The 70822-nt window shown below is 45.7% G+C and overlaps 2 protein-coding genes across 5 annotated transcripts in view; both read left to right on the forward strand.

The window, feature by feature from the left end:
* The first annotated feature begins 4322 nt into the window (after nucleotides 1-4322).
* Nucleotides 4323-57605, forward strand: MAPRE3 (microtubule associated protein RP/EB family member 3). 2 transcript variants are annotated; one of them, XM_063078317.1, is made up of 7 exons: nucleotides 4323-4465; nucleotides 52918-53045; nucleotides 53709-53854; nucleotides 54474-54675; nucleotides 55973-56127; nucleotides 56267-56419; nucleotides 56685-57605. In XM_063078317.1, exons 2-7 carry the CDS (start codon nucleotides 52925-52927, stop codon nucleotides 56751-56753), a joined length of 846 nt encoding a protein of 281 aa, XP_062934387.1. In that variant the 5' UTR covers nucleotides 4323-4465; nucleotides 52918-52924; the 3' UTR covers nucleotides 56754-57605. The 2 variants fall into 2 exon arrangements, with proteins under 2 accessions (XP_062934387.1, XP_062934386.1); XM_063078316.1 differs by having other exon boundaries at nucleotides 4381-4465; nucleotides 54474-54630.
* Nucleotides 57606-62508: 4903 nt separating this feature from the next.
* Nucleotides 62509-70822, forward strand: part of TMEM214 (transmembrane protein 214) — an 8597-nt gene continuing 283 nt past the window's right edge. Inside the window, exons 1-18 of one of the 3 annotated variants that reach the window (XM_063078312.1) lie at nucleotides 62509-62653; nucleotides 63549-63751; nucleotides 64516-64666; nucleotides 64953-65087; nucleotides 65331-65413; nucleotides 65850-65955; nucleotides 66066-66147; nucleotides 66436-66537; nucleotides 66624-66662; nucleotides 66927-67068; nucleotides 67494-67585; nucleotides 67890-67938; nucleotides 68127-68240; nucleotides 68476-68593; nucleotides 69201-69297; nucleotides 69505-69673; nucleotides 69817-69968; nucleotides 70175-70822. The exon at nucleotides 70175-70822 is cut by the window's right edge and continues 283 nt beyond it. In XM_063078312.1, the coding sequence (XP_062934382.1) occupies nucleotides 62509-62653; nucleotides 63549-63751; nucleotides 64516-64666; nucleotides 64953-65087; nucleotides 65331-65413; nucleotides 65850-65955; nucleotides 66066-66147; nucleotides 66436-66537; nucleotides 66624-66662; nucleotides 66927-67068; nucleotides 67494-67585; nucleotides 67890-67938; nucleotides 68127-68240; nucleotides 68476-68593; nucleotides 69201-69297; nucleotides 69505-69673; nucleotides 69817-69968; nucleotides 70175-70301 (2106 nt within the window). In that variant the 3' untranslated portion in view covers nucleotides 70302-70822. The other 2 variants (XM_063078313.1, XM_063078314.1) reach the window with 2 other exon arrangements.

A 70822-nucleotide genomic window follows, 5' to 3' on the forward strand; every position in this document is an offset into this window, starting at 1 on the left:
AAACTCAAGAGCAACAACAACAAAATAAACCACCCGATTCTAAAATGGGCAAAGGACTTGAACAGACATTTCTCCAAAAAAGATACACAAATGGACGGTGAACGTATGGAGAGATGCTCAGCACTACTGATCATTAGGGAAATACAAATCAAAGCTACAACGAGGTACCATCTCACACCCATTAGGATGTCTGCTACAAAATTAATCAAAAAACAGAAAACAACAAATGTTGGTGAGGATGTGGAGAAATTGAAACCCTTATACACTGTTGGCGGGTATGTAAAATGGTACAAATACCGTGGAAAACAGTATAGCAGTTCCTCAAAAAATTAGAAATAGAATTACCATATGATCCAGCAATTTTGCTTCTGGGTATATACTCCAAAGATTTTAAAACAGGGTATCAAAGAGATGCTTATAAACCCACATTCATAGCAGCATTATACATAGTAGCTAAAACGTGGAAGCAACCGAAATGTCATAGACAGAAGAATGGATAAGCAGAATGTGGTGTAAAGATACAAACGGAATATTATTCAGATTTAAAAAGGAAGTAAATTCTGATATATGCTACAATATGGATGACCTTTGAGGAAACTATGTTAAGTGAAATAAGCCAGTCACAAAAGGACAAATACTGCATGATTCCATGTATATGAGGTACGTAGAGTAGGCAACATCATAGAGTGGGATTTAATATAGACAAATTCATAGACAGAGACCGTAGAATCGTGGTTGCCAAGGTCTGGGGAAGGATGAAATAGGGAATTATTGTTTAATAGGTACAGAAAGTTTCAGTTTTACAGAATGGATGATGGTGATGGTTGTGCAACATTATGAACGTATTTAATACCACTGAACTGTACGCTTAAAAATGGTTAAGATGGTAGATTTTATGTTATGTGTATTTTATCACAATAAAAAAAATTTTTTTTGGAAAAACTAAAGTCAGAGAGATCTATGGCTCCTTGGAGAAAGCTCATTCCAGAGCTGGGGCAGAGAAATTATGGTATAAGCCTGGAACATCTCGTGCCAGAAAGCAGGGAAGTGCTCAAAGAACGATGGGGACAAGTCCAAAGGACACAGGGAACAGCTTAAAGTTTCTTCCACTGGCCAGATATGTGACAAATTGAGCATCAAAACAAATAATCATGGAAAAGAATTATAATCCATTGGGAAAAAAATCCATGTTCATTGATAGAAATAAATGGGGTAGGACTGAAACCTAATCAAGGAACTGGCAACCTGTGTCCAGCTGGATTTCAGTCACTGTGAACTAGTAACTGCTGAGTGAACCTTCTTTTTTCCTCCTTTTTGAAATGGGAATGTCGGTAACGATTATCCTATGCCTGCCACTATTGTGTCTTGTAAGAGGCAGATGATGTGTCTCTGTACATCACAGGTCTCCAGATCGAGACGACTGGTACTCAGGAGTTGTACCCGAGCAGCTGGACCTGAGGAGCCATATCCACACCAGGACCTGACTTAGGTGATGAAATCCTGTTTTTAAGCTGACGCTGTCATGGAAGGAGACTTAAGGATCTTGGGAGAGGGGATGAGTGTATTGTGCATTGAGTGGGATGTGAATTGGAATCAGAGGGCAGGGTGTGGCAGATTGTATTTCCCAAAGATGGCTTCAACAAGATTTTCCATTCATATACTCTTATTATGTGACTTTGACATTCTTCCATTGAGAGGTAGGGTCTTTGTTCCCTCCTCTTGACATTGGGTAGGCTTTTGTGATTTTTTTTTCAACCAATAGGACATGGCAAAAGTGATGTCTGAAGCCAGGTTATAAAAAGGGATGCAGCTTTTCTATTGTTCACTGTAATACTCATCCTTCGACATTCAACTACCCTGTAAGCAGTCCAGCTGCCCTGAGCCACCACATAGTGAGGAAGCCCAGACCAGCTGCGAGGCAACAGAGAGAGAGAGAGATGTCCAGCCAGCCCCTGCTGTTTAAGTTCCAGCCACCATCTGACCACAATCACACCCTGAGCCAGACCATCCAACTGAGCTCTTCCTGAATTCCCATCCCACAGAAATGGAGATGATAAGATGGTAGTTGTTTTAAACCACTAAATTGGAGTGATTAGTTTTGTAGCAATAGATAGCTGGCACATGGTAAAATGTTGATATGTGGAGAATCTGGTTGGAGTATACAGAAACTCTTGGTAGAACGGCCCTCTACTTTGTGTGTGGCAAAGGAGTCGGGATACTAGGATCATAGTTGCTTCTCAGGATTACTCAGGGAAATCTACACCACCCAGGTCTACATCTGCAATCATGAAGCTGAGCTGGAACTTCAGAATGGAGAAGCAAGATAATCTGAGTCTGAGATTTCCCTCTTGTCTTTGTACTGCCCAGATACCCTGTAGATGCAGTTAGGGACAGCTTTAGTTTTCCAACTCTGTGGCTAGGAAAAAATGTAGCTTGTATTTTTACTCTCTTAACCTCTTGATTTGTCTTGGGAATTATTGTCTACAAGGAACCCTTTCCTTTCTGAGAATTACTTTTGATGGGAGAAGGTGTTGACTCAGTATGTGCTGTATCCTACTCTTTTGTTACTCTATTTGTAATGTGCTTCCTTCTCCTTTTCCCCTGAGAAAATGGACTCAGTCGAGGTGCTTTCACACCAAACAGTCCTGAGGTGGAATCTGTGGGAGCTAGACAGGGAGATGTGGAGGAGAATGCTAGGCTGTGAATTCTTACCTTTGAGTCACTCAAAGAGAATGCAGCATCTCTGGTACGTCAACAAGCCCTGCAGAATCCAGTGATGTTCCCCAAGAGGGCTTGATCAGAGCTGCATTAGGGGATGACAGGAATAGTAAGGTGTCATGAGCTTACACTAATTGTATAGGGTGACAAGAATCACGGAGGAGCTTGGTACCCAGTGAGGAAACTTACCTTAGTGGGAACATTCGGGATAGTGTAGATGGGAGAAGAGCTAGAGGTGAGGATTCAGGAAATAGAGAACGCCAGAGTCTCAATTAGTAGGTGACTAGAGTTTTGACATTAAGATGGAGAGCTAAGGTGGTGGGAAAGTTATAATAGTGCACGGCACATGAAAACAAAATAAGTGTGTAGACAGTAAGTCAAATGTGGACTGAGATTCTGAGGCAGTTAGGCCAGAGTAAGTGAGAAAAAAAGAAAAATCTTTGATTTTTCACTTGATTCAATTATATAAACATTTATTGGAACTTTGCTATGTATCACATTCTATGCTAGATACTGAAGGGACTGATGAATAAGACAGAATTCCTGCCCACCAGGGGCACATAGTCTGACTGGGGAGACAGACACGTATACAAAGGACAATACTGTAAGATGTGTGTAATAAAGAATGTATGTACAAGGTGGGTACAGAGGCGACCTCGAGACGTCCATGAGAGCTGAGGGAGGGAGAGCCAGAAGCCATCTGCCCAAAGAGAACAAAGACAATGAAATCACAATGAGGGTGAGCACAGTGGAGCCCTGGGGAGGCCAGTGGAGGACGAGGACAGCAGGTATGGAGAGGAATAGGAGGGATCTAGAAGAACTGAGGAGATCCACAAAAGCAGACTTGGGATAGGGAATTTGGAAACATGAATGGACATGTCAAAGAGGGAGCTAGTCATGAGGAGATAGAATCTAAACCAGACAGTGGGCAGGATGAAGAAACCAGAGTTGTTTACAAATGCATTGGGAGAGAGACAGTAAGATTGATAAAACTCAAGTTATATGTATAGACGATTTAGGGGTAAAGGTGTAGACTTGAAGGTGGGAGATGAAAGGAAATGTTTAACACAGGTAGAGAAAATTGAATTGTGGGATTAGAGTAACAGGCTGTGATTGGAAGCCATGCACGGAGAGAGGAGATAAAGCCCAGCCTTAGCTCTCCCATGTGGCCGAAAGAAGAAAGTCTCCACTTCTCCCTTTGCAGTAGCCATAGGAGAGAGAAGAATCCGTCATCCGGCTACTGTGGAATCAGATGTAAACGGCTGTTCCTTCTGAGATTAGACAGGGCGGAGGAATTGTTACCCTGTTGCTAAGGAAAAGGGAAGGGGCTGTTCCCAGTTGCCATGGTGACAAGGTAAGAGCGTTCCCTCGGCACCGCCGCACATTTATGAGACCGTCTCTTTCCCTCGTTGCTATGGCAATCTAGAGGGATTGTTCTCGTCTCCCCCACCTCCCGCCGCAGTTGCTAAGACAAGGTGGAGGTAGGAACTGTCGTCCCCTCGCCGCCCGGTTGCCTTGGAGACGGCGGGGGCCCTGGCCCCGCCCGGCCCGGACTGACAGCGGTAGCCGCATCGCGCCTGCGCAGTGCTCTCTTACGCAGTCTCTGTGCGTTGAAGCCGGAGACCGCGGCGGCCTCTGCTAGGACTCTCCGCCCCGGAGCCGCCGGCCGGAGCCGCAGCCTCAGCCGCAGCGCCCCCGCCGTCTGTCCCCCTCCCCCGCCGCCTCCGCCGGAGCCGCCTCGTGCACTGTGAGTTCGGGCCGAGGCGATGGTCGCCGTGGGGCTGAGTCAGCGGGAGGCCCGGGCCCGGGCTGGGGGAGGGGAGCTGGGATCCCCCCCACCGCCGCCCCCACCGCGCCCCCGCCCCTCCGGCCGCGTCTCCCCCAGCCGGCTTAGCCCCTCTTCATCCCTCTCTCGGGGCGCCCTCCGGCCTGGGCGGCCTGGCCTCCCCGAGCCACTCCCCCTGCCCTTCCTTCCCTCGCTCCCTCCCTCCCTTTCGACCCATCTGGGGGTCCTTCCCCACTAGAGGGGGCGCTACCGCACCTCTGCCCTGGGCTGATTTTTTCCCCAAAAACTACCTTCCGTTCGCCCTTGTCCCTTGTCCCTCCTCCTTGCTGCTCCCGGGCCTGACATCTCCCGGCCTCTCTGGTTTTCCCCAGTGATATGCCAGAAAAAGAGTGACAAGGGAGAGAGCGAGGGGAGACTTTGGGGATGAGGAGACATTCTGCCCGTCCAAACCCTGGGGCCTCAGGTTCCTGACCCACACGCTCCTGCCCTGGCTGGTGTGGGGAAGCAGGTCTGGACAGTTCTGACTGGCTGCTGAGAGCTTCTGGGGCTTTCAGAATAGATTTTGCTGAGAAGGGCTCAGCCCCGTCATGATCAGCTACTGTTTAATGAACACCCTGGTAGTGCATGGTGGCCTTCTGGGTGGCCTGAGCTACTGCACTGGCCGGTGCTGTGGAGGGAGTAGATAAGGTAATGGAGGGAGGGGAGGAAAGGTTGTGTTTGGGAGCTCAAGTTCTTGCGCGTCCAGTGTGTTGCTGTGAATAAGCATCTTGCAGTATTTTTTAAAATGCATTTTTTAAAAGTTGCAGCACCACCCTAGTAATATGAAGTTTGGAAACAGGCCTGATATCCATAGGAGAGCCTACTATTTGTATATTGAGGGGTTGTGGCAGGACTTGATCTCAGATTCCTGTAAATTCCATGAAGTAACCAACTGGGTAATAGTAAGTTTTAACATCAGGTGTGCAGAGTGGAGAGGAAGAAGAATTGAGGTTTCTGCATGGTGTAGGACTGAGGCCTGTACCCCTGCTTCCTGTAGCTGTGTGTCTTGGTGGGGGCTGTCACCTGATAGGGGTTCTAGCATGTTTGGACCATTCCTTGTGTTATGTTTGCTAGCCATCCATCTGCCCATCTTGCACACTCTGATCTTGGAATAGAGAGAGTCCCAGACAGTTGTCTTTTTCTAGCAGAAACTAAACCGAAGTCAGAGTTGGTGCCCACAGCCAGAAGCTCTTAATAAACATGCCTCAACTCGAGGGCTCCTAACTACTGTATGTACCTTGTTGTCAACTTCCTTTGATTTTTTTTTTTTTTTGGCTTCCAGATTTCAGTGTACTTTTAGAAAATATGTGTAAATATGAGCCAGTTCTACTGTACAAGAGCCTGTAGGTTACTAACACCAGGCTGCAAAAGGAGTGGATGGTCCACTTCTAAAAACCATGGTGAAGGTGCCATTCATTTGGAGTTTCTGGGGTTGCAAACAGTGAGAATAACGATTTTGCTCCTTGACTTTGCTCAGTCATGGCCTATTGGCAACCTCTTCAGAGCCACTCCCTGCCCCCATACCCATCAGATTAGTTTACAGTAGCAAAGACGGCTGTTGCCCTAGTTTTAAACATAGAGATGAAGTTCAAGAAAACTACAGCCCCCATGCAGCAGTGCAGTTTCTTCTGTTTCAAATGCCAGTCTGGGGTTTGGCGGGATGCACCTGCCTGTGGCGCAATGGGAACCGTGGGGCCTGAGAGTTACATTCCTTCTGTGTGGTCCTCTCTGTGTCACATAGCTCACGGAAATACCCGAGCAGGGCAGGAGCAGACAGCTGTGCTGGAGAGCTTCTCCTCCTGGGCTGAGTGTATTTTGGGAATCAGCGATATTACTAGGGTGGAGGGTTGTGAATTAAGAAGCAAGAAAATGTGTCAAGGCTAGATAGATCAGGAGAGTGTGAGTAAAATGTTCCCTTTCCAGACTGCTGTGGGATAGTACATTTTCAGAGCATCAGAGTGGTTTTTATATGAGTTAATTTGCCTTTGAAATCCACACCAGTGTTTTATGAGATAATGATGGAATGCCTTTTAAACTGCTCCTACTAGGAAACAGGACTAATACCTGTCTTATACATTGCCTATCCAGCTATTACTGAATGTGATTGTTCAGATCAGGGAGAAGGACATGATTTGAACCAAGTTAGACCTAAATCTATGTAATAGATGTTGTGGTTTTGTAGGACTGTATTTCCTTGATTCTAAGACACACCAGCAATTTACCAACAGCTTTTGGTAAAATAATTTAACACTATGAGATCAAATTATATACAATGATACTTCAAAAAGTTCAGAGAAAAATTCAAATTATCTTTCAATTCTATTTTCCTGTGAACTTTTTGAAGTACCAGCATACGTCGATTCCAAGGTGCATCCTAATTTCAGAAACGTGAAAACAGGAAAGACTTGAAGGAGGGATTTTTGTGTCTTAGAATTGAGAAAGGATTGTATTTATAATGTTCCTGTATGATGATACTATTACTGACCTACTGTCCTGAGAGTACATGCGATGTGAAGCTAGGTTTCTTCAAGTCCTTCCTCAAAGCCAGCACAATTTGTGGGTTGTGTTTGTAAGACAACTGGCTGGAGTTAGGCATAGTAGGTGGCTGTTGAACAGAGGAAAGTTCCCATTTGAGAATCCAACCCAAGGCCTTAATATGGTACTCTCAAGAAACTGAGTCAACTAGCTGGCAGCAAACATCTTATGAGCTATACCTGAATTTAGCCAAGTAACATTTTCCAGAAGCTGAACAGAAAGTATAATTTTTCTAAACAAAAATTCATCTGCCCTTGTTTACAGATATATTTGTAAAGATCCTAAAGTACATGTCTCCCCTCCCTTAGGATGTTAGAACTGCAGAGTGGTACATACTTTATAATGTCTCCATTTTCAGATTTTGACATGAGATACCAAGAGTTGTGACTTGCCCAGGGTCACCCAACTAATGTAGAATGTATGTAAAAACACTTTGTAAAGGTGTATATCATGCATATGAATGTTGGTGGTTATTAGTGGCTGAGTCAGGATTAGATTTCCAGATCTCCAGATGAGCTATTCTACAGCACCACATTGCTTCATCCCTCATGTTTAATATTCCAAAGGGTTTTAATAAAAATAATTTAGTAGTCTGTAATTAGCTCTGTAGACAAGGGCTTGTTTTGTCGTCTGAGATGTTGCAAAGCCAGGCAAAATTTAGTGTCGAACTAGCTAATTAAGTATTTATCTTTGCCACCTTAAAAATAATAATTTTTCCTCACACATCCTGACGTCAGAAAGATTTTTCTTTTTTTAATTTGCATCAACTAACAGAAAGCAAATGCGCAGTTCGGTATTTGAAGTTGTCTCAGCTTCTTACCTGTGAGGCTGCAGTGTTCCAGAAAGCACTGTGGAGAGGGCAGAAGGGTGCGAGAGGAGTAGCAAATATATGGGACACTGCTGGGTTCCCTTCCAGCTCTCAGAAGGGAAACTTTTAGTTCCTGAGAGCCACAGAGACTCTTAAGCCCTATCCTCAGGAAAGTGAGGCGGTCTGGCCTCTGGAAGCAGACAGACCTGAGTTCAAATCCCAGTCCTGCCACTTCCTGGCTATGTGGCCTTGGGCGAGTTATATTATCTCTGAGTGCCAATTCCTCATCTGTAAGCCTGGAATAATAACCATCTGTTTTACAGGATTGTTGTGAGGATTCAATGAAAGAAAGTACAGTAGCCCCCATTACCCATGGGTGATACATTCCAAAACCTCCATTGGTTGCCTGAAGCCATGGATAGTACTAAACCCTCTACATACTGTCTTTTTTCCTATACATACATACCTATGGTAAAGTTTAATTTATAAATTAGGCACAGTAAAAGATTAACAATAATAACAATAAAATAGAACGATCATAACAATATGCTGTAATAAAAGTTATGTGACTATGGTCTCTCTCAAAATATCTTATTGTACTGTACTCACCTATTTTCAGACCATACTAGACTGCTGGTAATCATGAACAGCAAAACCATGGGTAAGGAGGGACCACTGTATGTAGAGTACCTGCTTAATAAGAGATAGCAACCATTATTTTATATTTACTAACATATAACACAACAAATAATGCTTTCAAAATTTTATTGTGAATTAAGTCCACCTTGGACCCTCAATTCAGTAGGCCTTACCTCTCGGCAGCCCTCCTGGTATATTTGACATGCACAGAGAGATTTGTCCTGTGAAAACCTGGCACTTGCAGTATTATTTCAACTGCCAAAATAGGAGCATATGAAATACCCCTTTGTCTGCATGTATTCAGCTGACCTGGTTATCTGAAAGGCCAGCAGGACAGGAGCAGTTGACTCTAGGAAAGCACAGACTTGGTATATTTGGGTGTGTTGTGGGGGCGATTAGTCCTCTAGCTGGGGAAGCCAGTCTGCAGAGTGATCTTAATTTGAAATGGAAAAGCTGCTCAGCTCTTGCTTGTGAGTAAAGCTCACATCGCCTTCATTCACTTGCTCTACTGTTAGAGGTGTAGCTTTAATTGGTGACTCTATTCAGATCAGCTTCTGCACCCGTGAGATCCAGAGGGCAAGGGAAAGGAGCCATTCATCTTAGGAGGGAAACCTCCTCACTAGTGAGGGGAGGCAAAGGAAGGTCATTTTGGATGGGAACAATTACAGACAGGCTTAAGGCAGACACTACTGAGTAGTTAAACAGCCAGGGCAAGCCGTTCAGGTGGGAGAGCACAGAGGAATTTAAGTTTCTAGATAAATTTCATTAGGAAAGAAAATACTCATGTATAGGCATCTAAAAATTGAAAAGATAAATGCAATAGTGTTTACCTCGGTAAGTGGGATTTGGGACTGGGGGAGGGAAAAGGAGACTCAAAGGAGAATTTTACTTTATATGCTTCGATGTTTGGCTTATAAGAAGCATGTATGCTGCTGTAATTTAATGAAGACCAAATATGGTTGGTAGTGGTTTAGTTCAGTAAATACATTTTGGTACAAAAGAAGCAATTGCCTTCACTTGGGGCCTTCAATGCATGGGGAAGATAGTTAGACTTCCTCCTTAGGGCAGGCCAAGGCAGTCTGCACCACACCAGGCTCTTAAGTGAGGGTAGGACCCTCCACGGTGGCTGCTTCCCTGGCAGCCCAGGATACTTAATTAACCACCCACCTCACCACCTCTTTCTAGTCTTTTCATTCCCTTCTTGAGAATAGTCCCCTCTTTCTCTTGACCAGCTGAAGCAATCATTACTATTCTAATAAGCTAATTTAATTTTCAACCATTGATAAAAATGGCATCTGACCATACCACCTTTATGAAAAATCCATGCCCCTTAACACCTGAGAGGGCTTGAAGTCGAAAGGGACCACAACTGAAATGCTTGCTAAGTCTGCATTCTAGATCAGACCTGGCTGAAACAGCACACTATCCACATAGTGATTTATTAACTGCTTCTGTTAGGAATTACTGATAAGCTATGATAAAATCATTAAGTATTGTTGAACTTTTAATTTTGTCATAAGTTGGCCAGTTGTATTTTCTAGTCAAATATCCTGTTTATTATAGAAAAATGACACACCTATCATTTGGACATGTGCTTTGGGTTGCTTACCCAGGAGTTAAGATGGGTTATGCCGAGAAATTCACATTCCATCACCCAATGTTCCCTTTGGCCAGAAGTGCAAATGTGTGAGAGTTGGCCATAGCTGATGAGACATCCATCCTGTGGCCAAGGATGGTTTGTCCATGAATGACTGGCCAATACTAGCCTAAACCCTAGATCTCGTTTTCACTAGCACCATGCCTACCAACTTTGCTAAACTGACCAGATATTGTTACCCAGCTTTTTAGCATAACATCAATGTTTTGAGCTCTGGATGATTCATTTCCCTCAAATAAATAAGGATTTGGCCTATCTAAAATGTTTAAACTCCATGCAAAATGATTTTTTTTCCCTAAAACTATTTCCTATATATAAGAGATACATATGACTTTTGTGATATGTTTAAAATAATTGAGATAGAAGCCATGGCTTCAAACCTGCCCAGTAGTTTTGACTATTTATATCAAATGCTTTAAAAGGACACATATTCTTAGGCCAGAAATTGCCATCCTAGGAATATTTAGAAAATCAGAAGTGTTTATAAGAATACTTGTACAAAAATTTTATTAGTGCAACATCATTAATAATATCAAACTTTTAAAATAACCAAAAGGGTTAACAACTGAGGGTTGATTGAGTTCACCTAGCTAAAATATTACATAGGTGTTAAAAACATTTGTAGAAGAATATTTATTGATATTATAACTTGTTATAAAATCAATGAAAAAAGTAGGATGCAAAATAGTATGCCAATCATGTTACCATTTTTATAATGAAAAGTATGAAAAAATACTAGAAGAGCATATGCCAAATCATAAGTGATTATCTTTGAGTAATGGGATTATAAATGAATGGCTTTTTTTTTTTTTTTAGTGCTTTTCACTGTTTTCTAAGCTTTTCTGCGTTAGCCACTATAACTTTCCTACAACAGTTTTAAACAAGTGACTTATAAATTCCATGTAGTAGAGCAATCTCGAAGAGAATCACAAGATATTTAATTTTTTAATGATTATTTCATTTCCCTATTGTCATGATTAATGATAAACACTTCTCAAAGGTGTTTTAGATAGCTACTTCATTTCTTCTTTGAGAAAGAGCATGCCTGAAGTATTATTGTGTAGATGTGTGACTTAAAAACATAGCGTAGAAACTCCAAAGTCTACCCATTCAAATGAAGTAATCTCTCTTGATTCAAATAAAATGTAAAAAAAATATGAAACGAAGGTGTGTCTTAAGATAGTCTTCTTTGCCTCTTAACTTTTGCTGTTTCAATTTACTGGAAGATTAGTGTTGATAACACAACGGTTGAGGGTTTGGATCCCTGTACCAGCCAGTCACCTAAATAAATAAATAAATAAATTTATTGGGAGGTTTAAGTAAAATCTTGTATACCACAGGGCTCTGTTTTAGATGGCCTTTCTTTCCCCCTTGTCTTTTCAGATTCTCTGTATTCCCAGTTCTCCAGTATTCAAGGGACCTTATGTGAGGTTTATCTCATGTTTGGGTGGTTGTGTACCTACCTGAACTATCTGTTTTAAAACACTGTGCCCACGCCTGCTACAGCCTCTTTCCTCTCTTTGCCCTTTGTGACACTCAGTTCAGCCATCAGCTCAGAGGCTCCTTTTCTTCCAGGGATGGAGAAGGTTGGGTGCCTACCAGTGGCCACATGATGGGAGAAGGCGACTGCAGGAGCATGCTAGGCAGCTTCCTCTTTGCCACAGCGGGTCCCCAGAGCTGCTGACTGTGTCAGGAGGGGCTGGCCCAGCAGCTGTCCTCTCACTTCATCTTTCCTGTTCATGCAGCCTTTGTCCATCACCTCTATAGCCCAGACCACTGGACTGATACTTGCCTTCTGCCAGTGATGGACTCTGCCCAACTCTGAGCACTGGAGAAGTGGTGCTTCTGGCCTCCTCCTGGGGATCCAGGACTGAGAGTTGAGGGATATGGAGGACATATGGCCTGTCGCACAGCTCAGCCTGTGCTGCGATAAATGTTTGCTAAGCAGGGATCTGCCTCTTCTTCCAGATGGTTCTGACTGTCCAAACACTTGTCCCAGATGGGGTGGAGGCCTTCCTTACTGCCTGGAATTAGTAGAGAGCAAGTATTTGGGTATGGCTGGCTGGAGGAGTTCTGCCTCCTGGAGAGAATGATTGTTGGAAAAGCAGTCATTTTCTCTTGAGGGCTTTGTTGTCCTCCTGGTCGCCTTGTAATTTAAATGGTGTTTCCTGACTGGTGAGAAATGAAATCTTGGCTGCTTCTGAGTCAGCAAGATCACAGTTGGGACTAATGTGTGTTTTGTCATATGAAAAGGGCAGGTCTTGGTCCACTGGATGAAATCAAATATCTCTTTCCATATGAGGAGTGTTTTGCTGAAGGCTTATCTCCAGTGCTGCAATATGTACTGTGTAGCCAGACATTTCTGCAGCACCAGACTCTTGGCAGCCAGCCACTGCCCCCACCCTTTCCTTGTAGGTTATTGCCCCTTTTCAGACTCCGATTTGGTCTCTGATTTCTTCTGATTTTAGATGGGTAGAGTTCACAGTTGAAAGCTCCCCCTCTTGGCATCCTATTAACACTTTTAAGTGACAAGACCACTGCTAAGTACAGAGATGTGTTATGCTGGCCCCAAAATAGCAAGGTACAGTATTTTGAGACAACTTGATAAGACTCGTACTCCCCAGAAAGTATAGTTTCCAGGTTTATAGGTTATTCATATAAATTTGCATGTTGTCTTCATTAGGCCTTATTATAAGTATGCTCTCAAAAAGTATTTGCCAAGTCCTTTCTCTGTTTTATATTCTTAGTCACTAGGGAGTATAAAAGAAATAAGATTCAACTACTGTCCATGAGGAGACTGTAGTCTGGTATGGCAGATAAGATGGATATGTGGAATGATTAGTGTCTGTGACAATATTGGACATCAGTAACACATCTTTGGTGCTTTATTATATAAGACATAGTCTCTGCCCTTAAGGAGCTCAACTAACATTCTGGTGACAGAATTGGATCCAAATTTTATATCGCAACATGAGGGGATAGGAACTCTAGCAGTGATAGGAAAGAGTGCTTTGGTAACCCAGAAGGAAGACTGGCCCCTGAGCCTGTGAGAGCCGGGAAGGCTTCAGAGAGGGAGACACACGGAGGTGAGTGTGTGGGATGAGGCAGGAGCTCACCAGAGGACAGCTGAGTAAGGGAGTCAGGCAAGAGAACAGAACAGTGCATTGGGTGTTATTGGTACTATGGAGTTTGAATTCAAAAGGCATTCTGAGAGAAAAATAATCACTGTGAACTAGAGAAATCGGAAAAGACTTCATAAAGGAAGGAGACCTTGACCTTGTCCTGAACATGAGTAGGCTGAGTAGACAGAACAGCAGAGAGGGCTTTCCAAAAGATGAGACGCAGCATCACCAAAGGAACGGCGACGGCCATGGTGACGAGTGTGACGAGGACTGTAAGTGAGCTTTGGAGGTACAAGCTGGTTTTGAGTTTAGGAGGATATTGGCAGCATTCACCAGAAATTAGGAAGTTTGAAGAGACAGTTTGGAGATGAGTTTAGTTTTAGACATGAGAAATTAGAAACAATGTGACAGTGGGGACATCTAAGTGGAGTGGTCACATAGAACCAGCAGCTGAGGATGAGGTTGGGGATGGAGCTGCACACATGGGAGTCAACAACACCAAGGAGGATGGCTTCCCCGAAAGGGGGTCTCTCCAGAGGCCTTAAGTGCAGAGTGCAAATGCCAGAGTCCCAAGTAATAAGCTTTGAGAATTGTCCATAGTTAGGGAAAAGGTGATGAGATGTGGGGAAATTAGGGTGGCTCAGTACCAAGGGGAAAGAAAATGTCAAGAGAGCTTCAGTGCTCCTGACTGAACTAGACTTAGGGATTTACTAGAAGAAAGTCATAATGACTGCTTAGGGTGTCAGTTCAGCGAAACACTGGTGATGGGAGCCAGATTGCACAGGGTTAAGGGGGAATTAGCAGAGAGAAACAGAAGTGGTAGATGGTCACCAGAGACTGCAACAGGGAAGGGCAGAAACGTAGTAACCAGAAAAAGCAGTAGGATCAATTTTTTTTACTGTTATAAAATAATTCTATTCTTTATCAGCAAACATATATAAAATTGTAGTAAGTGTGGTTTTTAAAGTATATTTTGTATACTAAAATTTGCCTCATCTGCAGATCTCTCTTTATCAACATAATCCATATATTTGTTGCTGCAAATATCCCATTCCTCCTGTGGTATCCCATCATATTATTACCAAATATGCTGAACCATCAATCTGTTATTGGACAGTCAGGGTATTTTCAACGTTTTGCAAGTGTAAATATCTCTGTTCTGAACATCACTGTGCAAGTGACATCTTTTCTTTTCTGGGTTATGTCTTCAGGTATATTCCATAAAGTGGAATTACAGGGGCAAAGAGTAAAAACAGTGTTTATTTTTCTTTTTGAATTTAATGAGATCACATCCAAAAATTAGGTAGTCATTTTACATTTAAAGAATAAAAATATTTTTTTAAAAAAAAGAATAAAAGAATTTTAACCAAGTTTACACTTATTTTGCATAGTTTTTAACAATTTATCTCATCATATCTTGTGGCAGTGTGCAAAAACATTTGCAGCACCATTACAATCATGAAACTAAATTTAAGGAAGTACGCTGTGAATAGTGGTCCTCAGAAGAAACTGATTTACCTTCTATTAAAAACTCTATGGTATATAAGCATTAAATAATAATGCTACTTAACCACCTTTTCTCATAAGAATCATCACCAAAATTTTCTGGAAATATGTCCACATAGGAATTAAATATTTAAAAGGTAAAATGTTCCTTACTTTAACTTAAGCAAGATCTTTTCTTTTTCATTGTTAAGAAACATTTTAATAGTTTTAAAGCAAAAGTTATGAGAGTCTAAATGGCTAAAACTGTACTCCTCAGTTCAAGCTTACAGATTAGTCTTTTGTGAGTAGTTCTCAATAAAATATCCTCCCTCCCCATTATCATGCCCCAAATCTTGTATTGTTTCTTGCAAAACTTTGGTCAAGAGTAAAAATATATCCAGGTAGATGTATATACCATACAATTGTAAGAACAGTAAAGCCCAAATAATGACTGGGTTTTAAAAATAGAAGGCAATTAAAATGTTTCCAAAGTTACATTAAGAAAAGCTTTCCCTGGGTAATATTGAAACAGTCACAAAGGTTACACTGATATCCAAGTGGAAATGACTATAATATTAAAATAGACAAAAACTATTATACAAGAGCCTCTTTTAAAATTAAAAATAAAGAACACAACACCTGAGTCAGGATGATTTTCCTGTTCTACTCATGAATTTTCGTCTTTTATAAGGTTGGTTATATTGACAACTAGTAGAAATTCTTATGACATCTGCGAGGTTTCATTCCAACTTCATAGGACGGGTCTTTCCCAAGGAAAATTCCCATGGTATTGCATGCTGCCATGATGTTCTGGGACATGAAGACGTATCCAGTCCCTCAAATGGAAGGCACAGTGCCATCCCCACAATGGAAACCAGCATTGAATTGAACACAGTCCACTCCCAGGGTCCCAGTACATAGAGTGCCATGATGAGCAGATACTGGAAGTAAAACCAGGATATCTGTTTCCAGGCCCATGCCAGCACCATCCCTGCCATGTGCCATCCCTGCCATGCACCTCCTGTGACGTGACGCAGCTGCACGTCAGTCTCATTTTCAAACAAGTATACCTATTTACATACATTGTTCTCCATGGTGATCCAACCAACTTTCAATTAGAGTAAGTTTGGTATTGACTTAGAATGATTTTTTATAATGGGGAGGTCTGAGCATGTTTATGGCAGAAGGGAAAAGGAGTTATTTGAGGAAAAGAGTCCAGGTGCAAGAGAGAAAGGGAGCAAAAATGAATAATATTTAGGATACCAGGGAAGGATTAACTTTGAGGAGGAGAGGGTATGGCTCTTTCTACCCCTGACTTGTAGGGGTGAAGTCCAGGGAAGATGACTGGAGTTCCTGCTAAGAAACAACCTTCCTCTCCTCAGTAAAATAGAGCCAAGGCCACTTGCTGAGGTGGGGGTGGGGGGTGGCAGTGGGGGGTTGAGGTCTTGAAGATCTGAATTAACCAGAGTGAGAAGTGAGCCTGGGCATATGAGAGATGAATAAAAGTCTTGTTGTGCAGAGGTGAGGGCCAGGTTGGACCCATGAATTCATAATGGGCTAAGTCTTTAGAGTCCTCTGGCCTGGAGAAGCAGGGGCAGAAGGGGGAACTGGGATGGGTGGGGTGCTTGGCATGTTCAGGGCAAGGATTCTGAGTAGGCAGACTTTAAGACAGCAGTGATGCAGCTGGCCCTAGGGCCAGAGATGGCGGGAAGGCTGCAAATCTAACATGGGGCTGGTTGTCAGCCAGAATGAGGGGGCAGAGTAATAACAGCCTCCAAGCAAGAACAGAAAGCAGGTTTGGAATATGAGGGAAGAGCAGTAAGGAGGTTACTGACAGGAAGATTTTAATTTTAATTTTAAAATTTGGCAGAGGCTGCTTCTACTTTTAATTGTTTACCTTTGTGTACTGTTTCTATTTTTTTTTTTTTTTAACCTGGGTGTGTGTAACCAGTAACATTTTTTAAACTGATAATTCGCATCTCAGGAGTAGAGCTGTATCTTCAGGGTGTGGGTGGGTTGCTCTGAGATTGGTGAAGGAGAAGTGAAGATGGTGGAGGATCATGGAGTCTGGCTTAATACGGTGTTTGAACGGCAAGGAGCCTCCACTTGTCAGCCAAAAGCTCCTATGTATGATGCCAGCTTGTCACCAGAGTGGCACCCAACCACCAGCCCTAATCCACCTACATACACACCAGTAGTGTTTAAAACCTCAGGAGGCCAACCTCCCTCAGGCTTGCAATCATATCTTAGATATGCTGTTGTATGGGTCTAGCTGTTTCTAACTCTGACCAGATGCCCTCCTGAGCCATTCCCTGGCCTCTGTGAGTGAAGAAGTTTCTTCCTCCAGACAGGAACAGACCCTTGCTAGGAATGCAGTTTTGTGAGTGGAGTGTGGGTCCCAGCCCTCACTCATCCCCTCTGCTGGATGCTTTGTGCATTGTACAAACTATATAACTGCATATAGCAGCCCTGTTTCTGTCTTGCCTGTTTTGAAACTTGGCCTTAGGCCCTTGCCTCCTCTGACCCCTCTCCTTCTCATGTCCTCCTAGATCATCCACTTTGACCCTGACCCTTGTGTCTGACACCCTTGGTTGTGGCCTTTATTTCACCTGCTGGATTCACATTACCACATGCTGCACAACTGAAACCATTTACACAGCTAACCATGCAAAGCAGTCATAGGAGCTGACAGCAGGGAACTGAACAAGGGTAGAAACAGGTGGAAAGTCAGGTACAGGCATCAACATGGGGAAATGGAAAAGCTGGGGCTGCTCTCTTTCCAGGGCCTTAAACTGATCCTAAACCTTGCCTGGATAATTTGTAAATGCCATTTCATTTAAGTCAGGACCTAAGCAGAAGTATGGCTCCCCGCCAGTCCCTACCAGGAAGGAACAAACAGCTTGCAGTGCGGGCCTCAAGCCAGGTGGGGTAGAAACTAAGATGCATTGTTTTGCATGTAGAATTAAATGAGCTCTTTGTAAACAGAGCCTCCTGTCACTGTTCTTTTTTTTCTCCTAGTAAGTGTAGGTGAGAATAATTAGCCCTTGGTCCATAATTAGATAAAACGAAGAGGAAGACTACAGCTGATGGCTGCAGTGCAGTAAAGAATCTTTAACGTGAAGTGAGGAGCCCTGCACTTGGAGTTATGGGATCTTGAACAAATCACATCTCTTCCTCGATCCCAGTTTCCTTTCCTGAAAAATAAGGAGGTCTTTGCATATACTGTTCCCTCTGCCTAGAAGATTCTTTCTTGGCCTTTTTCCACAAACTCTCTGTATTAGTTCATTCCTGTAGATAATAACAAAATACCTAGAACTGGGTAATTTATAAGAAAATGAAATTTATCGCTTACAGTTTTGGAGGCTGGGAAGTCCACAGTGCAAGAAACACATCTGGTGAGGGTCTGGGTGGTGGCGACAATGATCCAGGGGTCTCACATGGCAGAAATGGCGGAGCAGAGAGAGATAGTTCCTCATGCACTTTCTTTTAAAGCCCTCAGTACCACTCCCCTGACCACCATTATTAATCCATTCACTACAGCATGGTCCTACAATCAGATCACCTCTTCAAGGACCTACCTTTCAGTTACTGTAATAGGATTTCCCCACCCTCAACAGTTACAGTGGGGATTTAAGCTTCAATGAGTTTGGAGGGGAGAGCATCCAATCTACAGCATTCTGCCTCTGACCCCCCCACAAACTCATGTCCTTTTCACATACAGATACATTCATTTTGTCCCCAAAGTCTTAACTTGTTTTAACTCAAAAGTTCGAAGTTCAAAGTCGCATCTATGAAATCAAAACAAGTTATCTACTTCCAAGATACAATGGTGGGACAAACATTACGGTACATATTCCCATTCAAAAAGAGAGAAATAGGCCAAAAGAAAGGTGTAACAGGTCCCAAACAAGTCCAAAACCCAGCAGGGAAGGCATTAAATCTCAAAGCTTGTGAATCAGGTACCTTGACTCCATGTTTGACATCCTCTGCATGCTGGTGTGGGGGTTGGTCCCCAAGTCCTCAGGCACCTCCACTCCTATGGCTCTACTGGTCTGAGGCCACACTTCAGCTCTTACAGGCTGGCATTGCAGGCTGGTAGCTCCACAATTCTCAGGTCTCTATGGTAGTCCCGCTCCCATGGCTCCACTTGGCCTAAATGTCACTCCCACAGGAAGGCATTCCATGACTTCCACCCCAACTCCACTCTAGGTTAGGGCCCCATGACAGAGTTTTTCAAATTGTGTATCACAACCATTCACTGGGGATCACAACCATTAAAGGGCTATGAGATCAATTTATTATGTTGAAACCAGCATTTTTTAAATGAATACACCAGAAAATATCAGAGTGCATTGCTCATAGTAAGGATAAGAATTATTTAACTAAACTTTTGTTTTATTATGTATGTCTGTATGTGTGTGTTTGTATATATATTGGGTATAATGTAAAAGGCATTTTTTACTAAAAGATTGAAAGTCACTGCTTTAGAAATACCCTATATTTTTCCTCTATAGCACTTAATGTGATATAGCAGCAACTTATAATTATGTAATTATTTGTATGATTATTTTATTACTGTTTATCCATTTCACTAGATAACAAGTTCCATGAGGCAGGAATCATGACTGACTACCCATATAAGACTTAGTCATCCATATAAGACCGGGCTCAACAAATAATTGCTGAATGAATGGATTTCTGAGGTGTATTTTGTTGCTGTCAGTCCCTAGCTCTATGAAATGGTTCCCAGGAATGAGTAGACGGTGACTGCAGTAATAAACTAAAACCCTCACATCTGTCCCTAATGGACAAGAGTACCAGAAAGAGCAATTCTGTGATTTCTCAATCTCCAGATTGGGAGTGGCACTGGAAACTGAGGAGGCCCAAACCAGCTCCTGTCCGAGAGCAATAGAAGATACCACTACCGCCATCCTATTTCATAAGGCCTCACTTGGGCAGAGTTCACTTTCCAGTAAGATAGGGACAGAGACAACCCATCACGTAATGTGTACTTACCTAAAGAAAAAGTCACCTTATTTAGTGTAGCCTCTCCCAAGGTTGATTTCCCACTCTCCTAGGTACGGCTGACCAGATCTTGACCTAGGAGCACATTGGGTTCCAAACACAGGCTCCAGAACCCCTTTTCTCCCCACAGCACATCCATCCTGCCCCCTAACTCTTCCCAAGAACTGATCTGCTTCCTGAGGCATGTCTCTGAACCCAGCCAGACTAACAACAGGTAGAATGAGCACCCTGGTCCTTCCCAAATGTAATGAGCCTCTGACTATGGCCCAGGGAACTTCTTGTTGCCTGGAAGGCTCAGTTTCCAAGACCCAGCCAGGCACTGCTCTGGCCCAGACCTGTCCCAGGTTGTTAGAAAGTCATAACTCAAGAGGACTCATGCCTCTAAAGCTCTCTTAAGAGGACATTGGGAACCCAGTGATAATGCAGGCCCTGTCAGGAGTATTTAAAAAGATCTGATTTGTATCTTTATCTTTTAAACTCATCATTTAAACTCAGATGGTTCTGCCAGCATCTGTTCTGTGGAAATTATGTTGCTTGTATCCCTGCACCAGTTAGCCTCCAAAAAAAAAAGAAAGAAAGAAATGATGTTGCTTGCTGCCTATAGCCGAAGACCTCTTTGGGAGAGACAAGGAATAAATAGTTGTTTTAGAGCTCCCAGAACTGTTAGCTGAAACATCTTATTTTATACATTGCTTTCAGATTGGTTTTCTCAAGTTGACAGCCCCTTCTAATTCCAAAGAGGTTACCTGTCAGCTTCCTTAAGAAGCTTTCCAAGATACCTAAGCCACACTTCGGTCATTGAAGGCAGGAGGCAAGCTAAGAAAAATAACTGAGAGGCTTTGACTCTAAGTTATCCCTGGACAGCAGCTGCCTTTCACCTCTGGGCCCTTCCCGTGTTGGTAATCTGTGGTTTGGAAAGGCATTCCTCAGATGGCTGCCAAGTCCACGGTTATTCCTCTGAAGAACATCCTTGAGAACTTTTGCATCATTTGTCTCACCCTCGTCCTCATAATTGCATCCATGCTTTAGCTTCTCCAGGATTAAAAAATATGTATTATTCTCAAAATTGCTATAACCTTGCCCATATTTTCAGAGCAACTTTTAAGAGCAATGTGTGTTTAACACATTGTGTGTAGTAGTCATCAAAAACCCCCTTTTTGGATAAAAAATATAATTCAAAATTGCCTTTAAAATTAAACATTTTAAAATTAAACATTGCAGAAATTCATAAAGCAGAAAGTAGATGTCCTCCATAACCATGTCCCCAAAAGAGAATCACTGCCACTGTTTTGTTGAATATACCAACTTTTTTCTATACACATACTCATACTAACATATTATTTATTTTTAAAAACATGGGATCTTACTATTTTTCATTTTTAGAAAAATTGGAAAAGATAGAGTAAATGAAAAACATTAAAACCACCTGTAAATCTACCACTCAGACAGTAGTGTCACCAAAAGGGTGGCTTAGGTGGACTTTAGCACTGCCTCCTCCCCAAAAGCTGCCCCTAATAAACATACAACCCACATACAAATGTGCGCTTGTTCTGCAAATGCAGCCTCAAGACCCTCTTCTATCCTGCTCTTCCCACTGGATTACCAACCCTAAGCCCCTCCATACAGACAACCTCTTGCCACCATTGCTGTTTACTACAGTGAACATATTACTGCATTTTCTTCCAGCCATAAATTGAATTAGAATTATATCCATTTACAGTTTTCCCAGTAGTCATGTTCAAGTTCCAGTGCAAGAGACTTGTGGGGCTGGCCAGTTAGCTCACTTGGTTAGAGCGTCGCATTATAACACCAAGGCCATGGGTTCAGATCCCCATACCAGCCCCCCACCAAAAAAAAAAAAAAAATTTCTTGTGGAAAGTACTTCCCATTGCCCTAGATAACGTTGGTTTTGGTTTTGTCCCCAGTAACACTATTTCCAAGACACTGAAATAACATGTCATGGAACTTTGTTTTTAACTCACCCCTGGGAGATACTTTCACTGTGCTAGTGGAGAAGATGAAACATGGGGCAATGACTTGTTTAAGATCAAAATAAAATTCTGCCTCAGCTGAACTTACCTACAGGGCATAGACTTACCTATGCCCAAGATCACTGGCTGAACTGCCGAAGTTTACTGAAACATTTGGAAAGGAATAAAAGGGACATTCCTAGGTTTCTTCCTGTTCCTTTAGCCTGGGTCTCAGTTGATTAGTACCATTTAGATAAATGTGCTTCAGCCTTGAGACAGGTTGTTAAGACATGCACTTTTGAAACTCTTTTCTTCCCTTTTGGGGAAGGATGTTGGCCCTTCCTCAGAGTCAGGCAGAATCACACTTGGGTCATCCTCCCAGCTCAAGAGATATTTCACAATATTCTTGTTCTGGATTCTCTTCTGTATATCCCATTTCTCCATGTGCAAACAGTTGGCCAGAGAGAGTTCTGACAGTGTAGATCTGAGTGGGTGAAGCTATTCCTATAGAAGAAGTATGGCAAAAATAGGCTCTGGAGATCCACTCCACCACCTCAGGGATGGCCCAGACCAGTACCACACCAGGTAGCCGTGGCCACTGGGCAACCACGATAACCCAGAGCAACCTCTACAGAGTGGGAGAAGAGAGAGGGACTCTTCAGCTTAGAGAGTCCAAATGAGAGGAGATATGATCAGTATGTGTATTTGTTTCCTATTGCTCCTGTAACAGATTACCATGAATGTAGTAGCTTAGAACAACAGATTTATTGTCTTACAGTTCTAGAAGTCAGAAGTTCAAAATCTATCTTAGTGGGTATAGTGGGCTGAATGGTGGCTCCCAGAAAGTCCTAATCCCTCGAACCTGTGAACATTGCCTTATATGACAAAAGAATGAACATTACCATGTACGGCAAAAGGTGTGACTAAATTAAAGATCTGGAGAGGAGGAGCTTATCCTGAATTATCTGGATGGACCATAAATGCAATCACATGCATCCCTATGAGAAGGAGGCAGTGGGAATTTTGAGAGAGAAGAGGAGACAGTGTGACTACAGAGGCAGAGATTGGAGTGGTGTGGCCATAAACCAGGGAATGCCTGAAATCACTAGAAGCTAGAAGATAGGCAAGGAGTGGATTCCCCCTAGAGCCTCCAGAGGGAGTGCAGCCCTGCCGACACTTGGGGTTTTTTTACTGCTGGCCTCCAGAACAGTGACAGAATAAATTTCTATTGTTTTAAGCCACCCAGTTTGTGGTAATTTGATACAGCAGCCACTGGAAACTGATACAGTGGGCTAAAATCAAGGTGTTGGCAAGGCTGTGTTCTTTCTGGAGGCTCTAGGAGAAAATTTGTTTCCTTGCCTCTTCCAGCTTCTGGAGGCTGCCCACATTCCTGGGTTCATAGCACTGCATCACTCTGCTTTCGTTATGCCGTTATCTCTGCTCGGATCCTCTTGTAAGACCCTTGTGATGACATTGGGCCCACCTGGATAATCCAGGATAATCTTCCCATCACAAAATTCTTAACCACATCTGCAAAGTCCCTTTTGCTATTTAAGGTAACGTATCCACAGGTCCCAGGGATTAGGACTTGGATATCTTTGGAGGCTTACCACAGTCTATACTCCTAAGGGATGTGGATAGGAATGCTAGATCTGTCTGCCACATCCTAGAGTGCTCAAATTTGATGCTACTCTCTGAAGCTTGAGAAAGGTGGTATCAAATGAAACACTTCTTTATGCAGAAGCAGCATACATGGACCACATGAGGGCCTAGGTCAGCAATAGGAAAAAATATGGGGGTATGAGTGTGAGCAAGGCAGGATGAAATTCTCCCTTTAAGCTTTTGAAGTGATGATGGGGGTGTTCTTCTCCAACACTCGCCTTTGGTGCTTATCAGGCAGACCAAGCTGAATGGGCCTTTGGTTTGGCCCATTAATAGCATTTCATGCAGCCATCAATCATAAATCCGGTGCCTTTGGAGACACAGGCTGCTGGAGATGATCCAAACGGTGAGTCACAAGAGCTGTATAGGGTGTGGGGATTAGAGGTCATGGTGCAACTTCATTTTAGTGGGAGAGTTATGGCGCATGTGGGAGATGTTATGGAAAGTGGAAGTAGTTCATGTGGGGTATTGGTCAGAAGGGACAGTGAGAAGCTGAAAAGCCACCATTTGAAACACTTTTCCATACTGAGGTAAGAACTCAGGAGGGAACAACCCAACCATAATTGCTCTTGAAGTCAGATGGAATTACCCGAGACAGTTTGAATCTACGTCAAGACCATCAGAAGCAGAGTTCTCATTCTGCTCCTGCCTGTCTCTCTAGCTCTGAAAAATAATGATTTCTTCCTCAGAAGTAAATAAAACTTTCTCCTAGGAGAAGATGAGAAAGCATTAATTATTAATGTTTATTTTCATATTTACAGATGAAAGGCATGCTGACTTCAAAGAGGTAGAGTTGGGACTGGGGAAGAGAATTAATTCTCAACATTAAAATTATCTACTAGAAAACATTCATGTCTGTTAATAAAAAGAACCTTATGGTTGAATATAAAATGGAGAATTTCAAAAAGAGATTTGACAACCAACAAAGGGATCAGAGAAGAGTCTATTAGTACAGAAACCTTTGTGTTCCTAACCACCACTTATTTCTAGGACAAGGCACTAGACAAAGTGTCAGCAAGCAGCCACCTCCCACATGCTTATGAAACACTAAGAGAAGTTATGGTTGTTATAACATCAAGGTCAAGGGTTCTGATCCCTGTACCAGCCAGCCACCAAAACAAAAAACAAAAAAAGAAGTTACGGTGAATGCCTTGGAATCTTGCCAAATAATTAGTGGCTTAATTCTGCCTCAGCTCCTCCTTTCATGACACAAAGGTCTGAGACTCCAGTTAATGAATTTCACTTTAAAAAGAAGCTTGTTAGAACTTGCTGTAGTTTAGAGCACACGTTTCAAGGTAAGAGACACAAAAAGAACCCATTCTTCTGGGGCCATCTCTCTATAGACAACATTGTCACCCCTTCCTAGGCAGGCAGGCCTGCTGGAGGCCAGGTTCTAACCACCAGGGCCATTGTTACATTGTGTCTCTTGGCCCTCTGGTCTGAGCAGCCACAGCAATGTGACACCAGTGTCTTTCATGGGACCAGCATTCTGAGACTTGGTGGAAGGGGAAGCTCCTCCTTGACAGTTTTTAAATACGAGGACATTCCAGCATCTCAGCATTCTATGATGGTGTGAGGTAACATCTGTCCCAGTCTCTACCTGTTTTTTAAATTTGCATTTGTGATCATCAAGAAAGAACATTGCATAGATTTAGCTTCTTTTTAAATGTTGGCGGAGGAAACCAATTAGCTAAGTGGTCATTAATAGCTATAACCCATCACTGGAATTTTTTCAACTTTCATATAAGGACTCAGCATATTTCTTTATACTTGTTCCCCAAATTGCTTTATCCCATCACAACATTCTGGAACCCAACCATAAAGAAGACTGAAGCTTCTGGAGACAAGGGAAAATTGCAATGTAAAAAAAACCATGCTTTGCCATGACTCAGCTCAATACTGGTCAGGCCACTGACCGATCAACAGGGGCAGGAGCAGTGCTGATAAGTGGGAAAATTCTGTAGTGTTCTCTAAAGCAGGGCTTCTCAAGTGTAGTCCTGCTACTGACTCACCAGGAAAGCCTGTGCAAAATGCAGCCTCCTGAGCCCCAGCCCATATCTGTCCCTCTCTGGGGATGGGCCCAGGAATCTGTGTTAGTAATAGGCAAGTCAGGTGCCTCAATTCTGAGAACCTCTGTCTTGGTGGGGGGTGGGGGGTGTTCCTTCTTGAGGTACATGGGATCAATCTTGGTTTGAAGGGCTTCACCCAAAGCTGAAGTGAGCCCTGTCACTCCTTAGCAGAAAAATTATACTGTACCTCTTTTTGTATACCCGTGGACCTAGGAGAGAGTTGTGTCCTAGTTCAGCACCACTATACGCAATGAAGTCCACATGTAGTTTATTATTTATTCTCACTGTCTGCCAGACAGACAGCATCACCACCTCAACTTTTTCATAAGTAGCCCTGTAATTCCAGTGCCCTTCTGTCCCGAATTGATACAGAAGCTAAGTCTCGAGATGCAACCATCATTGCCTCTTTCATTGTGTGGTGGTATTCAGATGTTTTTCTTGATACCCTGAGAAGAAAAGGCTGCATGGAATTTCTGATGGCTGTTTTGCAGAACATCAAGAAACATCCATTAAGCTCCAGAGTCCCAGCAGCCCCTGCTTGGTTGTGGTCAAGGAGAGAAATGACTTGTCTCTGCATGAGCTGGGCACTGTGCGGGATGCTTTCCATACACTGCCTCGACTGATGAGAAGAATGGCGGAGTTCGTGTAATTCAGGGGAAAGGACAATAACAGCATGAACGGAGTGAAAGGCAGGCTTGAATTCTCAGCTTCAGTGCTGACTCATCATGGAGGGAAAGTCAGCTCCCCGGTGCCTCCATTTATCCCTCTGTAAAATGAGGTTATTATTACATGTTCCCATTGCCCAATCATAAGGTCAGTGTTGGGAATACTTTGAACTTCTCAGATGAAAGGTGATATAAAACCACAAAGTGAAGAGTTGGTGTAGGAGAGGGTGCTAGAGGACTAAGAATGAGATGGCTAAGTGAGAGCAAAGTTTAAGGATGTCAGGGCGTTCTACTCTGTGGCCATGGGGAATCTCTGGACCTTCATTTTCCCGGCTTGTCTTATAAAGATTGATGTAAAGACCACTATCATATGAGAGACAGCCTAGTTTAGAGGTGGAGAGCAAAATTCTAGGGTCACCAACATACTGAATCAAAATCTTGAGGTAGGGGGCAGCTGCAGTTTTAAGAAATTCCCAAGGTGGGCTGGCTGGTTAGCTCAGCCGGTTAGGACATGGTGTTGGTAACACTAAGGTCAAGGGTTTGGATCCCCATACCCACCAGCTACCAAAAAGAAAAAAAAAGAAAGAAAAGAAAAAGAAATTCTCAAGGTGATTCTGACTCACATCAAAGTTTGAGGAGCAGCATGGCCTCACTGGACCACGAATGGTCCCTCAAGGTACTCTGTGTTTCCACATCTCTGCCGTGCTCATGCTGTCCCCACTCTCTGAACCCCTTCCCACTCAGTCCCTCCCATGCATGCACTGCAAGCATTGTCTCTGAGGTTTGCTTTCCATTCAGTGAACTCCAGCTCTTCCTTCTAGGCCGGACCACACATCACTTTTGCCCCAAACATACCCTAAACCTTTTCAAAGGAGTGAATTACTCCCAGATACAAAAGAATACCATGCAATCATCAAAGAGTATGAGGTGAATCTCTATACCCCACATGGAAAAGTAAGCATGAAATTTTTAGAGGAAGAAAAGGAGTCACAGAATATTTATATTTTGATTCTGTTTTTCTTTTAACAACTGTACAAATATTGTGTATATAGTTTGTATATTTATATTTAAAAGTCTGAAGAATTCAATTAACAAGACTTTAAGACCTGTTAACAAGAAACTTTACTCTTTTATTTTATACACATCTGTATTATTTGAATTTGCATACTACTTTTGTAATAACAAAGTAATTACCAAGAGAGTTACTGTTCAAATAATTACCAGGGATGAATCGATTGCTGTGATAGCCCTTGTATGTCATGTTTTCATGTGTGTGTCTCTCTCCACTATTCAGCTGTGAGCTCCTTAATGGCAAGGTCTCATGATGTTCATTGGCCCGTCCCTAGTGCCCAGCACTGTCCCTGACAGTGGGTTTACAGCACACTCTGAATTTAAGAAATCTAAAACAGATTCTGGAGAGGCCCAGTTGATCGGCCCCGAGGACAGTCAGGTCTGCCACTGAAGCACAGCCTATGGTCAGTTGGCATGTTTAGTCCTAGTAGGACAGTAGCAGGAAGGAGGTGATAGTGGTGGTTGAACAAATAATGCCTACACCTCCAGCACAAAAGAAAGAGTTTGACAGTGGTGGTAGGGAGAAGAGGACTTTGAAGGTGGCAGTGGCTACAAATGGTCTATGGGTCACTGCCACTCACTTTATTTTATGTTTGTTTGTTTTTGTTTGTTTGTCTTCATAAGATGACCAGTAAGGGGATCTTAACCCTTGACTTGGTGTTGTCGGCACCACGCTCTCCCAAGTGAGCAAACCGGCCATCCCTATACCGGGATCCGAACCTGGGGCCTTGGTGTTATCAGCACCACACTCTCCCAAGTGAGCCACAGGCTGGCCCCTCACTCACTTTATTAATAGTCACTACTACAATTTTATGACCCATGTCTGCCTGCTCCAGAGTAACCCCGACACTTTTTCAAAACAGAGTAAAACTCCCATACACTTTGTAGAGCTCCACATAAATAAAAGAAATGGGTTCATTTTCACAAAGTTTCCTTAATATCTCCTTTCTCTCTATCCCTTCAGAATCCTGCAATCATGGGGTTGCCTAAATGGTCTCTCTGGAATGCCTTGGCAACTTCTAGGCCGTCACTCCCAGTTTTACATTTGCAGATCAGACTCTCAAACTCTAAATTAGGCCAGATGCAAATAGGTAACAACTGTCTGTGCTCTCTCCATTCCATTAAAAGCATGGGGCATTCCTTCTCTCCTTCCCTTATTGAAATAACTTTCATAAATCATGCTGGACTTTGCTCTTGACCTCCTTAAGCCACTCATGTGAAAATTGATTTTCTGTCCTTCACTACCACCACTATCATCCCACACAAATCCTTTGTGCCAAATTCCTAGGAAAAATTGGATGTGTATAATTTTTTAATTCATGATTCTGGGAAATCAGAAACTCTATTACTCCCATAACTAAGGGATAAGAATAAATGAGATATATCTATACTTATATCTAAAAGCTATAGCAATACCTTTTGATAAAAATGTGATTTTAAAATCATATTTTAGGGGAAGCACAGCACTCATTCTCACTGAGCAATGTTATCAGGTAATTTTTTAAAAGTACTAGGAGTCAGGACGGGTGTTTGAGGAGAGGAGAAGACAGGTCACTAAGCAAACATTAAGCACCTACCAACTCTGATGTTTGTGGATTTAGGAAACAGGGCAGTTCTACCATGTTCTCCTGAGTAGAGGGTAGGCTTCTGCCATAAGACAGAGACTGATTGAGAACATTGACATTAAGGAATGTTTTCAGGATACCCCAGGATTTGGCTTGTGCCCTAATCTTTGTGGGGTGGGAGCTGTCCAACATTTCAGCATACTTTCACACCTGTCTACTTGGAAAGAAATGTAATGACCATCTGGCTGTCTTGACTTATTATGTGCCATGTTCTAAGGAAATTGACATAGTTCAGGATCTAGCCTCTCAGGTCTTTAGATCTGATAACTTAATGATCAGATCTTAAGGTCACTAAGCGCTGAGAAAACTGACTTAAATTTATTTGTACCGAAAGTCAATTTTATATAGCAAGGGATATACTTCTCTATATTATGGTGACTTGAAAATGAAAAACATAATCAGAGCTTGGTTGTGAGCATGAAATCAGAGCAAATAGAGTTGGGAGACATTGAAAAATAATGTGTCGTCTACACCATGGTCAAGCTTGATTAATTCTCCCCTCTCTACTAGAGGAGACACCAGAATACCAATTCCAGCTAAACAAGGCACTACTCCATTGGGCACTGTTAAAATTACACTAACATAGTTTTTCTTTCTATCCATCCTTTTTTCTAGATGTTTATAATTGTCATTACAACCAAATTCTACATCATGACATGTTACAGTTTTCCAAGTTTGTAGCTTATTTTACGCAGATAAATTTTAAATCAGTGCTGCCCTATGACATCTAGGAAGACATATTAGTCTTATTTACAATATCCCCAAATTGCGCTATTTCTCCTGATAGGTAATCCTGTCTATAACATGTAGATACTTGTTAGCAGGGATTAGCAGACATTTTCTGTAAGGACCAGATAGTAAATATTTTATGCTTTGCAGGCCATATGGTCTCAAGTTAAAACTACCCAACTCTGCTGTTGTAATATGAAAGCAGCTATAGAGAACATGTAAATGAATGGGTGAGGCTGTGTTCCAATAAAACTTGTCTTCTTTACCAAGAAAGGGGGGCTCTAGTTCATAATTTGCCAAACCCTGCTTATTAGTCATAATCACAGAGGGCGCTCTTTCTTGTCCTTTCCTGGCTTCGCTGCAATCTTCTTTTATCCTAAATATTAATATGATGCCAAAGTCTCCAAAAATTGTTTTCCCTCTCCTCCAAAAGGACAAGGAATCTTTAGAGAAATGCCTTGTTCCAAGACTGAGATAGGAAAACTACAAGTTGACCCTGAAATATCTATCACCGCAGAAAGTGAGGACCTTCTCAAAGAATCATGGGATGTGTCAAAAAGACACGGTAGCCAGCTGAAAGAGCTCCCCAGTGTCCAATACTGGGACAACTGGGACTCCAAATAAATGATAACAATGAATAAAATTTGAATAAAACCTTTGAATAAAATTCAAAGAAAAAAATTTTTTTAATTTGAAATTTTAAAAAATGCTCTTTGAATAAAGTAATAATCCACGAGTTTATACTGATCTACTAGATAATTGAAAAAATAAATGGAAGAGGATGAAGGAGAAGCTCTTCCTTAATTATGGGGTTCAGAGAAAAAAGCAGTTCTCAAACAGGTTGGAGGGCAAATCAGAATGGGAGCTTTTTCAAACACCTGCACCTCTTTCTGGAGAGAGGGTGTGTGTGAGGGGGGGGGAAGCCCCCCTAGAGACTTTAATGGGCCTTCTCTGTTTGAGGACCGCTGATATTTGGGCCACAGAAGACAATGGAAAGATAGCACAAGGAAGTGTTGTGTCTTAGGCCTGCTTGGCCCATTCATGCCTGCCCATCACCTGTATTCCTTCTGTTATCCTTACCAATATGTTTGGTCTTCCTGAAACCTGGTGAGTCCAAAAGGAGGAGCTCCTGCCTCTGGGGTCCTTGGGTAGCCATTAGAAACAGATGAGACATTAGAAGAAAGGAGTGTTCTTAACAGATACTACACCCTGCAGTGTTTCCTTTTTAAACTCTTCACCCTAGGAACAGAAAAATACCTGGAGGAAAAATATCTAGTTAAGAATTATTTCTCAATTTCCAGAGGATCTTCAAGAGAGAAAAGACAAGCCTATTAGCAAGTGAATTAAAGTCAGATCATGAAGTGAGCATTTAAAACATTTTTATTCTATTTTGAACTGAACAAGTGTAGATATATGGAGACCAAAGACATGTAATACATGATATGTGATCTCTGACTTCAAGGCACTTATCTATTTAGGAAGATGTTGGGGGGAAAAATGAAATGGCAAGATAAAGGATAGATTGGTAACTTAAATGCTGTGTGGCAGGATACATATATACTTAATCACCAAATGAATTATGTAAACTCACAAAATTCACTGAGTATAAAGGAATAAGGGATTGCTGAAAGCTAGGGAGAGGTCAGTGAACACATAATAATAGAATCATAGCATTCTTTGGAAGAGACCTTAAGAAGTCACCTAAAAATAAAATCTCATCTAGTCTTGCCTTTAGTCTGGTTTTTGACCCTGCTAGGACATCCTCACAGGATGTCATTAGCTTGAAAACTTACTGTGGTGGGACTTCATCCCTTCCTGCGGTAGCCATGCTGGCTTTAACCAGCTGTGCTGAAAAAGTTTTTCTTCAGTGAGTCACAGTTTTACCCCTTGTAGCCTTAGAAACTAAGTCTAATCCTTATTCTTCTCCCAGTAGCCCTTAAATAATTAAAGGCAGTTCTCATGTCACTCTAAGTTTTTCTTCTGTCCCTAAGCTAACCCCCCAGTTTCTCCAACAGCTCCTCACAGGACCTTGTTTAGAGTATATTCACTCTATTCACTGTCATGGTCACTTTCCTCTGAACACACTCCTGCTCATGAATGCTATTCTAAAAGTTTGCTGCCCAGAATGGAATTCAGTATTACAGGTGTGTTCTGATAAGCTCAGAGGGGAGCAATATTATCACCTTCCTCATTCTAGAAGAAGGACTTTATGATCAGATATCTGGTTTTAAACTAGTACTGTTCCTACTAGCTGTGTTATCTTGGGCAAGTTAGTTAAGCTCTGAGCCTCAGTTCAGTTCTAATATCTACCATGTACTGGGCACCATGCTAGACAATAGGGATGCAAAAACGGAATCCCAGCCCTCAAGAAGCTCCTAGTGAAGTGGAAGAAATAGATGTGCTATGTACCATCTGTGTTAGAAGTACACCCACACAGTATTACAGAAGCACTTGGAAGGCTAACCTAACCCAGCCCAGGGGACGGGGCTGGGAGTCAGGGAAGACTTTCCAGGGGCATTGACACTTGAAATGAATCTCGAAAATAGGTGAGCATTTTCCAGGTGAAGATCAGCAACAAGAAAGGGAAGGCATTTCAGACAGAAGAATAGTATGAACAAAAAGCTCTAAGGTGTCCAAGGGTTCAGATCCCTGTACCACCCAGCTGCCAAAAAAAAGAAAGAAAGAAAAAGCAAAAGCTCTGATGTGTGACTCAGCCTGGTGTGGCTTCTTGTAGCTGGAACATGGAGTGGGAGGGGGGAGTGGTGGTGGGAGGTGAAGCTGAAAAAGCAGGCAGGTGCCAGACGTGGGGAGAGTGCTGGAGAGCAAGGGGGACACGTGCAGTCAGGGCTTACTTCAATGGTAGTCTGCAAAGAAGTGGATATGAGGCTTGTAACATGGGGCTAATGATACCTTTATCACAGTTGTACCTCACAAAGGATGTAGAGGGGATCAGATGAAGTAGACAAAATGCACAGTAGGGTCATGCACGTGATAGGGCCTTTGTCAATGGTGGTCCTCTTCCCTGGCCTCTGAGAGTGTGGCCTTTTGCCAGTCCTATCACAATGGCAACTCACTTTCAGTTCCTATCAGTTTAAAATCCTTACGTATTTTGCACACGGTGTTGCAAATCTTTATGTCTTTTGCCAAATATCTTCCTTCCTTTTTTTTTTTTTTTTTTCCTTTGTCTGTGGGGGACATGGAACAGCTGGCTGGTACAGGGATGGAACACTGTACCTTGGTATTATCAGCACCATGCTCTAACCAAGTGGCTTAACCAGCCAGCCCACCATTTGTTTTTCAAGATCCAAATTCAGACCCTCATGTGTATTTCTTTTGAGTGATTTAGCCTCTTACCATAACTTGTCACAGCAATTCGGGGCCTTGATTCTGTCAGCCAGTGCTCATAGAAATGGTGGAACATGAGCTCAATCTTAAAAGAAGGAGAGCATTCTTGTACAAGTCAAGGTGGGGAGGTGTTTGATATTAGGAAGACTGGTAAAAGGGTGACTGAAGCTGAGGGTCTGAAGAATAGAGAAGTCAGAGAAAAGGCTGGGGGGAAAGGAAGTGAAATGAACTTAGGAACACAGTCCAAGAAGTTTGGTCTCCATCCTATAGAATCTATATAGATACAAAGGGCCACTGGAGGTTTGGGGGGTGGGGCAATTAAAACAGTGTTTGGAAAGTTTGTCTTGCAATGAGGGGCAAGAAAAGTTGGAAGAAAAGAGACTAGAGGCAGGAATACTGTTCAGTCACAGAATGGCAACAATCTGGGCAAGGATGATGTCAGTGAGAATGGAAGGGATGAGATGGATGAGAAAAATCAATGACTGATGATAACTTGGCCAGAGTGGGAGAGGTAGGAGTAGAGTCCAACTACACGCACTTTTAACGTGGCATTTCATGGATCCTTGCAGATATTTTTAGCATTTTATTGGATAATACAAATTTAAAATATAAATTAGTTCTAATATTTTACCATAAAACATTTGCTTCTACATTATCATTATTGTTTCCATTTCACTTCTGAATATATTTCTCAGTATTTTATAATGCAGTTTAGAAGGAAAAAAATGGCTTTTCCAAACTACTTATCTTTCTACCAATTCTCAGTTGTTGGTTCTTCAAAATGATTTCACAAGACCTTAGTTTTTAAGATGCAAGTAACAAATTCCACTTAAATATATGGATGACTGATTGTACAAATAAGTGTGTTTGTGTGTCAGTATTGTGCTTTATCCAGATAACATAACAATAAAATAAATTTCAGTAATACCAAAAAACACCAGGTGAGTCCTGCGAGACAGGCGTTATGAAAGGTTCTTGGGGATTGAAAGACATGGTCCTGCTCAAAGACATGGTCCATGCTCACTGCTGAACAAAGGAGAGAGGCCCGTGAACAGATGAGTACAGCACAAGGTCATGCGAGAGAGGACAGAGGCACGAAGCTCTGGGGCCCCTGATGTCCCTGTTATATCATGGCCAGATGAGGGAGGGAGAAAAAGGAAAGAGGGAATAAGAGAAAAGGGAAGAGTGAAAGATTTAAAAACAGGGGGGGAAAAGAGTGAGGAAGAAAATAGAGAAGTTATAAGAAAGTAACTTACCCTTTGTTACACTTTGCAATGTGTGAAGTACTTTCAGATAGGTTATCTCATTCGATTCTGCCAAGAAGCTTAGGAGAGAAGAAGAAATGAGAGACGTGGGGGTGGGGTGGAGGATATGGAAAGCAAGGCCTGCCGTGCAGAGGAGAGAGGTGCCCTAGGAAGATCTCAGAGCCCCTGGTGGGCCTCCTGGCCCTCCAGGATGACAGCGCCCAGCTGGTGGAGGGAGACCTCAGTGGCCCTGGTTAGAAGCCAGTGGGGACATTTTAAAACCAAAGAACTAGCTGGGAACTCTGAACCACCCAGACAAAAAGCAACAGAAGCCTTATAGTGATTATTTTGGCAACTTTTGTCAAGGACTGCTTGCTGCCTGACCACAAGCTTTCTGCCATTCTTTACCATTTTATTTTATTTTTTAAATATTTTTTATTGTTTTTTTTTTCTTGTCACAAACACATGTTCATTGTAGAAAATTTAGAAATTCTAGATAAACTCAAAGAAGAAAATAAAAATCCCATATAATCCTACCAGCAGACAGAACCACAATTATAATTTTAGAATATACCCTCACATTGTTCTTCTATACATATTGGTATATTTTTGTTCTATAATACTCCCCCGACACATACACACTTAATATATTATAAACATCTTTCCATGTCTTTATCAGTTGGGATTGTGTGTACAGTTAATAGCAAACCTATTAACAGTGGCTTGAACAGTAGTAGGGGTATTTTGCTCACATGACAGGAATCTGGAAGTAGGAGGTCCAGGCCTATAGAACAGCTCAAGGACATCATCAAGGACACTCTAGCTCCCTCGGGCTGTTGTGTTACTGTTACCTCATGGTCTCAAGGTGGCTCTTAGCTGTAAGGGAGGCTGGGAAAGCAAGTATTTCATTTTTCTGGCCTCTCTAGTGGAGACAGGCAAGGAAGAAGGGTGTTGGAATGGGTGCTGAGTCAGCCAGCCAGCCGTGCCAAAGGGTCATTACATATTTTTCTAGAATATCTCTCTTTTAAGCAGCTGCATAGTTAAGATGTACCATGATTTATCTAACAGTTCGTGGTTGGACATTTCAGTTGTTTCCAGTTTGTCGTTATTGTAAATATGCTTATACCTAATGTTTTGCACATAATCATAATTATTTATTTAATATAAAATGCCTAGAAGTGAAATTAAGGTCAGAGAGTATATATAATGTAAAGGCTTTTAATATCTTTTTTTTTTTAACCAAATTGCCCTCCAAATAGGCTATACTAAATTAAACTCTCACTAACCGTGTTCAAAAGACTGCATTTCCCTCCACCCTCAAACACACATTTCTTGTTTGTTTTGTCATTAAGCTATTATCCCACAACCATTACTGTGGATTTAATTTTGTATTAGCCTTCACTAGACTCTGAACAGCCCATTGGGCTCTCAGGACCCAGAGCAGGGACACCAAGAGCCACAACCAGCCCCCTCCCTTCTGCATTGCTGCCCGGAGGTGCAGGTCTGCAGGCTTCCTGCAACGCATAGGCAGGCTGGTGCTGCCCTCGTCCTGATGGGTACTGCAGATGACTCCCGGTGTTTTCTGTAAGCATGCACCTTGCTCATCTGTCCTTATTTTAAAGTTCTTTCTACCACTATGAAGTCATCATTTGTCCCCTCTTAGCCCAATTCAAGGCCATCCTGGCTTGTCTTAGATTGAGATGCACCTGGGATCTGGCCTCTTTTGAAACAGCTAGCCCACATCCTCACACATCACTCTTACCTGACCTGCCTCGGGTAAGCAAGCATTACAGGTCTACTTCATTCCCAACCTGTGACTGAGAGAAGGCTGAGAAGACAGTCTCAGTAGATTCTGGGGATATTGTAACTGTGTTAAGCTGCTTTTGTGACATGCTGCAGAGGGAAGTGGTCAAAAGAGTAAATTATCCCAAGGCATCACCACTTTGAAATATTTATTATTTCAGAGTGAGCAGTCAGTGAGAAGTTAGGCACTATGTCGAGGAGTCATCCATGGGTGAGAGGAGGATTCCCTGAATTGCAGCCCTCTGAGGAAATCATCTCTTGCACGTAGTAGGTGCTTGAATATTCATGCAAGTAGGCATGTAGTCGTGTGTGAATGAGTGAATGACAAATCCAAGCAAGACTTAAGCTGAATGCAGGAACATAAGCCAAATCCCTATACCACACCACCACCTCTCTAAAATAAGAAAAAGAAAATTCCATAATTGTCATTCCAGGAGGAAAATGATAAGGATTCTATTTCTGTGGGCCATTTAGGACCTTACCTTGACCTCTTGAGAGGTGACACCCAAAGTGTGAAAAGCACTATGTTAAGGAAACTGAGCTCTTTGGGCTTTCTTACAGGGTATGGTTTTATGCTTCTCTGTCAGTTACCACCACCACTAGGAACAGAAAGGGAGAGAAAAATTTATGAAGTACCTGTTGTGAATCCAGCTAAAGCCAGGATCATGATACCCTGGCCAGTCACTACTGTCAAACTTCTAGTCACAGCTTCTACCCAAATCCCTTACTTTTCCCCACTACCGAATGCTGCTTCAGTGTGATACCCACAAACTCAGTCCCACACACAACTCACTTTATTCAGTAATATCACAGTCTCCAATCTCCTTCTCCCTACCTAATTACATTGTTATTGGCTCTTACGTCAAAGACTTTTAAAATTTTTCTGACTGGCAACAACCTCCGACCTCTAACCATCACTAACCTGAAATTGACTAATTTTAGGTTCTGTGTGGATGCTCCACTTAGGTTAGCTTTAACCTTCATGACAGCCTGGCAGCAGAGGTATTTATAAATTATTAGTAAAGTTAAGCATGTTTCATATGTTTATTAGCCATTTATATGTCCATGAATTGTTTGATCAGAGTATCTGTTCCTGTGAACCGTACAACAGTGATGTCCAAAAGATACTTCTATTTTACGATAAGAAACTCAGGCCTGGAGAGGCTGCCTTTGCCACGAGCCCAGAAGATTGTGAGAGACAGAGCTGGAGTTGGGTTCTTTGGAGCCCTTTTCACTTGTTTTGTGCAACTTGCTGCTTGTCCATATGGCTAAACGTGCCAGCGTTTTTCTTAGGAAATACCCCTTAAGGCTACCTATGTTGGTAGTGCAATTAAAGTTTGCTTTCTGAATTCTCCACTTCCCCTACTTTTAGCAGAATCTTAGAAAATCCTAAGTCATTTTCCCTTCATAACTCTTTTCGCTCCTTACCCCCATTTTCTAGGCAAAAATTATAAGAGGGTGGTATCTTGGTTAATGTCCAGCTTTGTCTTGGTTCCCTAGTAATGTACATCTTCTGCATTTTTACCAAACTTCCACTTTTTCCACCCCAAAATACATTTTGGTATAGCTGGAATAAGGCAACAGTATTTTGCTTTCCTCTAATAATTACCTTAGGTGCATCTTCAAAATCTTCATATATAGATGTATTCTAGTATCTCATGCTTAGGATAAATTACATGGGATATCAAGGATTTAGCAAAAAAAAAAAAAAAACAGTAAATGCCACAAATATATCTGGTCTGTACACATTTATCCCAGGACCCTAGATCTTCAGTAGAAGGAGTGAATGGTGAGAATTCATCATCAAGGCTTCCAGATGTTTGTTAAACATGACCACACAGATGACTTGTGGATCCTTCAAACTCTATAGCCCAAAACAGTTCACGGAATAGTAAATATACATGGGAAATTAACATGGAAATACATTCTCCCTCACTAGTAATCAAAGAAATATTATTTAAAAGAACAAAAAATCATTTTTTATTAAATCACATTTAAAAAATAACACTCAGTGTTGGTGAGAGTGCTTTAAAATGAGCACTTATAAATTTCTAGAAGAAAAAATGAAAGGTACAGCCTTTTTGGAAAGCTGTGAGGCCTTTAAAAAAACATAGGTCTTTCCCTTTGACCCAGTAATTCCCTGTCCAAAGTAGTCATATATTTAGATAAAAATTGAATGTTCAAAGATATTAATTTCATAGCCACCAAGACAAAGTGCTTGCTGCTCTGACCCATTTGACATCCATCCTGGGCTATTGGTGCTGCAGAGTCCTCCCTCCTGTCCCCTGAATGTCTAGCCTCTGAGCAGGAATAGATGTTTCATGTCCCTGTACTGGGAGGAAAAATGATATTAATTTCAGGACTGTTTAAATATCGAAAATGTCCAACAATTGGAGAATGATTTAATAATAGCATGGAATATTATGCCCCATTAAACGTGATGTTTCCTAATATCCTTAACTATTCTTTGAGGTCTTCACAGTATAATATTGAGTGAGCTCCCGGTCTTCACCCCATGCTCAAACCTGCTTCTCCTGCAGTTTTCTCCATCCTCCCAGTGGCTTGGGTCAGAAAGCTTGGGGTCATCTTCGGCTTCCCTCCCTCACATCCCACAGTGTTCTGCACCAAGTCCTGTCAGTTCCACATCCAGTAGGATTCTCCCTATTTTCCAGGCCTCTTGTAAAGCATGAACTGAAAAGGCTTGAGGGGAAAAGAAAGCAATCCAGAATGTCCCTTGAGTGGTTAGGGTTTTGATTCCTAAAGCAAGGCCCAGTTTTTCTCCTTCTTGAATTAAATTATCTAACAATCTCTTCTTCCTAGGGCAGACACAAATGGGCCAAACAGCCTCATTGAGAACATGACATCTAAAGGTAGGGGAGCAGGATTCAAAGTATTACTAAAATGAGTAGAAATATGTGAGGGAGAAAGCAATATGATTTCATTGGTGGTAAGCCCGTTTGCTAAGAAATGTTGTGTATTTTCAGGGAGCAATGAATATTGTATAGCATGAGGGACCGTCGAATTTAAAAGGAGATCCTAAAACCAAGTGTGCAGAAACCTCCACTAGCTTAGCTGTTGTGGCTATCGGACAAGGTGAGTAGGCTTTGCTACTGGGTCAAAAGAGACTTAGTCAGGGCTGGCCAGTTAGCTCAGTTGGTTAGGGCATAGTGCTGATAACTCTAAGGTCCAGAGTTCAACCAGCAGCCAAAAAAAGAAAGAAAAAAGAAAAAGAGAGAGAGATTTAGTAGGCTATTGATGTCTGATGGTTCCCATTGTCAGGGAGGAAATATAATTTCTTCTCAACTCATAAGTTTGTAGTTGGAACAGACCCCCAGCTACAAAAGACAGATTAACAAGAGAAAAATAAGCAAGGTTATTAACATGTGCAATGCATGTCACACAGGAGAAACCCGAATGAAAAGTAAGTCAAGACAATGGCTTAGAACTCTAGTGTGCATAGCATCTTCAACAAAGAACAAAAAATTTGTAGGGAAATGATAGGACAAAGGAAAGCAGTTTTGGGCTTCCAAAGGCAGGAAACTATGGGAAGGTAAATACAAAGGAAAAACTAATGGAGTAAAGTTTCTTTGCAGATTTCTCTGCTGCTCTCTGGGCTGATAAAAGCTTTCTCCAGTAATGAAGAATTTATGTCCTGTCTTTAGGCAGAAAAGCAGGATGGAGAGAGCGTTTCCTCTGTTTGCTGGTGCTTAATTGCCTTTAGCTAAAAATAACTTTTATGTCAAAGAGGCATATCTTGGGGTGACATATTCTGGTTTCCTTCATTACGAAGCTGAGTCATAACACCAAGGGTTTGTCTATATCTCACATGTACAAATAGGTAGAAGGTTTATGATAATTAGGTAAGCCCACAGTGACAGGTTGTTAAAGGGCTAATTTAACTCAAAAAAGACCTCTTCATGTTTAGATTCCCAGGGGAGAAGTTTGCACTTGGTTAAGTTATAAGTGTGATGATTTCAGAAAAGTTGGAAACCCACTACCCACAGTAGCCAGGATTCTTCTTGTCTCTTAGGAATAATTGGGAAAGTTCTGACAGGCCTATAGTCTGTCAGAAGTAAAGAATTTGGCTCCTTGGGATAAATTTTGTCCTGCATCATGAACTTCACTTTGAAAAAATTGTAACTTCTCTTTGAAAACCTTATGCCCTTTCTGAAAGAAAACAATAAATAGCTGGAATCAGACTTAGAGCTTACCTCACCTTTAGAACACAACAAGAGGTCATCCACATATAAAATAAGAGTAGAATAATGGAAATTTCAGGTCCTTGAGGTTGTGGTTGAGAACTTTAAAAAGTAGGAGGGGCCTCAGTAAATCTTTGGAGCATAGCAATCCGGTATATTGTTGATTTTTCCCAGGAGAAGGCAAACAAATATTGACCATTTTGATTTAAAGCAATGCTAAAGAAAGCAGAATACATATCTACAACTGTAATATATGCAGACTCAGGAGACACTGGAGATAAATGAGTGTTTGGTTCTGGACAGGGAATGACTATTTTATTTACGGCCCCAAGGTCCTGAGCAAATCTATATCCCCACCCACTGGGTTTTTTGACTGGGAGGGTAGGGATGTTACAAGGACTTGTTCAAGGTATGGTGAGTTCTTTTTCTATCATGCTGTTGACTTTATTTTAGTCCTTCTTTAGCTCTGGCTTAAGAGAGTATTGTGTAGAAATTTAGGTAGGTTGTTCTGAATCTTGATGGCTTTAGCCCCAGTCATCCTGCAAACAATCAAATGTTTGAAACTTTGTTCCTTTTTTATTCTAAAGTGCCTCCCAAACTATTTTTGTTCATATCAAAGATACTTTGACTGGGCACTATAATTCTAAAGTATCCTTGGTGAAATTATGCCATGTAGAAAGATAAGGTCACAAATTTGGGTGATAATGTAAGTGCATGTAAGAAGCATGAGTCTGTCCCAGAAAGGTACTCTGGTTTAGACTGAGACAAAGCCATAATTCTGGGAACAGTCATCCCAAAGAGTTGCTTGTGCACCTCATGTTTAACCCCACTCCCCCAGCTGAATCCCTGGCCCTTCCAACTACAAACGCCAGCTAGGTTTGCAGTTCCCAGAGGACAGAAAGGTTTAGAGAGGAGATCACTCCCAGGGCCAAACTCTCACAGACAAAGCAGGAGAAGACTAAGGAAAGTTCTCATAGGGTTTATTTGTTAGTTCAAAAATTAGAAACAACCCAGATGTCCTTGAGTGGGTGAATAGATAAACTGTGATACATCCAGACCCAGACATGTACCATAGTTTGTAATACTACTCAGCCATAAAAAAGAACTGTTAATCCACACAAAAACTTAGACAAAAGTCAAAGGCATTATGCTGAGAAGAAAAAATAGCCAATCTCAAAAGGTTACTGTATGATTCCATTTATATAACATTCACATTCACAAAATGACAAAATTATAGAGGGACAGAGAACAGATCTGTGGTTGCCAAGGACTAAAGTTGAGGGGAGGGCAGGCAGTATGAGGGAGTTTCTGTGAGATTATAGAACAGTTCTGCGTTCTGGTAGGGTAGTGATTACAGGAATCCGTACATTTGATAAAATTTCACAGACACACACCAGAAAATACATCAGACTATACATCAGTAAAAACCGATGAAATCCAAATAAGGTCCGTAGTTTAGTTAATAATGTACCAATGTCAATTTCCTGGTTTTAATAATTGTTATGTAAGAAGTTATTGGGGGAAGCTGGATGAAGATACGTAGGAATTCTTTGCTCTATTTTGCAACTGTGAATCTAAAATTATTTCCAAAAAAATTTTAAATTATTTTTAAAAATTTTAAAATTATTTTAAAAGCTTACAAATAATTGGAGGGGTGCTGATTTCTGCAGCAGCACTTGGGAATCTCTTCAATTTTTACTAGAAAAGATAATATACAGTCTCTGAAGAATTATAAATTGAATGCAGTTTCTATGCCCTATAATTTCATTTGTTGTAATTTTCACTTGGAAATTATTTTAATTATAATATTGTTACCAGTATTTTGTATTGTTACAAATATATTGTATATATGGAAAAAAAAAATCCTTTGGTGAGTTTCCCCTCAGTATAAAATAACTCCTTAACTGCAGCGTACAGAGCTTCTGGTGGTATGGCTCCGTCTGCCTTTTTAGCCACATCTCCTTCTGCCCCAGCGTGCATTCTGGGATGAACTATTTGCAATCTTTTCCTCTCACTTCTCATTTGCTTGATGAGTTTCTCCTTCAAGAGCCAGTTCAAACTGTGCTTCCTCTATAAAGATTTCCCTGGCCCAGGAAGCAGAGTTGCTCCAACAGCATTCTCTTCCTGTGTTGGTAGCTGGAGCTTAACATATTGCTCTTGGGTTATTTCATTCACTTGTCTAGCTCCCATCCCAGTCTGTGAATTCCTTGAGGACCCAAACTGGGACCCATTCCTGACTATAGGCTCCATGCCTGGCATAGTGCCTGGCACGGAGCATTGGTGCCTGGAGCACACACCCTGAAAATGGTGGTGAGTGAGTCTGAGGCTCTGCAAAGTCCTTAGGAAACAATTTTGTCTATTCTTCCCTGCCTTAATATGGTAATTTTCCACAAAACTGAAGATCAAAAGAGGCTCTGATTAACCAGTTAAACAAAATAGTCAATTAATATTAAAAACATTATTTTCAAAACATTCAACTTAATTAAGACTTTATATTAAAACTTTTTCCCTTTCTTTCTTTCCATTCATGACACACTGTTGTAAGTAGCTTGAGAAAGATCATGAGGTTGCACTCATGAGCCTCCTTGGACAGAAAAGATCTAGAACTTAAGGATATGGATTCTGAAAGAGAATGGGTGGGATGTTGAGATAGGGAGTATGAGCCTATGTTTAATCTATATTTTGTTTCAAAATTTCACTAAAAGAATCAGGATGTTCTTCGCCCTGCAGGCAGGCAGTCATTAGTCTACCTGAAATGCTGCAGCAGACACAAGTGGCCTTGATGACACACTCCTGATTTCCCTCCCCAGCCTTCTTCATGGGCAAATGACTTGGGACTCTGTAATTGTCTGCAGGTGTAGCTTCTGTCCCCACACTCCAACAAAATGACTCAGACTTTCATCATTTCTTATTGCACAATCTAATGACCATTTTCCCATCTAAGGTCTGGTAGCTTCATTAAACAGGGCAGCGGACCTCCTCCTTGAAACCGGCCCCTCCCTTGTTTCTGAGACATCACCTTCCTCTCTCTCCACCTCCTCTTCTTTCATCGCGTCCCCTTACATTCCTCCAAGATTTAGTCATTGGTCTTACGCTCACTTTTAAAATAATAATAATAAACATGTTTCCCATACCCCTAATTTCCCATTTTCTCTTCACTGCTTTCTGACATCCTGTCATCTTTAATGGCCCAGATTAGGTGCCACCTTCCCCCAGAAACTGCCTAACTGCTAAGTCCCCTTTGCATGCTCACCCTTTGCATGCTCCTGCAGCACTTAAAAGCCAAATGTACTTTCACTGTTTAGCACTTCACATGTTCTGATTTGTGGCATCCCTTGTTTTATAAATTAATCTTACCTGTTCAACAAAATAAAGGCTCCATAAAGACAAGACACCTGCCTTAAAATGATCCCGCATACTCATGGTGCCTCAGATTAAAGAGATGTTGCAGTCACTCAGAAAGAGAAATATAAGGAAGAAAATCTCTGAAATTTCCTTTCCTTCTTCCTAATTCTCAGGGGGCTAAATCAGAGTGAGTTGTTCTGCTCTAGAGATGTGAAAAATCAAATTGCTCTTCCTGCCACAGTGTGGTGGTGTGGAAAGAGCATGGGAATTGGGTTCAGGTGGCCTGGGGTCAGCTCTGACCTTGCCAGTGGTTGATCTTGATCTTGAGCTTGGGCAAACACTTGAATCCTGAGCCTTCATTTCTTCATATGCAAAACTGAGATAATTAATAAGGCTCTTTGGAAATGAATGTTATAATCCACAAGAGTGGCATTCCTGGTGGGAATTTCAGTCACCATGGTAGGCCAGGAGAGAAGCACTTTGAAGGTAGGCAAGCCTTCTGGTATCTCTCCAGTGCATGTCCCCACTTGGGGGCATGAAGAATGGCAGTCTGCTGAAGAGAGGACAGAGAATCAAACAAACACTGAATTGTAATGAGTTTGTTCTGGACATCTTCAGGATAGACTTTCTGGTGGAAAAGTTAGAGGATAGATGAGAAGTCCATGCCCTGTCAAAAGGGCAAGGAAATAAAACTAGAAGATTCTGAGATGGACTATGAGATGGAAGGAGCAATGAGAGCAGAGAAGGGCTGAGCCTCGGGTCAAGAGGAAGCAGGCTAAACAATTCATAGAATCCAGGCATTTCAGAGAGCTTTTCAGAGATGGTGAGAACATGCCACGTGGCCCTAGACAATAACTGGAAGCCAGACAGTCTGAAGAAACATAGTTGTAAAGGAAAATGAAGTGACATGGCTTGTATGTGCCCAGAGACACAGATTTTGGAGCTTTTGGAGCATGAAGGCCCATTGAGGTAGCATGAGACCCATGAGGGCTGCTGGAAACATGAGTGTGCTCTTCCCAGCACGTCACGGCAGCTGCTGCAGCCCCACTGCCTCTCTATCCTCAGACTAGCTGCAGTGGCCAGCAGCCCAACCCCCAGAGCAGGCCAGGCTGAGAGGTGCGCCCAGCAGGTGACCAGGTTCCACTGTCAGAACCATCCTAAAGCCCTGCTCTGGGGAATGTGGCAGCACCGTGGTATGTGCATCAGAGGAAGAGATTTTTTAAATCTCCTGCTGAGCATTCCAAGGCATCATGCTGCATCGGATTGTGTGTGCTCAGAGAACGCAGCTCACGTTCTACTCTTCTCCCTTCCCTTCATGTAGCTGGCAGCTCCTCCTCAGGATCCACAAGAAGAAGTGAGACTAGAAACCCCCTTTCTGAACCCACCTGCCCTCTGAACCCTACACCCTGGTTTAACCTCTCCTGTTCATTCATTCATTCATTCCACAAATATATATTGAGCAGCTATTGTGTACAGAGCCCTGAGCCAATACTAATTGAAGGAAGAAATGGGAAACATAGCTCCAGAGGCAGCACTCTGTCTTTCTGCCTGAGAGCCATGAAGATCAGGTGGCAGAGAACCAAGAGCCAAGTCTGTCCCTGCTCTCTCCCTACTCAGGACCCTGATCAGAGGGTCTGTCGGGAGTTGGTTCATGGTGCTAGGAAGAAGAACATGAGTCGAATATGTTGACAATTTTTTGCCCATCAGTAAAGGTTGCTCAGCCCCCAAGGCAGGGTGATGATGAACCTTTGGTTCCCACACAGCATCTCTCATTATCCTCACAACAACCCCATGTGCAATAACATCATCATTCTGATTCTTCAAACATGAAAACTGAGACTCGGCTACCTTCACCTACTTGCCCAAAATCTCTCAGGCAGTGAGTGGCCAAGCCTGCAGCCAAGCCACGTCTTCTGCCATACACCCTCTTGACCACACCACATGGCCTCCAAGAGTTGCTGCTGGGAGCCTTGGTTTGGCGGGCAGCTCCATGGAAGTATGTTGACTTCAAAAGTAGGTGTCTGAAGAACTTAAAGATTTCCAGTGAAGAACCTTTAGAAAGATAGGCTTGCCTTTCAGTCTGTCCACCTAGACGGACCCTACAAAAATGGATTAATTTTAGCAATGAGAAGAAGTTCTGTTAACTACACTGCTGGGTTCCCATTAAGTCTTTTGAGTTATGGTCAGATAGAGCGACCCCTAAGGACTTCTTCCCCTAGACAGCAGCTGCAGGGGATAAGGCAGCCTTACCCAGACCAGTCCTGGGAAACCCTCTATAAGAGTTCAGATCATTGTTCAGCAGGATGTGCCCACATTCCCAGTGGCTGGGATCTTAGCAGCACTCAGGATCTTAGGGTAGAGCTATATGACCTAAAAGTGTTATGAGAACAGAGAAGCTCCAGTCCCTACCTGAACCTACAACCATCCAGATCCCTGTCCTGGCTCTGCGGGAGTGAGCACATGCCAGCCCACCCTGGAACTACTCCACTTCCCATCTCTACCTTCGACTTATCCAGCTTTGAGAGGCTCAGCCTCTCTGCGAGTCAGGCCCTTGATCAGCCAAGAGAAGGTGATTGGCTGGGTCTGCCAGAGCTTTGTGACCCGCTGGCAGGGCTCCTGCAGCCCCTCAGAACCCTTCATCCCTGCCATCACAGATGGCCTCCGTGTAACCCCAGAATAACCTGCATGTTGACCCAAGGGGGCAAAGGGTAGCAATTTTGTAGATTTTCTAGTCAGGTGACTCCAGCCCCTCCTGGGCCTGAGCAGGAAGGGGCAGCCCAGTGACAATGGGCACAGCCCCACATCAGGAGCGGGAAACATTTTGGCAGACACCGCAGAGTTCTCGCTCCTCTGATCCCACAGCATCTGTTCCAGTTTTCCTGGCCGGTAGGATGGCATCTACAAAGCAGAATATATGGGAAATGTGGAGTTGGGAAGGGATCATGGTGAGAGGTCCAGCTTTAGGAAGCCCAGATGGCTGTCTCCTGGCAGAAAGGGCAGAGAAGAGCACAGTTCTGTAGACTGTCTCTCTTCTGGACTGGCCATCCCATGGTCTCAGAGACAGGAGGCTGGCTGTGTCAGGTACCTTCTCCAACAAGTGTCCTTGGACTAACTGTCTGCCCCAGGAATGCTGGTAACGCTTACCGAATGCTTACTGTGTACCAGTCACTGTGCTCAGTGCTTTGTATACATAGCTCACTTAATCATCATAGCAGCTCTATGAAGTGGGAACTGTCACAGTCCCCATTTTATAGATGGGGACACTGAGGCCTAAAGTGAAACAGCTAGGACACCATGGAGCCAGGATTTGAACCCAAGTGGTCTCACTGGAGGTCCAGTACCCTCAAAGCACTGCCTTTTTGGAACTTGGTAGAGGCATGCCGGCCACCTCCTGCAGAACTGGAAGACCTGGTGTGTCTTGCACAGCCACACTGGGCAGAGCGTGGTCTGGGCACTGCAGGGGGTTCTTCCAGGGACCAACCAGAACAGGGCTGAAATTGAGGTAAGGTGAGTGCTAGAGAATCAGAGAAGACAGAAGGCCTCTGAATTATCTTTAAGATATGTTTGTGGAAGAGAGATTTCCATTGAGGATTTTAAAACAAAAAGCCAAATTAGACTTAGGTTGGTGATAATGTTATTAAATATTAGAATATGAGATTTCAGAGTTATGATGCAGACTTATTGACCATTTTTATGATTTAAGAATATAAGAGCCTAGATTGAAGTGTAGTCCTAGGTGTCTGGAAGGAACTCGATGGTCTCTAGAAACCTTCTGACTGTGGGATATTGAGATTTGGTCTTGATGACCAAGGCCTTGGCCTGCAGAATGACCATCAGCTTCCCCCTCTCCCCATGAGAGCTGAAACTGCCTTTCCTGTTGCCAGCGAATGCACCGTGAACCTTATGGTCCTAGCACAGGAAGTGATTTAGCAGTCTCCAGATTAAACCTCCTCAACTTTCCTTTCCCAACTCCAGACCTGATAGCAGGACTTGTGGCCCTGCAGAGCAGGCTTTTCCCAAGGCCACATCTCAGTCTCATCCTCGAGTGGGGTTTCTAGTTGATTTGGAGGGTGATATGCTGAAACCCAATCAGAGGCTGTCTCTCCTGACAGTCACCATGTGCCAAAGGTGATGGTAGAAACCAGGGAAGTAAAGGCACTCTTGGTAACAGGAGTGTTGTATCAGTAAGAGTTTTCTCAGACTGTGTCTCTGTTGTCATTAGAGGGCCGCTGGTCCATTTAGAGCCCCATGCTTGGGCAAATGTTTTATATATCTCCACCCCCAGTAGCTGGTCTGGTCTGAGTCCAGGCCCAAGTCAACTTCCCACCCAAAAAGCCATCAGAGGTTGGACCAGTTGGTGAGTTCACCTTGTGGCTTTGGGGAATAGGGGGGCTGGTTCTGTCAAGAACCTCCAAGCAAACCCCATGCTCCGGACCACTCCAGCCTGTCCGTCTCTGAGAGGACATCTCGGCCAGGAATGGGCACTCCACTCAGCCCCCTTCCCTGACACCACCAGGTTTTGACTAAACCTGGCTTCCTCTTCGGGAACAAGATCAAACTTTGAGGCTCTCCCTTTTCTAAACTGAGCTAGGGAAAGGGGAGTTTGGGGATGGGAGAAACATGTAGAGGAGTCTTTGCTCAGGACCTGGGCGCCACCTGCTGGCTGTGTTTAGTTCTATTCACAGGGCCAGATCTAGGAGAGGAAAATTGAAAGGGCATCCTGCCCTCCCCGGCATGATGAGGGATAAGGAAACAAGGAGGCTGGTTTCTTCATGAAGCTCTAGCAAGTATGACAGAGAATCCTTGCAGAGACCCCCGGGTGCCTTGGATGAATCCTCCTAAGCCAAAATGGACCCCATCCAGGGCAGAAGGTAGCACCACCTGAAAGAACCTGAGCCAGTCCTGAGTGGAGACAAAGGCTCTGTTCTAGTATCAGCTACCACCCCGCCCCCCACTTCCCCAAAAGCCACATAGGGTGACAGCATGATTGGTTGCTGAGCCCTAAAGGAGCCATTTTTTCCCCCCAACTTCTTCCTTATAGGCCCGTTGCCACTTTTCTGATCAAAGATGTGGAAAATGCCCTCCCATTATCAGACACTGACAGAACTGGAGAGACCTAGGCATTTTTCGAGTAGCTATGTCGGTCTTGGTGACTCTTGGAGCCCTGATAGCAAGGTCTTTAGTTGTGTTCTAAACTCCAGGAGAACTGGAGATCTTTCCTATGTACCACGGAGGAGGATGGCTAAAACATTCCCCCCAGGGAGGTGGCAAAACATGCCAACATCCCAGCCTATGTCACTGCAACACAGGCCAGTAAATCCCAGCTACGCACATACATCACATGAGGTCTGTGGCTCTCACACCTGGCTGCACCAGAATCCCTTAGGGTATTTTAAAAATTAAATAATAGGGGCTGGCCAGTTAGCTTAGTTGTTTAGAGCATGGTGCTGATAACACTGAGGTCCGGGGTTCGATCCCTGTACCAGCCAGCCACTAAAAAAAAAAGGGAGGCAGGATAAAAATTAAATACATATATGTTACACACACAAATGCCCGGGCTTCACTGCAGCCTATTAAAAAGTCACTGCAGGAGAAACTGATGTACTCCTGTAGTAAAGAAACTCTGGAATGCACGGAGTGAACCATCAGCAGGTCCAGTCCTGTGGAATCCTAGGAAGGCTGCCCTCATGCCAGAAGACCCTTGAAGCTCTAATGGTTTCAGTCAAAAACTGGAGGAAAAGTTTGGACAAGGACCACTGCCTCTGCTTTTCTTCAATAATCAGTGTTTGAAACTCATACACATTAAACAGAAAAAAATCCCTAAAATGGCTCAGGAACTCCCAGGGCCAACTAAGACCACCCTATACCCCCTGGACCACCCCTGCCCAGCCCAGTCCCCCTGAGGCCTAGCAGAATGTTAGCCACAGCTGGCCTGGAATCACCCTGTCCCAAGGGCCTAGAGGCAAGGCCTCATGGAGGAATGAGTCTCTGAGCCTGTGGAAAGCTCCCAGATAGTCATCTGGACAGTTACCAGACTAGTTTGTGCCCTTTGCATCCAACACCTGGCCACCTCCACAGACCCCTGAGACCTGGCAGAGTCTGACTACTCATACTTCGGAGCCATTCAAATCCATCTTTCTCTACCTCTGCATGTTCTCTCCTTCCCAACGTCCTGCAGCACTCGCTGTTCTCACTACAGTTGTGGGCATTTGGTTATACTGTTCTCATGTGTGTTTGTCTCCCCTGTAAGATTATAAACTCCTTGAAGATGGGGCACATCTTTTCAATTTCTCACAGTCCAAAACAAAATACTCATCAAAATAAAATGCACTTTCCTTGACCCTACCCACTCTGCCTCTTTAGCAAGCTTAGTGTCCCCATCCACTCCTACTGCTGTTACTTTAGGTGTGTCCTCTGGAAACTCGTAAACACTCTCCTAACTCCAGTCCCTGAAATCCCATTCCAACAACATGGTTAGGCAATTATTGTTCCCCGAGAATTGGTCTGGAAGCCAGAAGTGAGTGAAACCTAGCCTGGCCATTGAAGAGCTAGAAGGGTCAGACGCACAAATGAGTCAAGAGCCTGTGATGAATGCCATGATAGCTATGCTCAGGGTGCTGCAGAAACAGAGGGGGCACATCTCCCACATGGGTCAGAGGAGGTTTTCTGGAGATGATGTCAAGGCTGAGTCTTAATGGTTGAGTAGGGGTGGGGGACCCAGGCCAGAAGGTGATGAAAGATGATTCAAAAAGAGGAGAGGACATAAGGAGGCATCACTCAATCGTTCGACAGCTTTACTGAACACCTTGCCTGTGACAGGCCTGGAAGCCCTGCTCCTGGCCTCCAGGTGCTTGTGAGCTGGGGGCAGGCATGTAACAAGTGCAGAGGTGAGTGCAAGGCTCTGGACACAGGGTGGTGGGCTCGAAGCAATGTGCAAGAGGAGACTCAAGAGCAGTCAGAACTACTTTCGGGGGCCGGCCCGTGGCTCACTCGGGAGAGTGTGGTGCTGAGAACACCAAGGCCCCGGGTTCGGATCCCATATACGGATGGCCAGTTCGCTCACTGGCTGAGCGTGGTGCTCACAACACCAAGTCAAGGGTTAAGATCCCCTTACCGGTCATCTTTTAAAAAAAAAAAAAAAAAAAAAAAAGAACTACTTTCGGAAATCTCCAAAACTGCCAGGTCCCGAGTCCTTAGAAGCTTCCAAGATAATAATTAATTTTTGTTTCTTTTGGCTTTTTGACCCTGATTGGCCTCCCTTTCCCTGGGCAATGAAGGACGAAGATTATTTTTTTAAAGGAAGAAGAAATAGGAATAAATAAGAGGGTTTTCTCTCATGATTTTTCTTCAAAAAAGTTCATTTAACTTAAATGTGCATATAATGAGGTTCCATTATATATGCTGGGGTTGGGATGGGGACATGAGGGGAGCACAGCCCAGTGGGTGTTGAGCTGAGCCCCCCTCTAAAGCAGTGCTTCTCAAACTTGATTGTGCCTGCAGACCCTCTGGGCACCTTGGGCAAAGGCAGATTCCGATTCAGTAGGTCTGGGGTAGGGTGCAAGAACTGGAATTTCTAACAAGTTGATGCCCCTGTGCTGCTGGTCCTGGACCACAGTTTGTGAGCCACTGGAGCAGAGAATGAATGGACTTTGGAGTGGGGACAGCATTCCAGACAGAGGGTGAGTGGGGAGCTGCCTAGGCTCCTAACTGGGGGAGCAAAGTGGGAGACAGGCTGGAGAGGCGAGGTCCATTTTGCAGTTTGAAAAGTGGAAGGGAGGGCTCACAGTATGACAGCAGATGTCTGTGGGGGACAGGGAAGTGGCCTGGGTTGTATTATTACTTCACTGAGACACTTCGCATATCAAACTATTAAATATGGAGAAATATTCTTTACTCCAGAAATCTGCGCTCTCACAGTTCTCGAAATACAGTCCTTGGTCTGTCTTCCGTTTGTCCATTTCTGATAAAGACCTAGTTACAAGAAATATTTCCTTTCTCTTAACAGTGCAAGTCATTGATAAACAGCAGCTGACACTTGGCCTCTGTGTGGGGATGGGGGTGGTAAGGAGGCACTCTCGCCCGATGGCCAGAGGCAGGGCGCTTCTGCTCAGCTCCAGTTGTTGGTTGCAGTGCAGTCACCAAAAGAAGCCAGAAATCCCAAATTGTTGATGTGAAATATCCCAACTTTAAAATGATAGGCACTAATTCAAAAATGTTTCCAACACTATAAGTGCTAAACAGTTCAAGTCTACGAGGCAAATTCAACCACTGGGTGTCTCATTTATGACTGCTGGCTGAGAAGGCTTGAAGCTGGGGATGGGGAGGCCAGGATCGGGGGGAGGGATGGGCTGGAGGCTGAAAGACCTTTTAGGAGGCCTCTGCTAGCCTGGGCTGGAGGGAAAGTATGTATGCACCCTGAGCAAGGATCAGGGCATATTGCGGATGTAGGGTTGCAGGCCTTGAGGAATGATTAGATATGAGTACAAGAGGTGGAGGCTGTCTAGGATGACCCCACAGAGCTCTAACTTGGGTGAGTGGTGGACATTCACTAGGATAATGAATACAGGAACAGAAGCATGTTTTAAGGGAAGGTTCTGGAAACCGGAATTTAGGTGCCTCTGGGTCAGCCAGCAGGCCACAGGCCACAGGCCACAGATATATGGAGTCTGAAGTCAGAGGAGAGGCACGGTTTATTCAGCTTTCTAAAACAGAAATCTGGTCAGGTTACTGTCTGCTTAAAATTCTCTAATGGCTTCCTGTTGTCTAAACAGAAAATCCAGACTCCTCGTAGTAAACAAAGCCCTTCCCGATCTGTACCTGCCAACTCATTGCACCACACCCCAACGCAAAAACCTGCTGCCCAGGCCTGCCGAACCACTCAGAATGCCCGCAATAAGCCATGCTTTATCCTTACTGGTCCTTGTGCCTGCATTTTCCTTCTACCCCATCCCTTTGTGTGTCTGGAAAATTCCTGCTGCTTTCAGGCTCCAACATTTCTGCTCCGAAGCCTTCACTGAACCTGCCAAGCATAAGAGACCACGCCCTTCTTTGTGCCATCCCTGAACTTTTATGTCCTGTTTTACTGCCCTATCACTCCCTACCAAGGGATTTGCCTGTCTGTAAACTCCTCAAAGGCAGAGACTATATCTTATTGAATACACTTCGTATCACCAGTCCTAGCACAGGTCTGGCATATAGTAAACAATCATTAAATGTTTAAAGGATGAAGTAACCCTTCTCTAAGAGGGTAAACCACAAGGTTGGTCTGGAAGGAAATGCTTCTCATTGTCCCAGGGGGCATCCAGCGCCTCCTCTCCTTACAGTTGACAGCCTGAGGCCCCCAGGTGCTGACCCTGCCTTTCTTCTTTCTTTGCAGCTGGGGTATGGCCGTCAATGTGTACTCCACATCCGTGACCAGTGAAAATCTGAGTCGCCATGACATGCTTGCATGGGTCAATGACTCCCTGCACCTCAACTATACCAAGATAGAACAGCTCTGTTCAGGTAGGAGGCCCGGAGTAGGGGAAGCAGCCCTGCTGGAGGGAAGGGAAGGTGAGGGGAGGGCAACCACAGCAGGGAACGTGGCTCGTAATGAGGATTAAGGAGGAGAGGTGGAGAGCCTGTTTGGAGTTGAAGTCAGGAATGGAAGCTGGAAAAGTGAAGAGTGGGAGAGGCATATGAAGAGCTGCAGGAGAGAGGAGGAGTGGGGCAGGAGAGCGGGGCAGGAGAGCAGGAAGGGCAGAGAAGCCCCAGGTGAACAGCACGAGGTCCATGCAGCTACTCTGGCTCCAGCTCCCAGCTCTTCTGGTGGTGCAACCCTGAGCAAGTCCTTGCACCTCCCTAGGTCTCAGTTTCCCATCCATAAGGTGGAGATACTATCACCCGTGTAGCCAGGGCTGCTGGCAGGATTGAACTACACATAGGCAGTGTTTGGTATGGTGCTGGTACATAATATGCATCAGTAAATAGTAATTGCTCTTATTCTTGGAAAGCTGGGTGGGTTCTGGCATGTCTATCCTGAAAGTCGGATGGGCCCCAGCCCCAAAGTCAAGGAGAGAGGAGACCGGGTTTGGGGGAGCAGACCAGCAGAGGGCCTGCGGAAGAGAAGAGAGCAGCCGGGCAGGAGAGCAGCTGAGACGCCCCTCAGGCAGCCACGCTTCTCCACAGGGGCAGCCTACTGCCAGTTCATGGACATGCTCTTCCCTGGCTGTGTGCACTTGAGGAAGGTGAAGTTCCAGGCCAAACTAGAGCATGAATACATCCACAACTTCAAAGTGCTGCAAGCAGCTTTCAAGAAGATGGGTGTTGACAAAGTAGGTGCCTGAGCTCCGCGGGGCCCTGAAGAGCTGTGTGACCCTGGGGAAGAAGATGACCCGCCAGCTGGGGCAACAGGGGCTACTGGGGTCATCCCAGTGCTCGAATTTCTCTCCACCCCCCAGCTCTCCAGAGGGAGTGTTCCCCCAGCTCAAGGCACAGTGGAAAACCCCACACCTGACATCCCATCATGACAGCATTCCTTTCCCTTCCCCTCCCTGGACCCTACCCATCCCGGACACTGAGGCTCTGTATATGCCTGTTGAGTTGCGTCTCTCTGTAGGGCTCAAGAAAAGTCTATTTGTTCACTATCCCACCTCCATGGCCTCAGTGCTGTGGGTCCAGAGTCCCCAGCCCACATGCAGGCCGCAGAATCAAGGGATGCCTCCCCATGCAGTTCTTCCTGTGCCCGTGGGAAAGGGATGTCCTGGATGCCAGGCCACGGCCTGCCAGCCTACCTGTCTGCTGTAATGCCACGGGGGGGGGGGGGCAGGTGGAGATGGTGGAGCACTATGCAACCCAGGGCCTGGCTTTCCTGAGAGCAGTGGCCTCTCACAGAGGAAGGCGGCCCTATGGCAGCAGGTGGTTAAAGTGCTCTGCTTATGTGGTCTATTTCAGATCATTCCTGTAGAGAAATTAGTGAAAGGAAAATTCCAAGATAATTTTGAGTTTATTCAGTGGTTTAAGAAATTCTTTGACGCAAACTATGATGGAAAGGATTACAACCCTCTGCTGGCACGACAGGGCCAGGACGTAGCACCACCTCCTAACCCAGGTGATCAGATCTTCAACAAATCCAAGAAACTCATTGGCACAGCAGGTAATGTGCCCTAGCCGGGGGAGGGAGTGTGGGGGGCCGGGCCGGCGGGCTCTGCAGCCAGGAGTGCCCCCTGGTCCACCGGCCCGGCCCCGCCAGCCTGGAGGAGACTGTTATCACGGAGCTCAGATGACGCCGCCTGCTGCCCATTTAGACCAGGGGAAGTCACAGAAGGGGGTGAGAGGGCTCCAAAAAAATTGTTCTAAGAGGAGAGCCACCAGCGCCAGCCATGGTGGCAGCTGGTGGTAGGAAGCCCAGGCACTTTGTTTAGTAGCATAAGCTGACTTGTTTTTCTCAAGATGATGGGGCAGCAAGGTGGCATGGTTTCTCTGTCCAGGTTCATCTAGGCCAAGGGCCTGGTGCCAACACCACAGCCCCTTCTTGCCCCCTGCCCATTGAATGCCCAGAGGCAGGAGCTTGCCAAGTTTGGTCCTGTCTTCCCCCATTCCAAAGGCCACAGAGACTCAAGAGATGAGTCTCTAGAAATGGGATTCTTGAGGGGAAGGGAGAGAAGCAACAGGGCCTCTGGAGGACAGCAGGGTGGGGAGTGAAAGGGAGAGGAGCAGCCCCAGCCCGCGTCTGACCCCGTCATAGCAGAGCCACCTCCTCCGTTTGTGCTGCTGTCCCGCCTGGGCCTGCCCTCCTCCCCTGCTTGCTTTGCACTAGAAGCAGCCTGTTCTGTCTAGGGAGCTGCAGTCGCTAGAGAGCAAGTAGCCACAGCATGCGGGCTGTGCTGGGGAGGGCTCAGGTGCCCCAGTCGGCCGCTGCTGTGCAGATACCTGATCCAGCCCAGCAGAAGCAACAGAGCCCACCCTGAGACAGGGACCGGGAAGGGCAGGGGACAGGTTTCTTGGGACTCGTCCTGAGACTCTGAGGTCACCCACAGGGAGGGTGGCTTTGGGCTGGGGCTTCTGTTAGGAAAGACCCTGCACCAGCTGCTTTTCCTCAGGCTCTAGCTGCCATACAAGAGGACCCTGAACCCTTCCAGCCCCACTGCCTCAAATTTGCCCTCCCAGTTTCTCTCATCTCTCCCTCAGGTCAGCTCTCTTCCCACCCCAATACCTCACACCTTCTTTTAGCTCCCCGCCCTCCCAGGCTTGCCAAAGGCTGCTACCTGCTGAAGTATCACTTGTGGCCAAGGCTCGAGGCCTAGATGTAGTTGCCCTCCTGAGGAGAGGGGAAGGGTGGGGGCAAAAGTGCCTGCCTGTCGCATGGGCCTGCCGCGCAGTCACACCAGGCTGTCTCATGCCACTTGAGCTACGGGCTATGTGGCCTCAACTGACTCTTCTCTTCTGGGCAGTTCCGCAGAGGACGTCCCCCACAGGCCCCAAAAACATGCAAACCTCTGGCCGACTGAGCAACGTGGCCCCACCCTGCATCCTCCGGAAGAATCCCCCATCAGCCCGAAATGGCGGCCATGAGACTGATGCCCAAATTCTTGAACTCAACCAACAGGTGAGTGGGATGGGTAAGGGTAGCTGAGACAGCCTGCCACAAAAGCCAGGTCCTCAGGGTGTCAAGGGGACAAGAAAAGGGCAGCCAGGGAAATCTGAGGCAAGGACCTCTGGCTTGAAACCACCTTCTTCCCAAGCAGCTGTTGGACTTGAAACTGACAGTGGACGGGCTGGAGAAGGAGCGTGACTTCTACTTCAGCAAACTTCGTGACATCGAGCTCATCTGCCAAGAACACGAAAGTGAAAACAGCCCTGTTATCTCAGGCATCATTGGCATTCTGTATGCCACAGAGGTGAGCACTGCCCACTGGACCCTCCCCCATTTGGCCTGGCCCTAAGACCAGAAGCATGGTAGGACCAGAAGGGACCTTGGAGAACATTTATTGATGAAGGGAGAGGGAAGCCACTAGGCCAGGGTCACATAGAGCCACTATCAGGGAAATTAGGACTAGAACTCTGGGCTCCTGGGCTCCAGACCCCCGGCTCTGAAGCTGCCTGTGGGACTGGATACCCTCAGCCTGGCCTGCCTGGCTCAGCATTTCCCTTCCCACCCTCTAGGAAGGGTTTGCGCCCCCTGAGGACGACGAGATTGAAGAACACCAACAGGAAGACCAGGACGAGTACTGAGGGCGGCTGGGCCCTGGCTGACTGCACAGCTTCCCCGTGCCTCCCCTCCCTGCTCCTACCCCACATTATAATCCTTTCCTTACAGCGGTCGGCCGGGTGCTTTGTGTCAGTGCCACAGCACTGGGGAGCTGGGCGAGCAGGAGTGGGGGGATGGGGCAGGTGAACGGGCAGAGGCCCCATCCTTGTGTGGCAGTGGCCCAGTGGGCAGGAGCCCTGCCCTCTCCCCACCCCTATTTATTTCCGTTGTCTCTATGCTGTGTTGGCCAACACTTCCCAGGGTGCTGCTGCCACCCACCCCAGCCAGTCACCTGCTCCCCGACAGCCAGCAGCTGTATATTTGACAAAGGCATTGGTATATTTTTACTTACTGGATTTTCCTTGCACTTTACCTGTTGTTTTCCAGGGCTGACAGCAAGGCTCCGGGGCAGTGTGTCTGGCTTGGCTTCCCTTCTCCATGGCCGGGGCTGGGTGGGACTCACCAGTTCTTATTTATTTTGTCCTTCGGCTTCCCAGTAATTGGGGGGAATGCTGATGTCAGGGGAGGGAGAGGGGCTGAGGAGGCGGGGCTGTAGGCCTGGGGGTCAGGGAGAGGGAGGGGAGCACGCGAGGGATGGAAATGAGCTCCCAGCATCGGGCTCGCCCACCCAAGGCTCCCCACCCCCAGCACCGAAGCCCAGCACTGCCCCAAGGCCCCCTGCCTTCCCTCCTGCAACCTGGTCACACCACACAGACTCTGCCTGGACCCTACTGTACGTCTGCCTCCTGTCTGCCCGCCTCCCTACCCACTGCCCCTCGGGCACCAGCCTGCATATGTGTTCACTTTTATTTAAATAAACTCGTGTGGTAAAAGTCCATGCCATGTCTCCCTCAGCCAGGCCCCAGCCTGGGTCTCAGTGCTGTTTGCCTCTCGCGTGCTCCCCTCTCTCCTGAGCTGCTGGCTGTGCAGCACAGCTTCACTGTCACTCTCTCATGCCTCTGGGCTCAGAGCCCAGCTCTGACCTCGTCCCATCTCCCAACACCGGTGACTGCGCTCTAAGGGAAGGTATACGGGCCACAACCCCCAATCCCTAAGGAGGAACAAAGTCTGGACCATGGCTGTGATGGTGGGCAGCCAGTAAAGTGGCTGTGGGGTAACGGAGTGGCCCGGCTGCAAGATGCTTTGCTTCAGTCTCCTTTGGACCAGTCAGACTGCATGTTATCCCCTACCCCTTGTCAGAGCTCACACCACAACAATGATGCAGCTTGAGACATGGGCTCATGTGACAGAGCTGGGAAGATCACCAAGAGCAAGCATCTCTGAGCACTGAAGCCCAGAAGGACAGCAGTGTCCAAGAGGTTCCTTATATCGAACAAGCTCTAATGGGAGGAGGGAGTCAGGAACACTCCGTATCATCCACACAGCCCCACATTCCTGGGGTGTGCCTGGAAGCCTAACAAAGACCAAGAGTGCTGAAATGAACATGAGAGCCTTGGGCTCATCTAGACCAGCTTCTCATTACTGATGAAGGGCTCGAGTCCAATGGGTGACATCACTCACTCAAGGTGGTAGAAATCTGGACTAGAACCAGACCTCTTGACTCGTGGTCTAGTGCTCATCCCCAAAGACCACAGATGTGTGACCTCCAAAGTGTTCCTCTAGCTTCAGGCTAGGCCTGGTAGATGATTCCTCACCATCCTGAGTATGACCAGGATACAGCTGGGGCTGTCTCTCCTCTGTGGCTTTGCCCATGTCCCTCTTTCGAGACCACCATTTCCCTAATTCCTCCAGATACAAACCTTCAATAAACAATTCATGTCTGTTCGTTCCTCATTCACTTCACTGGCTCCTTTTGACTCCCACCCCCACATACATAGCTACTTTTGGCCTTACTCTAGCTCTGTTTTCCTCCTCCAACAATTTCCCTGCTTGCTTCTATTCATCGTGATGATTTTTTTTTTTTTTTTTTAAAGATGACCAGTAAGGGGATCTTAACCTTCAACTTGGTGTTGTCAGCACCACGCTCTCCCAAGTGAGCTAACTGGCCATCCCTATATAGGGATCTGAACCTGTGGCCTTGGTGTTATCAGCGCCACACTCTCCCAAGTGAGCCATAGGCCAGCCCTATCTTGATGATTTTTAATTCCCTTGCCTAATTTTAAAAGGCTTTTCCTTCATTATTCCAGGTATATACTATAAAAGGATAAAGTAATCGTTCTATATTGCCCAGTGTTCATCTTTAAGCCAAGATCTCACTCTGATTGTAAAGTGGATGTGGTAGGCAGAACAATGCCTCCCCCCAAAGATGTCCAGTTCATAATCCCTGGAACCTGTGAATATGTGAGGTTACATGACAAAGAACAATTAAGGTCACAGATGGAATTTAGGCAGCTTATCAGCTGACCTTAAAATAGGGAGCGTATACTGGATCTTCCAGGTGGGTCCAATGTAGTCACAAGAGTCCATAAGAGTGAAAGAGGGAGGCAGAGGAGGTCAGAGTGATACAATGTGACAGCGACTCAACCTGCTATTGCTGGCTTTGAAGATGGAAGAGGGCCACAAGCCAAGGAATGCAGACAGCTCTGGAATCTGGGAGAGGCAAGGAAATGGATTTTTTCCTAGGGCCTCCAGAAAAGAACACAACTCCGCAGATACCTTGATTCTAGCCCAGTAAGACCCATGTCAGTCAGACTTCTGCCCTCCAGAACTGTAAGATAACAAATTTGTGTTGTTTTAAGCCACTAAGTTTGTGGCAATTTGTTACAGCAGCAACAGAGAACTAATACAGTGGGTAAAATAGTGCTTCAGTGAGTTCACCCTGCTTCTTGCCCCCACACTAGACACTCACCTGTCCTCCTTGACCCAACTTTTTTTGAGTCTTCAAACCCCTTGTGTATACCTACCCAAGCGCACCTCCATGGCTAGTGTCTAAGGCTGCTCTTCAAACACCCAGAATTCAGGTATGTAAAGCCACTACTTCCTCCCTCACCTCTTCCTAGTACTTCATATTAAGTGCATCCTTCCTCTGGAACATCTAAGATGGTGAACTGTAATTTTCTGTTTATACACTTGTCTCCCACACAGGCTTCGAGTTCCTCCCGAGCAAGTGAAGTGTATCCCCCAGCTCCACCTCTAGCACAGGGCCTGACAAAGAGAAGAAGGTGCTTAGGAAATGTTGCTGTATGAGTAAACGAATGACTTTATCCCCTAGATGCCAAGTTAAGCTGATAACCCGTCAGACTAGTCCAACAAAAGATAGATAATAGTCCTTGCCTTACCCTTCTATGTGTCTTCACCATGCAGCAGCCCACTCTTTTGCCTGTATGGAAAGCCAGTTCAGTTTCTCTTCCAAAAGCTTGAGTCCAATGGGTGGTCTTTTCTGTGATCATACATGTGACAAAGAAGGGATCAAACAAAGAGGATATTGCTATCTGGGTAATGCTAAATCACTGATCTGAAAAATGAATTGATCAATGATCAGTTCAAATATGGTCCTTGGCAAAAGCACTCCATCTCAGAGATACCTGAGGCAAAGTCACCTAAAGGGGCTGGCGGAAAGGCAGAAGGAGACAGCAAGAGCTGTTCATCTCCCACCTCTTGCCTTTCCCCCTTCCCAACGCATCCTTCATACAGCCCCATTTACTTTCCCAAAACAGTGGATCATGCCACCTTCCTACTGGCTTCCCAAGGGCTGGAGGATAAAGTCCAGATTTGGCAGGCAAGGCCCATGGCCTATGAGCTCAGGTCCTTTTCCAACTTCATCACCTCCAAAATCCATTAAGCACTGTTACACTGAATTGTCACCTCTCCCCCAGGGTGATGGAGACCCAAAGGATTACTCAAAGCCCATTTCTTCTGAGCAGTGAGAGGCCCCGAAGGGGTTAATTTTCTAGGAACCCTCAAGAGAGCAGCATACCTGGGAAAAATAACCCCGAACTAGGGTCTTCTCTCAGTATTTATTCTCCAGGCCAGAAAGTTACAGAAAAGGAACATAGGTGGTTACAAAAGAACAGTAAGATAATTGTCATGGCAACAATCATTAGGTTTAGCTGCACCAAGGACATCTGCCCTTAGAGCCAGCAATTTTGCTGTGTTACAATTCTTTGTCTACAACAGAGACTTTAGCCCAGGGAAAGTTTCCTGTCTTTCACAAGCTTAACATTTCTATGTGTAATTTTAAAAAGTTAGGTTATACCTGAAACTACAGGGCCTTGGAAGCTAGGCCCTGTGAAATACATTTGCTTTATAAATGTTAGTATACTCCACAATGAATTACTTCCAGTTTCCCACCATTTAGGCCTCTGTTTAAATCAACAGAACCAAACAACCAGTTGTGTTCTCTCCACTGATCCCCAAGCTGATGATTCCCAGCTAACCGTCAACCAGTGAAAATTCTCCCATTCCTCAGGACTCAGCTCAGCTGCCATCTCCTTCAGGAAGCCTTCTCTAATCTCCTTTCTAAGGAATTCATTGCTTCCTCAGCTGTTCATCCTGTAGGAATTTGGACTCTATTATAGATCTTACTATATAATAAGAAGGTAATTCAAAAAGTTCATGGAAAGATTTGTGTTATCTTTTAATCCTACTTTTCCACGATCTTTTTGAAGTACCTTGTACCTCAGTCTGGCAGGTATGAATCTCATCCTCAAACTTAGGGGCACACAAAATAGCACATTTCCTTGATTGATAAATCACTTTCATTTCAAGCTTCCTTTATCCTCCCTTACTGTGATGCTTTAAGGTTCTGAGGTCTAACATAATACTAAAAAAGCATGGTGGGAGGCCCTCCAGGGATAGTGGTGGGTGTCTCAGCAGTAACCTGTCTGCGTGGTTCCTCGGATCTAGGGCTCTAGACCATCCCTGCCACATCTGGAACTTTGGATTGACTCTTGTGGTGTGTTTTAGTACATTTCTGTTGCTTATAACATAATATACACGGAACTAGGCAATTTATAAGAAAATGAAATTTATCACTGACAGTTTTGGAGGCTGGGAAGTCCAAAGTGCAGGGAACACATCTGGTGAGAGTCTTGGTGGTGGTGACAGTGACCCAGGGGGTCTCACATGGCAGAAAATGGCAAGCAGAAAGAGAGCAACTTTCACATGTGCTCTACTTTTTAAAGCCCTCAGAACCAGCTCCTGACCACCATTATTAATCCATTCCCTAGGGCTTGGTCCTACAATCTAATCACCTCTTCAAGGCCCCACCTTTCAATTACCATAATAGGATTTCCCACCCTCAACAGTCACAGTGGGGGCTAAGTTTCCAATATATGAATCTTGGGGGACACAATTCAATCAATCCACAGCATGATGGCAGCCAGAGCCAGTTCTTTCCCATTGCCTGTTAGGGGAAACCCAGCCCTGGCTGCCTCAGACCCCCGGACTTTTCTCGGCTTCCCATCAGGACTCTCCACTCTCCACTTCTGCCCTTCAACACTCTGCCTCTTCCCTCAAGCCCCATCTCTTTCTTGTTATTTCGCAAATAGATTTGTATAGCTCATTAAACTTAAAGTTTAATCACTAGCACCAGAAAACTAGTACCTTCCTAGAAAGAAGGAAGCATTTAATCTTCAAACTCTCCCCGGTGGTGAGGACTATTCCCACCTGATCCTTCTAGCCCTACTAGAAGCTAGAGCTGGCAAGACGAGGACTACAAGTCCCAGGCTGCCTTGCGGCGGGCGGCGCGCGCGGGCCTCGAGGAGACGTGGCAGAGCGCGGTGCGCCGGCGCGGGACCGGAAAACCGGGCGGAGGCCGGGGCGGGCGGGCGCGGAGCCATGGCGGCCAAGACGGCGGGCGGGGGGCGCTGGGAGGTGGTGAAGAAGGGCCGGCGGCCTGGGGCCGGCGGCGGCGGTCGAGGCGGCGGCGGGGACCGCCGGGCACTCGGAGAGGCGAACGGAGTGTGGAAATACGACCTGACCCGTGAGTACCCACCCGGCCCCCGCGCCCGTTCCGCCGCCGATACCGCCTGCCCCGGCAGGGCAGCAGCGAGCAGTGGCCGGAGCCTACAGGGCAGAGCAGCGCCGGGCTCTCCGAGCGCCACCCTCGCGTTGTCTCTTTGGAGCGTCTCTCGAGAGGCTCACAGCGCAAGGGGAGGTTGCCGGCCTGACCTCACTGGTGAGGAAACTGAGGCCAAGTGAAGTCGGACACCTTGCCCGGGCTCACGTGTCAAGAGAGGACTAGGATTCCGGCCTTCGGACGCTCGGTTCACTGCACACAGCCCTCCCTGCTGCCCCGGGCCCTCGCTGGCCTCTGGGCAGGTGTCTGAGAGCTGGGAAGGGGCATCCTGGGTCATTAAACACGGTACCCTTTCCTTAAGTAGCCAGCAGGGCGGGGAGGGCCGGACAGGAGGCCCAGCAGTGGGAGAGAGAACCCACCACACGCTCTCAACAGCCCCCGGGTATTGTTGTGGGTGGCGCCTGTTTCCTCAGTCTCCCGGAGGAGTGGAGAAAGTTCTCCACTTGTTGATTCTAGAGTTGTCACGTCCCGCAAGAGGAACTGTGTTGGAACCAAGATGGAAAAAGCCTGTCTTGCCAGACCAGTAGCCACTCACCCAGGAAGCCAGTCCTCAGTATCTGATCCCTCTACTAGAGCTCACATACTCTGATTTGTCTAATGAAGAACCGCCCCATCTCTGAAAGAGCCCATGGACTCCAGAGCTGTGACGATTGAAAGAAGCAATCAGGAGAGCTCCCTGCCCTGCTCCTTAAGCAGTCGCAAAAGAGTTTAAGTCAGGCTCCTCTGCAAACGAATTAGGTGGCAGTGTGGGGAAGGGACTCAAGGGTGGCCCCCCTTTCTCTGCCTGTCTTCACCCCAGCTCCAATCCAGACTACAAGCACCCTTTACGAACGGGGCTTTGAGAAAATCATGAAGCGACAGAACAAGGAACAGGTTCCACCCCCTGCTGTGGAGCCTCAGAAACCAGCAAACAAGAAGCAGCCAAACAAGAAGACAGCGACTCTCTCCAAACAAAACCAGAAGCAGGGTCGCTTCCGCAGCCTGGAGGAGGCTCTCAAAGCTGTAAGTGCCTAGAGTTCAAGCTCGGGAAAAACGGGGGTGCTTGACATGTAGAGGATTTGAAAGAAGGGGGAGGAGGACGCACAACTGAGGGACCTGTGGGATTTGGAATACTATTGGTGGAGAGGAGGAATTCAGGAAAAGTTGGAAACCCCAAGGGAACAGAATGTTTGCACTGAGAAAGGAAATGGGAAGTTTATAGGGAAACACGGATTAATGAGAGGAAAGCCTTGAAGACCCAGGAACACTAGGGAGAGGAAAGAGAAACTGGTTGTGGTTCTCAGTCCCACAAAAACAGTGATCTTTCATTTTCCATCTTGTCCTCTGTTTTCCCCCCTGAGAGTACAAAAGGCTTATTAAGAGTATGGGGTCTTGCGGTCAGCATTCGCAGCTGTCCTATTCCACACCTTCTAAAGATCTGGATGCAGCAAAATCGTGGCATTCCACATACTTATGGGTTTTTTGTTTATTTGATTGTTTTTTCAAAAGATGACTGGTAAGGGGATCTTAACCCTTGACTTGGTGTTGTCAGCACCACACTCTCCCAAGTGAGCGAACCGGCCATCCCTATATAGGGATCCGAACCCGTGGCCTTGGTGTTATCAGCACCACACCCTCCCGAGTGAGCCACAGGCGGGCCCCACATACTTATGTTTAAAAACAGAAACCCTTTTTTCTTTCTACCACCACATCAACTATTTTCCCACCCCTACCCTGTTTCCCTGCCCTTCACTCACAACTCATATGGGGGGGTGTGTCCCTGGCAGCTGGATGTGGCAGCTCTGCAGAAGGAACTGGACAAGAGCCAGAGTGTGTTCTCTGGGAACCCATCCATATGGTTGAAGGACCTGGCCAGCTATCTCAACTACAAGCTACAAGCTCCTCTAAGTGAGCCCACACTGAGCCAGCACACTCATGGTTAGTCTGTCCAACACCCTCAAGCTCAGACAAGTTCAAGAAAATTTTTAAAGGACTGTATGTTAGTAACAGAGCCCAGTGCCCTCCATTGTCCTGATTTATGTGTGTGATTTGAGCTGTTATTAAATCATGGCTGTGAAAGTTTCTGGGCCTCATTGGGAGAGGGAGGATGCCTCCATGCAGGGATCCCTGCTTCCATTCACTATTCTCATGAAGAGAATCAGAATTCTCAGAGCTGGCAGGGCTGTCTGGTCCTAGCACTCATGTGGAGGCCTATGGACCCCAGATTATCCCTACAGCCTGGTGAGCCGGGAGCTACGTGGGATCATCCGAGGGCTACTGGCAAAGGCAGCAGGGTCTCTGGAGCTCTTTTTTGACCATTGTCTGTTCACCATGCTGCAAGAGCTGGATAAGACACCAGGTGAGAGGGGCCTGTGAGGGATAACCCATCTTGGGAGCCTACTTCTTTTCTCCTGCTTCCAGCATGGCTGAGTGGTTCTGTTTCCAGCAGAGAAATGCACTAATCTTGGCACTTTCAATGGAAAGGTAGGAGGAAGTTAGGACACACTAGGCCTGGGTTCTGTGCTCATAGCTGCCAAAAGGAAGATTTTAGGTTTGGGATGCCACATAGCATGAGTAGGTCTGAGAATGTGAATCTCTCCAGGGGAGTCACTACATGGTTACCGCATCTGTATCCAAGCCATTCTGCAAGACAAGCCCAAGATTGCCACCACAAACCTGAGCAAGGTGAGCTCTGGGTGGTGGTGGGGACACCAGGAGGCTAGGCAGAGTCTACATTGTTGTACTCAGTTATGTGATAGTGGAGGACCCTGTAAGACCAATAATAATAGGTAATACTATTAGCACTTACTGTGTGCCTGCTTTGGATATATTTGAGGCATGTACTGCTACTGTTCCCATTTCATAGATGGAAAGATTGAGCCACAGTGGGGTTCAGTAACTTTCCTAGGGTTGGTCAGCCAGTAAGTGGCAGAGTGTAGGTGAGGCCCATGCTCCAAATCACTGCACCACCCTGCCATAGGGTTCCACTGTCACAGTGTCCACTGTCATAGTGTTCTGCCTGCCCCTCCTCACCCAGTTGACATCTCTCTTCCCACCTGGCTTTGGGGGTGTTCCTGGTGCTTTCCTTATACCAACCTGCCTTCCCCACTGGTCTCCTCAGTTCCTGGAACTGCTGAGGTCCCACCAGAGCCGACCAGCAAAGTGTCTGACCATCCTGTGGGCCTTGGGTCAAGCAGGTTTTACCAACCTCACCGAGGGTTTGAAAGGTAATAAGGAAATGGAAAGAAAGAGGGATGGTCTTAGAGCCAGGAAGCTCCTCTCTGATGTCCCGGGAGGTGTAAGCCTAAGTCTTCCTCCCTGACCTTTATCTCCACAGTGTGGCTGGGGATCATGCTGCCTGTGCTGGGCATCAAGTCTTTGTCTCCATTTGCCATTGCATACCTGGATCGGCTGCTCCTGTGAGTAATGAGGGGACAGCAAGGGGAAAGCCCAGGGTGTCTACAAGTGGCTGTTTTAGCAAAATGGGATACTGTGATTCTGGTCTCCGTAGATGTGGGGACAATCAGGACCAGCTCCTTCCACCTCAGAATGTGATGGTGAGGAAGGAAAGAAAGGGAGCCATGAAGGGCTGGGGGATGGGTAGAGTTTATGTCTTTTTCCTAGATGTTGGCTTAGCTGGGGTCATGGGCAAAACAGCTGTCCTGGGTAGTGGTCTCCAACAAACCTGTTTCTTCCTTCCCCCAAAGGATGTATCCCAACCTCACCAAGGGCTTTGGCATGATTGGCCCCAAGGACTTCTTCCCACTTCTGGACTTTGCCTATATGCCCAACAACTCCCTGACACCCAGGTAGGACTGCCCTGAGGCACACTGCTGTGAAGAGATCCCAGTTCAGGGTCAGAACCAGGCACTATATTCCTGTTCCTTCTCCTCAGCCACCCTAGATCTGAGACTTGCAACCTGGAAGTTCAAGGGTAGGTTTCAAGCGATCAGTGAAAACCTGAAATTCAATGGATTTGTGAGTTTGATTGGCCTGTGAGCATGTTTTTAGGGAGAGGATCTAAGGCTTTCAACAGATTTTCCAAGGAGTCTCTAAGTAAAAGGATTTGAAGCCATTAGAAGGCCCTCAGTAACTCTCCCCCTCAGGCAGGGCTTGGGCTCTGAGGCAGGCAAAAGGGTCACATTGCACAGCCCCATTTATAGCCTGTGCCTGGCTCTTCTCCCCACCCCCACCCCAGCCTGCAGGCGCAGCTGTGTCAGCTCTACCCCCGACTGAAGGTGCTGGCATTTGGGGCGAAGCCAGAATCCACCCTGCATACCTACTTCCCTTCCTTTCTGTCCAGAGCCACCCCTAACTGTCCCCCCGAGATGAAGAAAGAGGTGAGGCAATGGGGGGAGGCTTTTCCTTCCCCAGGGGTCAGCACTGGTCCCTATCTGCAGACCAAGGCCCTACCTTCATAGAGCACATTTCCTAAGTATTTTCTTAGCTCACTCTTGGCAACCACCTGCCCCACTCACTCACACTCTACCCTCAGAAGAATGGACCTGAAAGGGCAGTACATTCAGGTCTGGATGCTTTCTAATGCCCTGTCACTTGCAGACAAATGAGCTTTGAGCTTGAGCTCAAGCTCTAGCTTGGGAGCCCAGCCTCCCCCTTTACAGCCTATCATAGAGCTTTCTCCACTTCTCAGGGTGGATGTGTTGCTCGTGTGGCCTCACTTGGGGGGGGGGGATACCTCTCAGTACTCTCCCTCCCCACTAGCCTCATGCCCCCAGCAGTCTCTCCGTTCTGTCCCCCTGTGCAGCTCCTGGGCAGCCTCACCGAGTGCCTGACTGTGGACCCTCTCAGCGCCAGCGTCTGGAGGCAGCTATACCCCAAGCACCTGTTGCAGTCCAGGCAGGTGGGGGTGGGGGGCCACCTGCCTCTGATCCACACAGAGAAGCTTCCCGGTTCATGCTTCCCAGCCTGAGGCTGGTCTGTCCCTGTTCTAGAAGCAGAAGGGGAACATTGGACACTGTTCTGCAGGCTCACGCCTCTCGGGGTGAAGGGGGACATTGCTGGGGTGGCCCCGAGAAAGCTGCTGCTCTTCGGGTGTTGGGTGGAGAGTCTCATCCTGAAGGAGCCAGGGCCTAATGGAGGACAGGAGGATGGGAGGGGCAAAGTGGGCCACCTGATTGCAAGGGGTGTGCTTTCCCCACAGCCTACTGCTGGAGCACTTGCATAGGACCTGGGAGCAGATTCCTAAGAAGGTGAGGATCTGGGAGGACTTGGCAGGCTCAGCCTTGTCTGGGTTCATGCCCCTCAGCCACTGTCCTCCCTTCCCTGAGAAGGTGCTCTGGGGGTGCACCTGGCATGGAAAATGCCACAGGAGGGAGGCTCAGGTTTCTGTCACAGCCCAGATCCTATGTTCTCAGCCCAGATTTTTCTTATCTTGTAGGTGCAGAAGTCTTTGCAAGAAACTATTGAGTCCTTCAAGCTTGCCAACCAGGAGCTGCTAAGGAAGGGCAATGGTAACAACCAGGATGTCGTCACCTGTGATGCGGCCTGCAAGGTGCTGGCACCCAGCCCTCTCCAGCCCACACGCTGTCCTATATCTCTGTCTCAGCACACCCCGGGTTGGGCCTGTATCACATTCCTGTCCCACCTGTCTGTAGAGCCCCCGGCTACCACCAGGTTAATGTGAGTGTGACCCGCTTCCTGGGGGGCCTGGCTGGAGGCCTGCCTTAGGAGGTAAGGACCAGCCCCTCTCCCTTGTGATCACTGTTCCCTACCCCCTCTCCCTCTAGGGTCTGTTGCAGCAGGCACGGGTCTCTCGGCTACCCTGGACACGGTTAGTCCTGTTGCTGCTGGTCTTTGCCATAGCTTTCCTGTGCCATGACCTCCGCTCTCACAGCTCTTTTCAGGGTAAGCAGTTGTTGGCAAGCAGGAAAGACAGCATGGTGGTGGGGCACAGTGCTAGGTGTAGCATCTCCCCCACCCCCCAACCTACCCCTCCACCCAGCACACGCCTACCTTTGTCCTGACGAGTTCTCAGTTCTGCAAATAAAGATTTTTCTGTCCACAGAAGCAGCATTACCACTTCAGACTGGGCTAGTACTTCGCAGTATAGAAATGCTGGCATATTCGTGGTGGTACCATTTAAATACATGTTATCTCCTTTTAATTCCTGAGGAAATTGAGGCTCAGAAAGATTTAGCAGTTAGCTTAAGATCACAACTAAAAAGTAGAAGGGCAGACCCTCAGATCTGATGCTTCCTGACACCTTAGTCCAGGGCTCCACCTGGCTGCTGCATTCCTGTTCACCTGGCCCAGCAGAGGGGGCTTAGACCCCCCACTGCCCAGGCCTGCATGCCTCCCTCCCAGCAGGCTCCAGAGCAGCCTGGAGCCAGCTCTGCAACCCTGTGAGCCCACAAAGTTCTGCCCCACTATGCCTGCTCCTGGGACCTGTAGTGTCTGTCTCGCTGCTCCCTGCCCATCTCACCTCCCAGCTCACCAGGCCCCTTTTACTCAGCATCCTTTGCTGGCCAGTTGCTTCAGTCGTCTGGTTTCCTGCCTGTTGGCCAACAAGCATGTGCCACGCTCTACTCCTACAGCCTGCAAGGCTACAGGTGAGCTCCTCCCAGGGAGGAGAGAGAAGAGGTATGAGAGAGCAAGCTTGGATGTCAGGGTGGTGATGTGACTAGGGTGGGCATTGACAGTCCGTGGAGGTGCTTGTGGTTTTCCTCTCCTGTGACCTTCCTTTTCCTCAGCTATCCTTTGGGAGTCAAGCCGACCTGAGGAAACTCAGCCCTCCTTCTCCACTCCATCTTCTACAGCTGGGTAGAGGAGACATTGCCAGCCTGGGGCTCCCATCTGCTAACTGTGGTGAGGCCTGGCATGCAGCTGGCCTGGGACTACACCAATGCCACAGTCAGCTTCCTTTCTGCCCACTGTGCCTCCCACCTTGCCTGGTTCGGTGACAGCCTCACCAGCCTCTCTCAGAGGGTGAGCAGAGACAAGGAGTCAGAGAAGGGCTGGTCCTCCCAGGGGCAGAGTTGTTGGGAAGGGGCAGCCCCACGTGGACTGGGTCCTTAGGGCTGGGGTGCATTCCTCCGGGCCCTCTGACCCATCTATTCTCTGTGGTCCAGCTACAGATCCAGCTCCCTGCCACCCTGAGCCAGCTGCTCCATTATCTGGGGGAGCTGCTCCTGCTTCTCTATCAGAACATACTGCTGCCATTGTGGCACCTGCTGCTTGAGACCCTGGCCTGGGCCCAGGAGCACTGCCATGAGGTGTGCAGGTGAGACTCTCACCCAGGGCTCTGACAGGATCCCTAGTGGCCCCATTTCTTGTCCCCAGTGACAAGGCTTCTCTGTTAAGTCTCTCGAACTGCCCTGCCTCTTGCTCATCTCTGGCCACTCTGGGTTGAGGTTTGTGGGTCTGAGCTGCATCCCTGCAAGTTGACACAGTCACACACACACCAAAAATGTTCTGCTTTCCTCCCAGAGGTGAGGTGACCTGGGACTGTGTGAAGACACAACTCAGTGAGGCTGCCCACTGGACCTGGCTCTGCCTGCGGGACATCACCGTGGCTTTCTTGGACTGGGCATTCACCATGATATCCCAGCAATAGGCCCTGCCTCCCTGGCAGGGGAGGCCATTTGAGACTGCTTGGGGCAGAGGGTGGCAGTTTTGCATGAGGTTCTTTTTTTACTTGGTGCCTGAGTTCTGTCTCCTAGGTAAGTGGCCTCTGCCCCAGTTCTTCCATGTTTGGTGGGGACTGGGCCCAGAGGGATCTCATCCTGCCACCCACAAATCCACTGAACACTTCTCTGAGCACATGGCTCCCAACCTCCATCCTCGGGCTGGTAGCCTCTCAATTCTTCTCTTGCTCCTGCCCTCCACTTCCCTCTATCTCGTTCCTCCAGCCCCAAATAGCTCATCTCTAAAAAGATGGGAGTCCCGTGTGTGGATTCTGCATTCTTCTGACAAATGATCCTGCTCCAAGACTTTAGCAGCCTACTGTCCCATTCTTGGTCACAACTTTAGCCGCAGTGGAAAAAGGAAAGGGACCTCCAGAAGATCCAGAAGAATATAGCAGCACAGTGGACAACAGCAGCTTTACCTCTACCTGCAGACTGGGTGTCGCTGTCA

The sequence above is a fragment of the Cynocephalus volans genome, chromosome 14, assembly GCF_027409185.1.
Source record: "Cynocephalus volans isolate mCynVol1 chromosome 14, mCynVol1.pri, whole genome shotgun sequence".
In the NCBI taxonomy this organism is placed as follows: Eukaryota; Metazoa; Chordata; class Mammalia; order Dermoptera; family Cynocephalidae; genus Cynocephalus; species Cynocephalus volans.

Bases quoted from the DNA above. Each gene is read 5' to 3' on its own strand.
- MAPRE3 (XM_063078317.1), top strand. From the start codon at position 52,925: ATGGCCGTCAATGTGTACTCCACATCCGTGACCAGTGAAAATCTGAGT. The intron at 53,046-53,708 runs GTAGGAGGCCCG...GCTTCTCCACAG, and splicing joins GATAGAACAGCTCTGTTCAG to GGGCAGCCTACTGCCAGTTC. The intron at 56,128-56,266 runs GTGAGTGGGATG...CTTCCCAAGCAG, and splicing joins TTCTTGAACTCAACCAACAG to CTGTTGGACTTGAAACTGAC.